Source organism: Varanus komodoensis, unplaced genomic scaffold (assembly GCF_004798865.1).
Source record: "Varanus komodoensis strain SLA01 unplaced genomic scaffold, ASM479886v1 scaffold2, whole genome shotgun sequence".
NCBI lineage: Eukaryota > Metazoa > Chordata > Lepidosauria > Squamata > Varanidae > Varanus > Varanus komodoensis.
Window position 1 is genome coordinate 29,269,017 of NW_025335568.1, and position 69,159 is coordinate 29,338,175.

The 69,159-nt window shown below is 40.7% G+C and overlaps 1 protein-coding gene across 4 annotated transcripts; it reads right to left on the reverse strand.

Annotated features, from left to right (window-relative positions):
- Positions 1–2,601: 2,601 nt before the first annotated feature.
- Positions 2,602–55,026, reverse strand: ANKRD50 (ankyrin repeat domain 50). 4 transcript variants are annotated; one of them, XM_044428723.1, is made up of 5 exons: positions 54,854–55,026; positions 51,740–52,990; positions 29,972–30,201; positions 8,532–12,076; positions 2,602–6,501 (listed from the first exon to the last, which is right to left on the reverse strand). In XM_044428723.1, the coding sequence occupies exons 2-4, from the start codon at positions 52,216–52,218 to the stop codon at positions 8,535–8,537; spliced, it is 4,251 nt and encodes a 1,416-aa protein (XP_044284658.1). In that variant the 5' UTR covers positions 52,219–52,990; positions 54,854–55,026; the 3' UTR covers positions 2,602–6,501; positions 8,532–8,534. The 4 variants fall into 4 exon arrangements, with proteins under 4 accessions (XP_044284658.1, XP_044284659.1, XP_044284661.1 ...); XM_044428724.1 differs by lacking the exon at positions 54,854–55,026 and adding an exon at positions 53,822–53,958; XM_044428726.1 differs by lacking the exons at positions 29,972–30,201; positions 51,740–52,990; positions 54,854–55,026 and adding an exon at positions 19,028–19,093.
- Positions 55,027–69,159: the final 14,133 nt, after the last annotated feature.

Genomic DNA, 69,159 nt, shown 5'->3' on the forward strand with positions numbered 1-69,159 from the left:
CTAGTTTCACATGGTTTCCGTATTTTTGCCAGCAAGTTTGGCGGCAGGAGCAGCCATGGCTGCAGCAGATGCTCCGGCCTCCTGTTTCCACTGGCCTGATTGCTGAGTTGCTGGCAGCTGCGCTCTGATTGGCTGCCTCTGTGCTCCCTGCCTTCCCTGCTGCTACATGCTCCCTGATGCAGCAGGGCATTGTGCCACGCCACCTCCAGCTGCAGTGACTGTGGTGACAGCCATGCATGGTGCTCCGGCTTGGTTACTGCCCTGTGCTGGAGCAGTGCTTTGGACTGGCACCAAGCCTGTGCCACTCCGGGAGCCAGCAGCCTTGCGAGGTGCAAGGAGTAAGGCGTGGGACTTTGCCAACAAAGCAGGCATCCATGCAGCCCACGCGCCCCATTCTGCCTCCTGCCCTGCTCCCATCTCGTCCCCAATAATTCTTGGGACTTGCCACAAGCCCTGCTTCTCCCCCTGCCCCACTGTACTGATAGCTGGCTGGCAAACTTTCCTAGGCAGATGCCAGGTGGGCACCATCAGTAATGCCTGCCTGGCAGGACACACTCCCTTCATCCCTGGCACAGGTGCCATATCTGGCTGTGTATGTGCGCATCCTTGGCAGAACGTGTGCATCCTGTGTGGGGGGGGGCATGAGGGGTGTGTGTGTGCTTGGGGATGGACACGGCATGTGGCAACAGTGGACATTCCTCCTGCAGTGCCGCTCTGGAACACTACTTCAGTGGGTAGGCAGTTGCTCTGCTGAGCAGCCAAAACACAAAAGAACAAAAGAACCAAGGATGGCAAAATAGGTATAAATGGTACAGACCAGTATTGAATTTCAGCCACAAGGGCTGATGGGATACATGCTGCCCTTTGGAGGGAAGATGGCGAAGCCTGCAAACCATACCTGCGTGGAAACTGGGGAAATGTGAACACAAGGCACAAGGCACTGTGCTGGATCGTCACTGTGCAAATTCTTTAGCATTGTGTGTGAAAACAGGCAGAGACTTGAATAAGCTCAGCAGTAGCCAGGTCCTCAGATAGATATTCCAGCTCTGACCCTACTGGGAAAGGGCAGGCCTTGGAGCAGTTATTCATGCTGAAATGACACTTGGGCTGAGTTACTAGGGCTGCCTTTAAAGGGAGGCGACTGAATCACGGATTTGCACAAAATGAGAGCATTGGTATTGGCTAGCATGTGACACCTACACTCGTTACCCAAGAGTTCCAGCCCTAATTTAAAGTGATTGTAATGGTCCTTAGAGCCCTAATGTTTTGGGTCCAGGTTACTTGAATGTTCACCTTTGCACATACCAACACACCTGCATTCCATGTTCAGCACTGGAAGCAAGCCCTGCTTATCTACTTGCAATGGTGGATAGAAGGGATAGAACCTCCACTTGCAGAATGTTCAACTGTTTTCCGCCAGGTCCCATTGTTTTAGAATGATATGCCTCTAAAGCAGCCAGTAAAGATGCCTGTTTATCATGCCTATTACGATCCTGTCCTTGTGGATATGGTGCCATCTAGTTTCACCTCATTTTGGTTTTAATTGTTCTGTGTTGTTTTATAACAGATTGGGATGGTATGACCTAAAAGGTCACCTAAAAATAATTCAAACAAATAAACCCGTTCTGGCAGCTGTGATGCTGAGAAGCTGAAACATGCTCAACCTTACATGGAAGCAAAACAAATCAGTGGAAGTCCTGAAGGTATCTCTGATACCATGAGATATATCACATTTATGTCACAAGTCCATATTACCTCTGATGGATAAAATAGATTATATATAAACATGCAATAGCTGGGTACAGGAATCAGCTACACAAATTTTCTATCAACCTTATCAAAAGATGATAAAAACATACAGCAGTAGGATTTTCTAACATGTATTCTATTTCCAGAACTGGGACTCTCTCCAACATCAAAGAAAAGGATTAGAGTCTGGATCCATGCTAAACTTCCCTTACTGCTGTTCATGGGGCGCTTTAATCTTCACATAACGTATTCTGCCAACTAGCCTGTGCAACCACAAGTCATGTTGACTTAAGATGCATATTTAGACTTTAGGTCACTACCTGTTCCTGCCAATGATCAGCATCCTGTTTCCTAGTTTCTGAACACGTATCTGTGGCTACAGTCTTGCAGAGTGCTATGTAGTCAAGTCCATCAAATACTCTGGGCTTAAACAAGTCTAACTTGAGTTTTGGCCATTCGCTGTTACTTATGGACAAATGTCTCATGCCTGCTATTGGCCCAACTTTTCACTAACTGTATTATTTTTAACTTTAAAAGCATGGACTTTAGAACATCATTTTTCTGCTTATTTTCTCAGGGGATCAATACAGTTTGTGCTTACTCAGCTTCCACCACTGCATGGCCTCTGCAGAGATGAGATCTCAAGTTCATTGACCCCTTTTTGTAGTGTGAGGCAAAAGTTCAGAGGCACTGGAAAAAAGTGATAGACTAGGAAAAATAAGGGATAAGGAGATAAAAAGAAATGTGGCAAAATGGAATTCATGTATTCTTAGCATTTAATTCCAATTCTCTAAATATATTTAGGCCTGTTTTTCCCAATAAGTAAGGAGCAAAGAAACTGAAAGCAATGTCTGCTGAAAAGCAAATATATTTATTATGCACTTTCATATACATAAGGATTTTTGCTTAATATAATACAAGAAATAAAATAAAAATTTTACAATGTGAAATTCAATGTACATTATAGGCTATTTACAACCCAGTCCAGGAAAAGAAGTCTTATCTGTGCACCATGTTATTCGAAGAGTTTCAACAGAGGATAAAGAGCATAAACAGACATTTGCATAGCAGCACAGTTGACAAGAGAAAATGATGCCTTAAGTAAAAGCAAAGCCATTTTCCAATACTGATCATGATAAGGGCTAGAGGGCACTGCTATATCTTAGCAGGTTAAATTTCAATAGATTAATTTAATCTCTATTATGACAGCTTTCTTGGCATGTGTGTGGTACAGCTATTAATGTCTACCAGTCCTTCCACAAGTCTCCTAGTTATGAATTGTGGCATATTCCATAATTTCCTCCAGTGACGACTTTGGAAAATAGAAAGATAAAGCAGGTCTAGAAATATTTAGATATTTTGAATAAAAAAGAGGGGCTCACATTATGCTAAATTAGAGCTGATCAGCCCTGCCAAGTCATGGCTGATCAGACTGAAGCACACCCAACAATTCAGAATTAAAATACACACACACACACTTGCCAGTATTCAGGGCAATTAATTTTACCTTTCTCTGAGAGGTCACAAAAGCCAATATATTAAAATCATATATTTAAGTAATTCAGAAAAATCTCACACTCTTGTCAAACTGCATTTTTAAACAGAGAAACATGCCGTATTCCAAAGCATCTCTGAAAGGGATTAGGAAAATTTATGTCAATTCTCTGTAAGGAAACACTTTTTCACTGACCTTTTAGTTGATTTCTTGGGAATGTTAGCCTCAATAGCTTAAGACTGTTCTGCTGAAAGTCAAGAAGACTTCTGAAATGCTTAGTCTTCTTGTCAAAATGGCCAGAACTGTTGTAATTGAGTCACAAGGTACATGCTGTAATAAAATAATACTATCAAATAAATACAATCTCAGCATTAGCCAAGATCCAGAGAAGGTAACCTTTAGGGATGGTCTTTCTACAGTTCAAAATATATGTGCATACCTAAGAAGGAAGACGAGCTTTATTCTTGTGCAGTATGGCAAACACTCAGTACTTCACATTCAGAACAAACCGGAGGCAACATTTTGGCACCCTTACTACGCCACTCACCATTCTTTGCGTAAGGGTGCTGCTGAATATGATTTTAATTGTGCAATTGCTGTTCCTCATTCACAGAATTTTACAGGAATCTTTATCATCAGTTGAGAACCCCTGTGTTTCTCACTTCCCCCGTTTTCTTTCTTTAAACAAAGCAACAGGAGGTGGGGCAAGAGAGATAAACAGCTACACAATGCCTTTGATCAGTAGCAGCAGAAGCCTTCCATTGGATGCACTCTGAGTAATTATTTTCCAAAAATATTATTCAGCTAATCAGCAAGATTAGTCACTACCAAAGTACTAATGAGTGTGATGGGTAGGCTGTGAGCAGAGGGAGATATATGATATTATAGACATCCCTTTTGTGGTACGGGATGCCTTTGTGTCCTTCCACAAAGGATGTCTGGCAATATCAAATGGACAGAAAGCATTGTGTAGCTATTGCATCTTTTTTTCCATAATGGATTTTCTGCAAAAAGAGAGAAGGAAGCAGTAGCAGTGGGCAAACATGGGATATTACAAGTGGAATATGTAATTTAACTGTGCCCCCTGCCTGTCCCCCAGTAAAATTCCATGAATGAGGCAGAGTGATGGTGTGATAAAAGCTTTGTCTGCAAGCACCTTTTGTATCTCTGTGCAAAATCACATTTCACCTACTGTCAGGCATATGGAATGTGCTTTGACATTGTGGTTGCGGCCCCAAGTGCAGAACTGTATGTTCTTCCATATAATAGCTGCCATTCTTTACTGCGGTGCGGGGGGCGAGAAGCAGAGGGATACCTGTGCACGCTCTCCTAATGTCACCTACACACCAGGTCTGTTCTGATCAGCATAGCCCATCCTGGTTTCGGTTTCTGAGTCACAGGAGATGCAAAGTGCCGGAGACAATGCTTGATATGGATGAATAAGCCCTGCAGTGAGGAATCTTGGGGCAGTGTTTAATAGACGATGACTGCACTGCAAGCACATTCATTTCAAAAGGTAGTGACTCTAAAGTTTTTTAACATACAGCTTTTACCAAATTATTTTTAGTTGGAACTGCACCTTGGACTATGACAGTTGATTAATTATCAAGACCGTGAGTAGTTTAGAGTTTACAATTTACATCTAATCCAAAGATAACATTAACAGGTGGTAAATTAATCATCTGAAAAGAGAGATTATGTATCAGTGTCTTGGGCATGCTGTGAACAAGACAAAGAGCAGCTGCTACCAGAATGAATGAGCTGTTATTCCTACTCTAAGCATATAGGCAGGCTCCTAGGGGCAAAGCCAAGAATTGCTTCTTGCCAAAGACTTCCAATTATTCACTTTTGAGCATATGAAGCTGCCTTATATGAAGTCTGGTCTTGGGGACATCTAGCTCACTTTTTAAGCAAAATCCTTTTAACTGAAGATACAAGGAACTGAGCAAAGATACGGCTCTTTCACAAATAAAAGCTGAAGTAAAATAAAGGATTATCTAGGGAATACTGTTAGGGGGTTCTAGGACCACTGGCTGTACTGGCTACCTCTACTGACCTCTAGAAAACAAAGTGGAAGTGGGTACCACAAGAACTGGTCTTGAAACCTAAGAACTGCACTTTCACAAACACCCTTGAAACTGAGTAATGGGAGCAAACGATTGATGAACGATACCATAGCCTTCTATCCACCACTAACCAGGGCCAAACACAAGTACTGCATCTTAGCCAATACTATCACAAGAATCGTCTTTTTATGAGAAACATTTTAACTACACAGAAATATGGCAATGCAAATGTGATTTAAGATGCACATAAAGTAGGTACCAGTTTACATGTTCAAAAACAGTTCGATATTACGTGTTTGGAACGACCCTTCTGTGTATTGTGCCTGTGATTGCATGGAGAAGGCAATCTGTGAGCCACCTCTCCCATAGGTATCACTACCGATTGTTGAAGCACCACAAATGGTATTATCGGTTGTTGCTGTGGGTACATCAATGGATGCTCTGATTTGTATATTCTATGCTACATGCAAATAGCACGTATATCCTTTGGGGACATAGTCAGGACCTTCTGGGTAGATTTGATCATGTGAACCTGCAACAGAAAGAGTCCGATGGCACCTTAAAGGTTTACTAACTAAATTTTTACTGCAAGTGCAGCTGCCGCAAGCAGAAGGGAGAAAAAAAGAAACATTTAATTTGGATTAAAAGGATCTATGCAGGAAATTCACAAATGATTGGGCGAAGGTAGGAGGGGTGGCTTTAGTCTAGCAGGTGGCTCAGGCTACTCCTTGTATTTTTGGTTGTATGCAGTTTCTTTTGACCACATTAAAATAAAATAAAATAAATACAGAAGGCATTGCCTTTCAATACAAAATCCACCATGGCACATTTACACCAATCACGCCTTCTTGAAAAGGAAACTCAAATTTCTAGCTCTTACAGTTTTTCAGCTGTGTGAGGAAAATACAGCATTTATCTTGTTTTGCTACTAAGGAAAAAAGAAAGTGCTTATTCTGTGTATTAAGTACAAAGTACACAAAATAAAATTTCTGAAGCACAGAAGGTTACATTAAGAAGGCAGCCTTAAAACTGTTAGGCACATTACAGTAATGAAGGTAACTGTACTGCAGCAATCACATTCGTAATTTTCGATGTGGTTCAACAAGCAAGACATGCTTTTTTATCCCAGCTCGGCTGACAAACCATTCTAGGCAGAAGCTGTTCTTTTTATTCATGGTGTCATGGATCTGCCTTTAAGAAAAGAGAAAATTAAGATGTTACATTCCAACTAGAACATACCCAATTTATGAATAAGCTGTTATTATAATCTGGTTGATGCATAACTAACTGACAAACTTGTAACTTAGCTTGCAGTTTGAAGGTGGGATGCTATTCTCAGGGAGTGAGCTTGAAATATATACCAGGATGAAAAAACATTCTCTAATATGAAGACTGTTGTCAAAGAAGGGACTCCTATGTCAAGATTTCCACCTGACCTTCACTATGTGTGGTATTGCCTTTGCCTTGTCTCAGTATTATGCTAGACATTTCCAACTCCACGTAGACCTGGTTTGCACGTAATACCAATTCCTGTGTTAAATAACAATGTTCCTGGGTTGTTGTGATGTGTGAACCCGGCACTGTGGGTTGCTTGAGTGCAAATGATCCAGAGTTTTAGCTCAACAGTTAACCATAGGTTAAAACTCTGCATACCTGGGTTGTTCTGCAAAGTAGAAGTGAGAGCCATCACATTCACTTATGGTCACAAACAACCCCACAGTTTGCTAACCATGGGTTGTCTGTGCAAACCAGGCCTTACTGACATACGCTGGAGGGAACAGAGAAACACACAATGAAAAGATATTGTTGCACTGTAGAGAACCCAATGGTATAGTGGTGGTAGAAAGATGGGGCTCTTGCTTTGGCATCAATTGTATGATTTTGAACAACATCTAATTTTGCCCACAGTAGTCTTGTAAATACTCTGAAAGTGACTCTTTTACCATAGGGAAGCTTGTGTGATTTGTGACTGTACAGATTTCATTCACCTTTAAGGCCTCATTGATTTATTAAATGTAACTAGTAAATATTCTGATGGGGTACAAAATTTTGCAGTTTCATAAACAACAAATTAATTCTGTAGAAAACACTGCACAAATGGGTAAAATGCAAAGAAAAAATACTTTCATGAAAACTTAATTTATACATGGGTTTAAGAGAAAAACCTATGCATAAAACATCACATAATCCTAACCTGTACAAAATTATTGAATTCTCTCTCTTATGATAACGATCTTTCAGACCTGGTGAATACAGATTGCTTCTTGCATAGCTCCTGAACAGAGTTTTCTTACAGGTGACTAAAATCAAATGTTTTCATTGCCAATCATTAAGACAGAATTGTTACAACAAGTCTGCAATCCTATGCAATTTTACACAGAAATAATTCTCACTGAATTCACTAGTGTTTGATGCCAGGTTAAATTTGCACAGGACTCCAACCTAAATAAATTAGCAGTTTATACAGTTATACCAATATAGTTCATAGACTCCAGCTTATACGTATATATATTGATAATTTTATTTCTAAATTATGCAAAATTATAACTCAACCATGTTAACATTTCAACTGCATGATCAAATATAGAAACATGGACTTGACAAAGGACTTGTAGGCCACTGAACATGAGACTAGATAACCCCCAAGATTTCTTCCAATTCTGTAATTTAGTCAAGGCTTCCCAAATTGGTGACCTCCATGTTTTGAACTTTATCAGTCCTTGCCAGATTGGCCAATAGTCAGGAATTCTGTTGTCATCCAAAACATCTGGCGAGTACCAAGCTGAGGAATCCTGTTATAGTCCAAACCCCTGCTTAAGGTATCAAAGCAAATTCACAATGTCTTTTCAAGACCACACATTTCGGAGTTAGCTACAGAGCATGCTTATCATTCTCAAACAAGCCGCAGACACGCCGCCAAAGTGGAAGGCAAGCCAGAGTTGGCCAATGCCCCGGAGCCGAGACTGAGGCAGAGGACCCACACATTTGCTAATGGGTGTTATGCAGTGGTTTTGGAGGGAAATCTACCGAGATCCATGCAGGCGTGGTCAGATGAGACCTACACAGAATGCCTCTGGCTGGTGAACAGCCAAGCTCCTGCAAGGTGCTAATCTAAATTGCTCCCAGCCTCCAATCCTGTTGCACAACAGCCACTGGCAAGGACATGTAGTCTTTTCCATCTTGGCTGCAACAATGCCTGGGCACCATTGAAAGTGGCTCACCTGTTACAATGGTGTCTCCTTCTTATAGTTGAAACTTGGGTCATTTCCCTCAATTTGAAGTTTTAAGGCTTGCTTAAGACTTAGCTCTGTCTCTGCAGAAGGATAGCCTTCCAAAACCTCCTGATGTCCTCGATCCTGTACTGTTCGCGGGACAGAAACTCTACCAAGAAAAACCTGATTGCTCTGAAGATGGTAGTTTGGATTTGTCATTATTCCATTTCTTTTTTTCTGTTCCCCACTTTGCTGGTGGATCAGAAACGGTTGCTGAGATCGGCAAATGTCCTGCTGTGCTGGGGGGGCTATTTTACACTGAGTGTCAGCAGTCATTGATTTAAAGGGCACACCAGCCCCACATTTGGCAACAGGTATTCTTTTGTCAAACTGAGTCATTTCATATTCTAGGACTTTCGGCTGAGCAGAGCTCTGCTTTACTTTTTTCCCAGCAGATCCAGATTTGCTGGAGTTTTCCGTTTTCCCTGCTTTGCTTGCTTTTGTTGATTTTAAGCTGGGTTTCACTTGGCTCCACTCAAATTCACTATTTGGTGAACTATGATTTTGACTTAAGGAATGAGTTGTGGAAGAAGGAGAAACAATGGACTGCCTACTTCTACTGCGTGGCAATGAATGCTGCTGTATTTGTTCCGTAAACGACATATTGTGAAAACTATCGATAGGTACTGTCTGGGCTGTTGCTGTAGATGAAGTTGTGCGAAGAGAAGAGTTTTTTGAGCTCTTCAATGAATTATTGGATAAAGAGGATTTCTGCCGATCAACAGTAGAATCAGGGGATTCAGAAGGAGAACTAAAAGCATGAGCTGGCCCATTAGATAAGCCACGCAAAGCAGGCTGCATATCTCCCCCACCTGTGCTCCCTGAACTATTTGATTTTATGGTTAAGGACTGCATTTTTGAAGATACTGACTGCAAAGGTTTCTGCTCCATTGTATGGACTGGAGAAGGAGTGCACCCATTTAGACTAGAAGCACCATATTTTTCCAGTAATTTGATTATCTGTGTGTGCCCGTTTTTTGCAGCAACACGCATAGCTGTGCGCCCAAACTGATCTGCATGATTCGGATCAGCACCATGTTCCAGCAGTATCTGCACAACATCAATGTGACCTTCTTGTGCGGCAATACAGAGTGCAGTAGCACCTTGATTACATGTATGGTCAACCAGGGATCCACGCTCAATCAAAAGTTGAACCACTTTGACATGGCCCTGCCACGCAGCAGATTGCAAAGCTGAACGCTTCTCATTGTCTGCGGCATTCACATCGGCATGGTATGTTATCAGCATCTGTACCATTTCCACATGGCCCTGCCAGCAGGAAACGTGGAGTGCCGTTCTTCCTTCAGCATCGCTTGCTTCTACATTTGCACCGTTTTCTAAAAAATACTCAGCCATTGTTAACTGGTTCTCTAAAGCCAAGATGTAGAGTGTTGGTCGGCCATCAGCATCTTTGTAGTTCACATCGGCTCCATGGCTGAAGAGCAGTTCAACTATATCTCTATGGCCTTCTAAAGCAGCAACACGGAGTGCATTTCTCCCATCATAGCCTCTGTGATCAATGTTTGATTTATTTTCCAGTAAGGTCTGCACACAGTCATAGTGACCTTCCTGGGCAGCCAGTATGAAGGCTATGCGCCCATCATTATCAATCTCATTTGTTCGAGCACCTTGTTCTATAAGTGCTTCACATATTAACCTATGCCCTTCAAAAGCTGCCATGTGCAAAGGTGTCCATCCTGCATCATCTCTGTGATTTTCATCTAAGCCTCTATCCAGCAGAGTCCGTACTACTTCAACATTACCTTGGGCAGAAGCTATGCTAAGGACTGTCCGTCCTTCACTGTCAATACTATCCACAGCTGCCCCCCAGAACAATAAAGTATTTACAACAGAAGCGTGACCCATTGAAGCTGCAGCGAGAAGTGGAGTACGACCATTGTTGTCAGTATGATCTACATCTGCTCCACCTTCCAGAAGCAAGTCAACCACATCAACATGCCCTTCATAGGCTGCCACCAGCAGTGGAGTCATGCCATCTTTGTCGCAATGATCCACTTCAGCACCTCGATCGATTAGAAGACTCACAACTGAAGCATGTCCCTTACTAGCAGGTACACAAAGAGCAGCAACAGAGAGAGCAGTCCTTCCATCCACATCCTCATGGTTTACTTCTGCCCCGTGGTCTAGAAGATGCTCTACAATCTCTTTATGCCCCATGTATGCTGCTGCAATCAAAGCAGTTCTACCTTCATTATCTGCTTTGTTGACTTCAGCTCCATGCTGCAACAGGTTCAGCACAATATCTTCATGTCCTCCCCAAGCTGCTGCTCTCAAGGCTGTTCGACTGTCAGCGTCTGCACAATCTACTTTTACTCCAGCATAAAGGAGTGCAGAAACCACCTCAGTATGCCCACCCCAAGCTGCAGATCGTAGCGCTGTCCATCCATCATGGTCAGTATGATTTATGTTAGCACCACATCCAATCAAACAATTGACAACTTTGGTGTGTCCCTGCCGAGCAGCTAAAGTAAGTGCTGTCTGCCCATGAGCATCTTCAACTTCTAAGTCAGCTCCTCTAGAAACAAGCAAGTTGACTACATCAAGATTTCCACTGTATGCAGCATTTGCTAACAATGTCCTTCCATTTGAATCACACTGGTTTACTGAAGCACCATTATCTAATAATGTTCGAATGGAATCTTCCCTTTCTAAAGCCTGTCGCACAATGCAAGATGTCCGATCATCCTCACTGTTGACATGAGCACCAGCTTTTACTAGCAACTGTAAAACTTCTTGTTCTTTGGGGATCAATGTTGACAAAGAATCTTTGACAGGTGTGCCATTCCAGATCATCCACAAAGCTAACTCAGAGGTCTCCAGTTGCAAATTTGAGTCAATCAGATGCAAAGCAAATTCTTGAGCCTCTAATGGTGTTAAATCCTTGGCTCGGCAAGTATAACTCATGGCTAGCATTCTGTGTCCTTCTGCGGCATTACATAAATATTTTTGTGTACAGTGTTTTACATCCAGCAGCCATTCAGCAAAGCTGTAGTGGAAAAGGATCTTTGTGTTTCCAAGCCCATCAACAAGAACTTTCGAGAGAACATCTAGCTTGCGCTGGAAATCCTCCATAGACAATGCCATATTTTTGGTCCACACTGCATGGAACAATTCAACTGTAGTTAGTGGTCTGCAAGCAGCAAGGATTACATTCAGAATAGGCTGGACCTTTGCAAACTGTTTTCTCACAAAAAGTCGTTGACAAAGCCAAAGGTACAGGCCATTCAGCGTTCCTGGGATATCCCGGATTTCTCGTAACATGATGAAGTTTTCTACTACTCCATCTAAGACACGTTCTAGATACAGAAAACATCCACTGCTTTTAATATGAAGCTGATTCAACATTTCTGCAGTTTCTTTTGTGAGATGTTGTCTCAGTGCTTCTTCTTGATCTAAGCGATGAAGAATATACTGTTGAACATCTTTCACAATATAGGCCTTTCGGAGATCATCAAGACTTATTTTTCGAAAGCCTATAAAAAAGTGAAAGAAGGGAAAAATAAATATTTCTGATGTTTCATTTTTTTAAAAAGCCCTTTAGTTGTTATGCATATAGCTGCATATAGAACTTCCACACAAAGTTCTGCATATTTAAAACATTAAATAACAGTAATACAGATCACGATTTCTCAGTGTACCAATACATAGTGAAATTTACCCAATTTGAGCATTCAGCCCATTTGAGAATAACAGTAGGTAAAAATATTATACCGGTTCTCTACATTAGGCTTTTAACCTGTTTTAACACACAACCTTTCCATGGCTTCCACTATCAGATTCTTTGTGGGATTAAGATCCCTTCCACACTCCCTGACCAGTAGCATTTCTGTTTCTGTGCCTATCTCTATGTTCCATTACAAAGCCACAAGATGGAGCAGCGGTATACTGGAATTACATCAAAATCACGCCAGGACACCTCGTTTTTCTAACCCTAACCCTACCTTGCTGAACACCCCTCACCCTAATATGCGTGAAAGTTCCAATGAAAAGAGGGCAATTATGAAAAAGCCTTCCATGAGTAGCTTTTTCTGCACAGCTCATCATTTCTTCCCATTCTAAAAAAATTCCAACCATCAAAATCATGCCAGGACTCTTCGTTTTTCTAACCCTAACCCTACCCTGGTGGACACCCCTAACCCTAACAGAGGGTTAAAGTTCCATTGAAAAGAGGGCTATTTTGAAAAGGCCTTCCCTAAATAGATTTTTCCGCACAGCTCATCATTTCTTCCCATTCTAAACACATTCCAACCATCAAAATCGTGCCAGGACACTTCTTTTTTTAAGACTAACCCTATCCTGGTTCACACCCCTAACCCTAACAGAGGATTAAAGTTCCAACAAAAAGAGGGCAATTATGAAAAAGCCTCCCCTGAGCAGCTGTTTGTGCACTGCTCATCATTTCCTCCCATTCTAAACACGTTACAATGATCAAAATCATGCCAGGACACTTCGTTTTTCCAACCCTAACCCTACCCTGGGCAAAGCCATAGCCCTAATTGCGGGGAACAGTTCCACTGAAAAGAGGTCTATTTTGAAAAAGCCTTCCCTGAGTAGCTTTTGCTGCACAGCTCAACATTTCTGCCCATTCTAAACACATTCCAACCATCAAAATCATGCCAGGACACTTCATTTTTCGAACCCTAATCCTACCCTGGTGCAAACCCCTAACCCTAATAGCGGGTGAAAGTTCCATTGAAAAGAGGGCGATTTTGAAAAAGCCTTCCCTGAATATCTTTTTCTGCACAGCTCATCATTTCTGCCCATTCTAAACACATTCCAACCATCAAAATCATGCCAGGACACCTCGTTTTTCTAACCCCAACCCTTCCGTGGTGCACACCCCTCACCCTAATAGCGGCTGAAAGTTCCATTGAAAAGAGGTGATTTTGAAAAAGCCTTCCCTGAGTAGCTATTTCTGCACAGCTCACCATTTCTAAACACATTCTGCCCATCAAAATCATGGCTGGAAACCTTGTTTTCCTAACCCTAACTCAGTGATGGAGAACGTTTTAGAGTCCGAGTGCCCAAACTGTAACCCGAAACCCACTCATTCATCACAACTGCCAACACTGCAATCAAACCTGAATTCTGAGGCTTTAGTTTAGAAAAAAAACAACTCACAGCCACTCCAAACAAATTTATAGATTTATCCTTGGCCACCACAGACCACACATGGAAAAGCTCGGACGACCCACAGCATGGCTAATGAGTCGTGATTCGTGACATCATTGCCTGTCACCACCACTCATTTCCAAGCATGCACATGGCCCCTCTCCACACTTCTATTTGATGCTTGGCTGCTGGGGCGATGCTGTGTTGACTTGGCTCGTGTGCTGACAGAGGAGCTCTGTGTGCCCGCTGTGGCATGCATGACATAGGTTCCCAACCACTGCCCTAGGGAATTATGATATTGTGTGAAGCAGTCGCAAACTTCTGAGTGAGGACTCCTGAAAGCACAAGTAATGCCTCATATACAGAATCCCCAAGAATCAGCCTGAAGCTTTCGCCCTGGAAACATCTTGTATAACAGCTTATACTAAACTGGTTTACAAAGCTAAGTACTAAAGCAGATAATGGCTTAATAATAAAATGAGACAGAACACATTGTTTTATGCTCCCAATTCTCTTATTTGGTTAGATATGAAAAGTAAAAGAAACCAGTGCCATTAAAAAAGAAGAAAAAATATGGGAGACTCTAACAAGCACAGTCTAGCCAACGTTAAGCACTTTTAAAACTCTAATGAAATTAATGAAACCCAAAAAGATTCAACTTTGGCTGGTTGCTGTCCATTGCTCAATTTTACAATCATTCGGGCATAGTATTTAAGCAAAGTGAAGCAAAGCAAAGCAAAAAGCATACATCAAACGTCACCAATGGTTCATCTATATAACAAGAATCTGAAAGAAATTCCTGTATTTAACCAGCACAATTGTTATATGTGGCAAGAAAACTTATATTTAGGAGTATAAATTTAAAATGAGATTGCATGATTGCAAGTCTTTGAAAACCTACTGAAGTATCACTCCATCAGCTACACAGTGTATGATTCTGTAAATGAAGGGTTTGTCTCTAAAGCATGGCTGGACTGATATGAATCTGCTTTAAAACAAACGAACAAACAAACAAACAAACAAACAAGAATACTTGTGATTCACCACTGCATGCACAATTTAAAAGCAAGGGTACATATTCAAAATCTCTTAATCTAGAAGGGATCCTGAATCTACACTTTTGTTGATGAACGTAAATGGACTGACATATAGACCAAGTCATTTTGGGCCCATTCCAATAGGGTTGCCCATAACCTCTCCAAACCCAGAGGATTAGGCCTCTTGTGCAGGGCAGAAAGGTCACAGAGGCAAAAGTTTCCTCTCTGCTCCTCCTATTTTACCAAGCTGGCTATTTTCTGCTGTCTAACTGTAGCACTTTGGAAGAAGAGGGAAGGAGGCTGAGATGCTGCCAGGATATGTGGTGTAGCAGCAGCACCAGTATGAACCTCTCCCCTGGGAACACCCTCTAAGCTCCTTTTTGAGTTGCTGTTCTGACCATGGAGATGCATCCAATGCAATTCTTGCTGTGCTGGCTGCAGAAGGGAAGAGAGGGCATTCTAAGTGCAGGTCCCCAGCTGCAGGGTTGGAGCTGTTTTCCAATCTCAGAGCTAGAAATCAAGAACAATCCTATGGCCTTCTAGATGCCATCCAGGGGCCATATGATTTTTCTGTTAATCCAATATTCTTTGCAAGAATCGCTAGCAACCAGAATCTATTATGTGGTCCATTAGAAGTTAGCCACTAGTAGGCTGTGATCTGCCTTCTGCTTACATCTGCCTTACAATGGCTGCTTTCAAATAATAGAGATCAATACAATTCATTACAAAGCAGTCATAGACCTATTCATTTTTTCAAAACTTCTTGTATTTCTTCTTGTTCTTAAAAGAAAGGCTGAATGTGGAGGGAAATCCTGCTGAAAATGTCATTAGGTCTACCTAGCCACAAGAATGCAGTAGAAGGATGGAATGATTGGAGCTCAGTGTTGCTGTTTGCCCTTGGAAATAGTGTCAGGTTTTGGCATTTTTCCCAGAACCACTTCTTTCAAGCCCAGAAAACATAATACAGTCTTGCACGTACTTTTCTGGAACCAGTTTTCAAGTGAAAGAAATAGCAAAAATTAAAACTGCTTAAATTTAGCTACTGCCATCTCAGCCTTCTTTGGGCAATCAACTAGAACTTTGATGATTTTGGCTGGTAAATTGCATATAGTTCTTGTGAACCTGCTAATTACTAACATCCTTGTTATTTAAGCTATTAAATGGTCATTAAAGTCCAAATTACCTTGGGGTAAAAGCAGTTAAATGTTAAATAATCCAGATTTGTTTTGGCCATACATTCAATAAACTAACTGTGTAACATACAATTGTGTTGAGTTATGTTTGTTCCATTTGCAGCAAACTAGATCAAATGGCTCTGCTCTCCATTAAAGGGTTTTGTTTTGTTTTGTTTTGTTTTTTGGAGCCTTATCATGGGATAAGAGTTAAAATTCAACACTTAATTCCTATAGGCAAAAGCACTGACACAATTTTAAAGTTTCTTTGGACCCTATTGGAATTTAGGGTTCCTGGTGAAGGGATGTTCCATGACTAATAGTATGCGATCATTAAGTATGCAGTGAACAGGTTATAAACGGACAATCTGATGCTGGATGAATGCAGCAATTGCTCTAAAATGATGTGGAAGTAAATCCTGTGCTATTCCAATCCACTATCAGACGTCATCAAATAAGCACTTGCTACCTGATTGATCAAAACATCTACGTACCTTGTTGTTAAAATGACATAGCCAAGGCAGATTTTTTAAGGCTGTGCATATAGCCTAAAATTCAACTGACTATGCACTAAAAATATACTGCAATACCTTTCCTGTATTAGGAGTGATTGCTATAGAACTGCCAGAACTGAAATGCTATGAAAATATTGAATTTGAAAATGGATTCACACAATGCGGATTACATAAGCAAAAGGAATACAAAACAAGTGTCACCTTATACATGCAAAAATGACACTTGCCTCAAAATAACTGAGAATCTTTGGAACAAATTTCTCCTAAGCCCGTTTGTACTCAATTGAATGCTCCAAGTACAATATAATAGATCAAAACCTCAGTTTACATTAGCTTTGGGCGACCTGGTATCCTCCACAGAGTTGGGATGAACCCTACTGCAATCCATTCTGCCAAGCATTTGGCCAGTTTTCCAAAGCCAGCCAAGCAGAAGTCTGCAGGCACTCATGGATCCCTGGCTGTGAAACTGGCAATCTTCCATGTCAGCTGCAACAGCCCAAAAGAGGAGCTACAGCTGGCACAGAAGAAGGGCTTGATCACTTTGTGCAGTGATCACAGGGGGCTGCTCTCCAGGTGAGCCCCTCATGACCAGTCTTTTTTGGCATTAGTTGCAGCTGCACAAATAGTGAAAGCTTCTGGCATGAAAGAGGGTCACTGCTTGTGCAATGCATGGGGCTCAATTCACTGGGCACTCAGAATGCAAGACTCTGGGGAGATCCAATTCCCATCATTTTTGACCACCCAATATATGGGGCACCCACCAGTTTGGGGAAGAATGGTTTTCATGAATCACCTGCATACAACTTATTAACCTATTTTGTGCTGTACTTAACCGAGATTTTAGGAATGTGTGAACAAAATGTGAACCAAGTAAAGGTAAGCAGCATCAATGACTAAAGGACACAGGTATCAGCTAGAGAAAAAGAATGCATATTTCACTGCAACAAATGGTACACAGCTACAATTATTTGTGGGGAAGGATGAAAACAATTTAACCCAAGAATATTCACTAGTCCTTTGCCAAGGACCATTCTTAGAACAGGAAATACTTTACAAGGCCACAGAAGTGATACTTCCACAACCAGCCTCTTACTTCATTTAGTCTTAGGGTCAGAGTCATCCAGATAATTTAATGCAGCCGCTAACCAAAAGAGAAACTAGGTAACTAGCAGAATTTAGGAGGTATATGATAGTCCATGTTTGTATTGTGCTTATCCTGTTAGCTTCATCTGCCACATCAGTTTAGTAAGAGTTAGTACTGGGACAGACTCTACAGCATGCAGTTTGCATTTGAAGCTAGCATTTCTGGAGCTCAACAGAAACCACCTCTATCTGGAAGCATTCTTTAAAACAGCTAAACTTTTATTGAGAGAAAACTTCCATATATACATGCACTGGCTCTCAGTCTTTCCTGCACACAGGCACACCTACAGTATGAGCTAGCTATTCTCATGCTCCCGAACTCCAAGGTTAGCTGAACATAAATTTGAAGCCTGAATCAATTTTAAATGTTGTCAAATAAATCTTAGCACAGAGGAAGTCTGAACAAGATTCTGCAAACTATCTTGCAACCATTTCCCATATGTACAAAAGACATTTACATTAGGGACAATAAAGAACAACGTTGTATAGGAACACTTAAGAACAACAATAAAGGACAATACTGTATGGGAACACTTTATCAGCTGCAGAAGCATCTCATGAATTCTTGAACTCAACAAGCACAATTTATCATCCCCTGACCTGCTTCAGCATTATTAAGATTTTTGCTAGAATACATCATTTTCTTCCCAAAGAGATTTCAGTTCCAAACAATCCATTACAAATTTAGCTTCTGGTATCTCACCAAGGAGGGTTCTAAAATACACTTCCACTAAATGGATTCTTCAAAGTACTTCTTTAGGTCAATAATAATAATAATAATCTGAAAATAAGCATGTAGTTTTGCGGCACCTTGAAGTTTAACCCATTTATTGTGGCAAAAGCTTTTGAGGACATGATAAATCTGTTCATCATTAAGCTGCCAAATACTTCCATCTTTCTGTAGGAGACAATCAAGGATACTCTTCTGGAACTGTAACATCAAATGTTTCTATCTTGTATCAGTTTGGCTCTTCATCCTTACCATTATGGGAAATTCCAAGCCAGCCAACGTTTATCATAATTCTTTGCTCAACGCTTAAAGAGGTAATCTAAATGAGGAGCAGTGTTTCAGTGCTTTAAATATGAATCCTTTACATTGTCAGTCTAAGCTGTTCTAAGTAGAATTAAGTATTTATATTAACATTTTATGCATACCTGCTCATAAGGAATTAATTTCTCAGCAGTGAAACATGAATCAAAAAATTAAAGCCCTTCCTTCACCACAGCTATTTGAGCGGGGAGCCTGTACACTGCAATAACAGATTACAAGAGACTTTCTTGAAACTGGCAGAAGTTATGCTAGTGGGAGCCCCTCTAAATACTCCCAGAAAGAAAAAGTTTTAAAAGCAATTTCCACCCTTATTTCCACTCCAGTACATCCTATCAATATCGGAACAGCAATCAGTGGCACTGGTGGCACAGCAACTGCTGAGCATGCTGGGTACCTCAGATTCAGGTTTTTCCATTTGTGCATGTGGGGAATACATGAGGAAGGTCCAAGTGGAGGAGACTGACCACCAAACTTCCCTGCAGAAATAGTGACAAAACAAAACAAGGAGAAGTCTATCATCTGGAAACAGCAGCCAGTCAAAGCAAGCTGAGGAGCTTCCAGGGCAGGGGATAGAGGAAACACTGGGTGATCAATGGATCTGTCAGCCTTCGCCCAGTTTTCCCATGTTCTTCTTGCTGGCTCTACTGCAGCCAGTGCCTACTTGCTTCCCCATTGATGAAACTCACTCATGAAATGGGGTGTATCACTGTATCAGTGTTTTCTTGTTTGCTTTTCCCTTTGGGTCGAGTATTCTCCCCTCAACCCACCCCTACTTTGTGCATGGTAAACCATTTATTGCTAAAAATGGGTAAAATAAATTTGAAAACTGCCCAAAGAGCTTTGGCTATTGGGCAATCTATAAACAAAAATAATTTCATAGGCCAGATTGAACAATGTAATTGTGTTTCTGTAGTCTAGGCTATTTTTCCTTTAGCTTTGTGTAAGTGCGCACCATCCCAATTTGGATTGGAACAGTGGCACTTACAGAAAAGAGGATTTAAGCTTCTTATCCATTCATTCTTTTCTGGAATTCCATTCCCCACTTCATTCAACTTTTTTCTTTTTTTAAAATCTCTCTATAAGGTATGTGTGTGAAATTTCAATATACATGAACTAGGGAACACTAACTTGGACTCGGAGCCAGTTAATGTAATTCAGTCTCATGGACCTAATCATGAGTTACCTGTTCACAACATTTTCAATGGGGTTGAAGCACAATTAATGAACTGTTTCCAACTCACTATGTTACTGTCGATGACATTTTGCCCTTAGCATAGAAGACTCTAAAAAAGTTATTTTAAAACTTTATTTGTAAAAGTTATTTCAAAATAAACTGTACTTTAACACTGATTAAACTGAAGCAAGCTGGGATTAATAGCTAGACAGGAAGAAACACAAATGTCTGCCAAGGATGACTGAACTGCGGCCTGGGAATCTTACACAGTTGTTCAAGAACAGCTTTCAAGCAGGCCAACCAAGTAAACAGAAGCTGATAAAGGATTGACTGCCAATGAATGATCAGATGCAGCAACAGCAGTGAACTCAAATGACTGATTCAGGACAACACAGCAGAGAATATATATGTAAGGTCAGAAAACAGTTAGCGCTTACAATCCAGAAGTTCATCCATCCATGCATTTTAGATTAAGGGGCATTTTGGCATTTCTCTGCCTGACCCTGCCTTCCATAAAGTTCAATATAAATTTAGAATACCACAGAAAATGTAGATGGAATGATGCTTATTCTAGGACACAGATATTAAGGACATGTGCAAATACGTTTTCTTACTGGTATGAGACCCAAAGCAATACATAAAAATGTCTCCTTAAAGGGAGGACACAGTGCATTGAGTGTCCTTCTTGGGAAAGAACGGTAGCTCCGTCTGGGAGAGTCAGCACATGCCTTACATTCAGTCCAAGGTTCAATACTTGCTACTTTCAAAAGAAATGCAAAGTAGACTGTGCAGAAGGCTTCTGCCTGGAGCTCCATCGCCCCTCAGCAAAGACACTACTTTGAGCAAACAGTCTGACTTGTGTAAAGTAACTTCCTAAAATTGAAAACAATGCAGGATATTGTTTCTATGAACCTTATCAATAGTAGAAATTGACTTAACATGTCATTGCTTAATCTTTCCACTGCAAAAAAGTGTGTGTGGGGGGTGGATTTGCTTTAAAACATTTGGCTGGTGAAATCTTACTTTGCCCTTCAGACCTGGAGATGTGCCAGTTAGATCAGATACACATTGGTGAGGAAAGGGGGTAAGAGAGAGTGCTGTTAAACATTTTAGGTAATAATGAATAGAATAGCATAGAATCAGAGTTGGAAAAGCATTTACCATTGTCATAACTGAATTGCTAAGTTTTTGTCTTTTAAAGCTTCTGAAACCAACCTGTTTAACACAGCACAAAACCACAAGAAATTACTTGCCTGCATCTGCAGTTTTAATTTCTTTTCTATATATATTAGATATGTTCCTCAAACAAAGGTGCTACTATTATTTGTCTTTATTTGCTTAATTCAATCTTCTGGTTTATCTACTTATCTCATGCCATAGTTTCAACTGAGCAATGAAACTGACTTGAGCAAAATCTGTTGTGATTTTTGTGAAAAATTATATTTAATTTGCATTTGACTAGTGACACCAACTACTACTCTCTTTAATTATGATGTAAAGAGAAACACAAATGCACTGTTTCTGAATTAAAATGCTTTCATAATATTTGTTTTCCAATCAAAGGGCATTCCCTCTCTGGTGTCTGTCCAGCATGAGTTTGGGTCCCTTGGTGGGGCAAGAACAATTATTATAGAAACATTCTGTTTTATTATTTTATTAATACACTGTTGATCTTTCAGTATTTTATTGTAAACCATCCAGAAAGTCCTCTAGGTTAAGGGGTGGTAAATAAATGTAATTAATTTATACACACACACACACACACACATTGTGGAAAAGGCATAGGCTATATTCCTGGTAGCTTATCCTTAACTATAAGGGTAAGTAATGCATCTAATTCATCAAAGGTATAAGAAAAGGTATAAGCTAGGCATTGTAGACCACATTAAGACCACAGTGGTGTGGCTATTAGGAACAGCCATGGAAGAAGGAATTGTGACAGGACCATAGAATATGGGGGTGGGAGATTAACTTTTTCCTTCCATGAAATGGTCCTGATGAACACTGTCCTTCCTTAAACCATTTGTCCCTTGTAGGAAACTGCCACTGACACCAGAAGCTTTGCTCTCATGGAGATCATATTTATTTAGGTTCATTCCCATCCTCATGCACCACCATTCTCACCTGGCCCACAATTTTTATTTATTTATTTTTTTATTTTTGAAAAAAGAATAAGTACAGACACATTATATGCATTTACACAAGTAATACTGTGTAAAGGACCAAACAAATGAAGAAACAAAAACACACCTCCACTCTAAAACCTGTTGTGCCTAATGACTCAGAGGAGCCGTTAGCACATGCAAGAGAGCAAGAAGCTCTCAGTGAGAGTCAGGCTTTACAGCAAGAAGATGTCTACTTGGTGCCCATGGCACAACGCCCCCCACCACCTGACTCTGATGAAGTGTTTATACAAGTTCCTGATAACGTTCATGAGCCGGACGTGGGAGTGTCCGTTGCCATGGGGAATGCCCAGCTCAGGAGAAGACTTCAGCGCTTGGACCAATTAGAGGAGAGGCAAAGTCAAAGAAGGAGGGAGAGGAGTTAGCCCCCGAGGGGAGGTCCGTTCCCGTCAGGTTAAAAGTACGTCATAAATCTGAGAAAGGTCAGAAAGGAGGGGGCAACTGTGTTGCTTAGAACTACCATTAACTGCTCCTGTATTATCCATTGCCTGCTTATCTTTGAAGTGTTTAGAATAAAAGGCTTTAAACCTTTATTGCCTGTACCTGTGTGAGTAATTAGAAAGAGTGCTCCGGCCTCATGACAAAACCTGGGCTAAAACTTAAATTCATCATGCTAGGCTGATGTACTATCAATTGCAGTAAAAATCCATTTGTAATTTTCTAAGTTGGAATATATGCATTTTAACTACTATCAACCAAAATTTAAACACAGTATTCATAAAAATAGCTGCAGTTCCCTTGATGGATTTCATCTAAATCTATATAATCACTTGGCTTCTTTGCAGTGCTTCACCCTTATGTCCCAGTCATTATGTAGCAGACAAGCATCTCCCACATCCTTTCCTTTCCCATCATTTTGTAGTAATGCAAAGGTTTCTGCCCAAATGTATTGGCTTGCATCCAGAGCCTACCTCTAGGGACAGAAAAGCTATTTTCATTCACAGAAGGATTCTGATTTCGTAGAACATTTCTGCTGGCAGACTGAGAAGGCAGTCTTTGCTGATTCTCTCTCCGTGCAATTTCCTGTGGGAAACTCCTTGCAATTGCAATTCCTTGCCATTAGGGAAGCCTCCAAAACAGAAGGAGGGATTACAGATAACAATTCTTTGTTATTTGTTAATATTTATATACCACTAAATGCAATACAATTCCTAAGTAGTTTAGTGAGTCCTAATGGACCTCTGCTCAGGAAGTGCTCCTGCTGGCAGAAGGAAAACTTGCACCCAGCCTATTATTTTCCACGCTGTACTACTGAACTGCATTTTATCCATTTTTCCATGAATCTCATAAAATTTCCCAGTTTGTTCCACATAACTGTCTGATCTGTATCAGCATTGCATTGTAATCTACCAACCACCAACCATTTTCTACATCCCTCGCCAAATAATGATGAAAACAATTGAGTGAAAAGGGTCCAGAGCATAGAACCATATTTGTTTTCTTTCTCCCTTAAATTTCAATGTTTACTTTTAAGCAGGATTCTTTGCCCTTCACAGCTTGTTTAAATGCTTAGCTTATCTTGAGATAGCAACCTCTGACTTTACTTCAGTACAGCCCAACTTGAATAGGGGGCACAGACACCATCCAAAAATGTCAAGAATTCAAAGACTTCTGATTGACTTTGCTGTTCATCTCAAGATAAGCCAATATGTAAAAATAGCAGCAATCTCTCTGGTGGATAGAGCTGACATTTCTGTAGGAATCTGTCAATGACTTAGGAGAGTCTGCAAGAATCGTTCAATAATGCCTCGGTTGCATAACATTAAATCTGGTACTGCATGCCACGCTTGCCCTGGAAATCTTCCTAGTGGAAGTAGCAAAGACTGTCTTCTACAAGAAAGTTTTCACCAGATTCATCTGAAAATGACAGGGTTTTTTTCTTTAAGTGATCCAGTGAGGAACCTCAACCTGCAGGTTCACTCCCTTTTAACCACAGCCATAAACCATAAGGAAGTGGTCTGAGGGAGTATCATTTCCACTCTCCTTGGCAATCTTTCTTTTCTTCCTTCAGGCAGTAGTGAATTCAGACCTATCCACCATCTCTTAACCCTATCCTGGTTTGATAGGGAGCACAGTCCCCCCCTTCTGGTTCTGACTCCTTCCCTGCCCAGCCCAATCTGTACTCCTGTTCTAATGCCATTGAAGACAGGTATCCTGCAGTTCACCTAAACAAACTGAGTACATCTTCTCTCCCCTACACTACTACTTTTTCAAGGGCTCCCAATAAGAGGATTTGTGGACCGCCTTTGGTACCATCTGTTTTACAACTCCACTTTATCCTCTGTCCGCATCTTCCCTGTTGCCAATTTAACTTCACTCTAGAATCCATGAACAAGGAAAAACCACGTCACCCTAAACATACATAGGTCTCCTGGGTAGAAAAGCTTGTGACAGGATAACCAAACCAGTAGAGCAGCATAGAGTGGAAGGGGATACTGTTCTACTTGAGGCTGTTAAACACTGTATCTACTTTCAGTTTCATCACATAGCTTTGATCTCTCTCTCTCTCTCTCTCTTTCTCTACACAATGAGCTTTTCCTTTGTTTTTCTTCTATGTAACCTCTAGGTGTGATAACCTCTAGGTGTGTTATAGCAAAATAGTGAAAATTCATAAAATAATTATTTGGAAATTATTTGTACATAATCCTATGCATATTCTCCTGGAACTAAGTCCCATTGAGCACAAGTCCTCTGAGAGAACTTGTGCAGGGCTGCAGTGTAAGGAGGTGAGCTGGGGATGTGCCCTGCTGAACACATGGGCTAATCTCCTGTTCGATCATGTCTTCTCACCTGGCCCAAAGCAAAGAGATTTTGGGGTGTTCCGACACAGGCAAAGTCGGAGCCCTGGAAGGTGCACACAGGTGCAAATCCTACAGTATTAGTGACTGCAGTGCCCGGGCATGGAGATCCTCATGCTTGTCTTCACGTTTGTCAGATGGGACTGCACCCCCCACCTCAGAAAGTTTCAGAAACTGCTCTGACAGGCACAGAGAAAGTCACTGGCACAATTCACTTGATCATTTTTGATCCATGGTTTGACACTGAGACCCCATCTATGCTGCTAGATTGTCACATGGTCTAAAATGGAAAGGATGTTTTGTTAGCATGTTTAACAACCTACCTGGAATCCCTGAGCTCTTTAGGATTATGGGGTTTGTTAGCCACACAACACCCTTCCTGAATGAATCTCACATTAGCTACAAATGGGGGCTGGACTAAAAAATAGGCCCCTCAGAGCACCAAGAACATGCTGCAAAACAGAGTGGCTGGTTTAAACCAGCTGGGAAAGATGATATGAACTGGGTCAACATCATGGTAGGAAGGCAGGGGGTCACACCAGACGTGGACCTTCCTGCAGTTCCAGGCAAAAATTTGTAACATCAGGCTTTGCTATAAATGTTGCAAAAGAGTAAAAGAGACATCAAAACTTTCATGCACAATAAGCCACCTCTGGCTGGCAATAGCAACATTCCAACTGTACTGCCTCTCCAAAAAAAGTGGGAACCACGATGAGTACTCTGCTAAACTACCCTAAATTCTTGTTTTATTTGCATAGGAGTTAGCTGACTGTGTTATGTAAGGGTCCTGTCAATCAGCTACCCAGCTGGTTAAATCACACATTGTTCCACATGATTAGGCCATGGCAAACAGACTTTTGAAATACCTGCACTGATGTTGATTCTTCCTTTGCTCCAGTCCTACCAATGATGCAATAGTTTCCAACACAGGTTGGAAAAGTTCCAAATGCTGATATGTTTGCCTTGCTTCCCAATACTGTACTATCTGGGAACACTGAATAGCTCTACTAATAAGTAAACTTCTCCAAACTAACTTACTCAATTGCCCAGAATAGATTCCTCTAAGATGTTGATTTAAATGTTACAGATTACGAGCTGCAGAACTGCAAATAGAAAAAATTGCACATTACACCTAGTCCAGATGTGATTTCCTAGGGTAGTCTACATTTAATGTTACCATTATTTTTCCAATTAAAATGAAAGTTAACATCAAAAGTACTTCAATAATGAATCTGCCTGTTAGACATATTTTGGATGAACATCTAACAATAATTTCCTTTGAAAAACATGATACTTGACAAACAAGTATACATGATAAATTAATAGCCTGGGGTAGTTTAAAATCAGTCACTGAAATTATTTGACCTTGAGGCACAGGTGGATGTCCAAAATTTCTTGCAGTTTTGTAACTGTTATAAATTCAAGCAATCAAGTACAAAATTCATTAAATAGTAATCATTTCAAGTATTGTACCTGATACATTTTATTTATTGATACAGGTTACATTAAAATATTACAAAAGTTGTATAGATACTACATTTCTTTATACTGAATTTTTTTTTTAACTATTACATAAAGCGGGTTTTTTTTTCAACAAGCAGACAAAATATTATCTAAAGAGCCCAAGGTAACATGCATGGTACTTGAACCGTTACCTGAACAGTGTAGTCTATTCAGGCCTTAAGTTATTAGCTGAGTTCTTTATAAACAAATGAGGACTTTTCCTCTTCATCTTATGAAAATAAACTGCTCTGCCCTGTAAATAGATACTAACTTGCTTCTGCAAAGTTCTGGGTCCTCAGTTGTCTTTAAACAAAGACACATGTGCATGCCTTTGGCTACCGTGAGCAAAACGTTTGGACTGTCAGCTTTTTGTTTCTGGGATAAAGATGAACTGAGGTAAGACAGGCTGGTTACGCAATATACAAGTATCTGCAGAAGTAAAACAAAAAAACAACAACAATGGAAAGGAGAGAGAAGAGCACTGCCTAGTGTGCCACTCCATGTATTTATTACTACAGTTTATCCTGAGGAAAAATGGTCATTTTGGTTACAAGCTGCAAGATGCTGGTGAATATGAGAGATGCACAAAGCAAACACTGGATGAGAGGCTAAATGTCCATATTTACTTTTAAGTGATTGTTATGCACAATATTCGGGAAGCACATGAAACATTAATACAAGATGCAAGTTAAATCCTTTATTAAGCAAGCATGTCTATGGCACCTAGACAGGAGCCAGGGCACCACAGAATGCTGCAACTCTTTTTCCCAGTGACTGCAGACTGTGCATAGAAGAGAGCCTCACTCACCCCCTCTCTGCTACCAAGGAATGCTTTCTTAGAAGTCTGCAATGGTGACTTCAAAATAGTCAGAAAGGGGAAAAGGGGATCGGTATAGGAGAGCTGGGAGAACAGGGAAGAAAGCAACCTGGAAGACACTGGATCGTTGGCCGCACTAATCCCTTTTCCTCCACCAAAAGGAAAGTCGGCCAGGGCCATCCAGCTGTTCTATAAATTTTAAACAGAGGAACAAAAGCGAAAGTCCCTATGTCTTCCTTTTGTCCTACCTGGCTCTTGATGACAGGGGATAAGATAAGGAGAAGATTCTGAACTTGGAGCGCTATGTCTGTCAGGAGTTCATTCATTTAATATACACAATTTAAGAAATTTAAGTATGCATTCCTGAGGCATAATTCTTTCATTTCTATGTGGGAGTACGCAGAAGGGTTAGAGGGATAGCAGTAATTAAATATGAAAGTGAAATAAAATGTGATACTTGTGAGCCTTCAAACAATTTACACATTCTAAGACCCTTCATTCCAAGAAGCTACTATCGTCAGATAGACCTTGAGCTATGGTACGTACAATCACATAATGAGCAAATGAAATCTGTCACTTTTCACTAAAGGGATCTGAAAGCAGTCCACACAAACGAGATGCCATTCAGAAGTTCTTGTGATATAGGAAGTGATGACACAGTTAAGTTGAACAGATGTTCACAGACTCAGAATTCAAGTTCCAAAGGCTCTTGAGTCCGTTTTTAAACATACCTTGATCTAGCTGGCCAAGGCCTTGCCAGGACATCAAACCAGCTGAATCAAAGGTAGTCAGCAGGCTAGAACTCTCTTTCTACATCCAACTATGCCAGAGTTAGGCCACTGGTGCCACAACAAAAAGATGGCACCTGCAGGCAGAAGCTGAACATGAGATGAGAAGGGCCTTACTAGACTGTAAATTCTAAGTGTGGTTGCAATTAAATGTGCAATTCTTTTGAAATTCCTAAAGGACCACCCCTGTTTTAGAATGGATATTGTGTTGCAAGGTCTGTGTGTTTCCACTCTTTTTGCTTCTTCTGCAATGAATGCCCACCATCCCAGAATCCAGTGTTGAAGTCGATCATGTATTTAATGTATTATTCATTTCATTCCAATGCTCTTGAAGAAGCCAGCGAGTTTTTATAGAGAACAAAGATGTAGGACTTTGTACGAATGTAGCATTATTATAACTGCAGTTTTATTCAAAGCACTGCAGAGTGATAAAATGAGCTCACAATTCAGCAAAGACCGGATCAACAAGCTGTAGAAGATTCCTGATCGCCTTTGCCAACAGCATACTCCCAGGATCAAATGCAGCTACACCCATGAAATGAGCTTGCAATTATAGTTTCCAATCCAGAAAACAAATCTAGTTTTTTGGGTTTTTTGAAAATGCAACCTTCCTCCCAAGCTCCTAAACATGATGGTGGTTGTAGTCCAACACATCTGGAGGTTGGAGAAGACAGGTGTAGATGATGCAAGTCTTTATTGTAAACATGTTACACACACCCTTTCCAAATCATTGGGAATGGACAGTATAATCATCACCCTCTAAGGATTCAATATCATACGACTCTTTTTCTAAAATAATGCAACTGTCACAACTTGTTTTTGTTTGTGCCACAAAAATATTTTGCACATTGTTGAATAGCTTGTGTACAATACCAAATAGTGGTAACAATACCAAATATATCCATTTCAATTCCAGGTTGTAACACAAAATGTGTAAGCCATTGTATCTGTATATACTAAGGGACTGTTCACACGTAACACTAAGCAATACCACAAAATTATCCTTCTTACCATGTGTCCTATAAGCACACATTTGTGTGAACTACTCATGAGCAATTCCCACACGCCACCGTCTTCTCTCCAAATAGCAGTATGTATCCCATTAACCCCATGACTGGGGATCCATCTCATTATGCACCAATCCTGTGCCCAGGACTCACACATGCTGCCAGGGTCCACTTCTCCCTGCACCCAGGTGCATGGAGGGCATCTCTGCATGGACACACATACCAGGGATGGAGAGAGACCTCCCAAATGAACAGCTTTGTGTGGGCATCTGCCCAGGAAAGTTTGCTGGCTGAATGTGTGTGTTGCTCAGTTGTGGTGGGGGACAGGCAGACTTGCCGAGTCCTTTGGAATGCCATGGACAAGAAAGGGGCAGTGGGAAGGCTTGGAGAGAATGGGAGTCTGGCCACGACCATGCACGACCACCATGTTCTCCTGTGCAAAGCTGCCTTCTCAAGAGCAGAGCAAGCATACAACTATTTCGGAGGGCCCGTCCAGAGCACTGTGGTGACCAGTGCCGAGCGTCGTCTCCAAGGTCGCTGTTACTGGAGAGGCTGCTGCAGGATACCCTGCTTCTGCTGATATTCCAGACTGCAGCTGGCCATTGGGAAGACAGAGGGAAAAGGCAGCTCAAGGCAGCTGTAGCTGCCTCAGAACTGGACAGTGGAAAATGGAGGCTGGAGCATCTACTGCTGCTTCAGCCACTCTTAATACCAAACGCGATGCAGAAAAAGGTAAACTACAGAAAAATGCTGTAACTGAATTCACACATAATGACAAGCAGTGCTGAAACATGGAAACCTTCAAACAGACCACTGATTCTCCATGAGGATTCAAGGTAAACAACTATTCACACATAACAAGCCATTCCTGACCTTGCTTGCCATTATGTGTGAAAACAGCCTACCTGTCACGAATAGGGTGAAGGCAACAATTTAAATAAAAATCTTGAAAAGAAGTAAATCTATATTCAAATGTTGCTTAACACTCAAAAAAGGTACTTTATGATTTGGCACATGAACATCTGAGCGTGAGTGATCAGCTAAAATTTCACTGTGGTATGTACTCACCAGTAAACATTTTTGTAACAGCTTTGCTCTGCTTCCGGGCAGAGCACAGGAGCAGAAGCCAGGGAGGAAAAAACTCATAATGACTAGCGAGAAGTTCGGCTATAGTCCCAGATAAGGCTGTTGATGTCTGGTCACCTTCTGAAATGTTACAACCCTCATCTACTGAATCTACGAGGAGGAAAAGGCTTTGCTGGGGGGGGCTGGTTCCCAGAAGGGGGAGCAAAATGCACCTGTAACAGAACAGAAACAAAACAGAAAAATTACAGGCATGTACACGCACACAATTTAGAAATTGCAACCTCCCCCTTGCCACAGGTTGATGGAATTTGCGCACACTGACAAAATGATGCTCTATACACTTAAAATGGACAGTGACAGGAATTCTTTTCCTTACACTTTTCAGGACAATTGCTTCACTTTCAGCCACTTTAATATTTAATCTAGTCCCTCAAAGGCACAATCCCTTCTAGATGCCTGTAACTCTACGAGCTCAGAGGATTGTGGGCATCCTATGGAAGCTGGGAGGCTCACTGTGGCAAAAGTCACTTCTGCATTGCTCTCTCCCTGCAAAACAATTACCCAGCCCTGATATCTTGCATTGTGGAGATGCTGGTCTCTTCCCTTCCAGCTCCCCAAAATACCACCCAACACTTCCCCCAAGGTCTCATTAAGGACCTCAGAGAAGCAGCTGGCAATGTTTCTGAGCAGAGCAAGTTTCTGAGGTTGGGGATGAAACTTGGAATAACAGTACGGCTTCTGAGACACTGTCTAGAGAGCACAGGAGTGTGAGGCCCATCTGCAGAATAAATTACCGCATGTACTTCCACACTATGCTTGCGACAATGGAGTAAACAAGGAAGCCCCAAGTTCAGTAAGATTTCAGTGATACAGAATTTATACAGAGTCTAAAAAAGGCTTCATTAGCATGTTGCAACAACTTTATAGTGCTGGTACAATTCATAACAATCCTCTGGGAATTCTTCCTTCACAAGCCCCTTTGGAAGCTCTCTTGTACTACTCTTACAAACTTTCTTGTGAATGATGGGTTTTCCCATTATGAGAGAACTCACAACTGAGAAGCCTACAAATAATGTCCTGCTTATGTGATCCAGTACCCCGATATATCAACTGCTGAATTATCTGAATATCTATTTTTTTCACTCCTGTTAGTAGCAAGCCCAAAGCTGCAGCGAGATGATGATGAGTAATCACACATTCCGTGCATGATACATGGTTATCTGCAGAATCATCAGCAGGGCTTGTTGCACAGCCTACACAGATCCAGCATGCCCATTTGCTCTCCAGTCCTCAAGTGAAGGCAACAGATCTGCCATTTCCCTGGGAAACAGATACTAACACAAACTAAGAGACACAGAATCCTACAGCAACATGTTCGTCCAGCCAGTCAGCTTCATTTTATTCATGTTGCTCTTTTTTAACTGAAGCAACAGAACTAAGGAGAGAAGGAGGGAAAATGTTTCACCAGGAGCAGTCCCCAACATCAAGGCTCCTTCTACTGACACAGCTCACAATTCTACTCGTAGGCAGGAGTGGGACTGCAGGAGAAATAAACTAAGAAATCACTTAAGTAACCCAGTAGGCATGTGCTGCTAATCCACAATGCTTTATGTAATTGTTTTTTTAAAATATATTGATATAAAAATCCATTGAATAAGTATAATAGGCATTTTATTTCAATATAACCCAGTAGGCACGTGCTGCTAATCCACAATGCTTTATGTAATTGTTTTTTAAAATATAGTGATATAAAAATCCATTGAATAAGTATAATAGGCATTTTATTTCAATATAAAATGTCTTATAACAACACACTGGATAATTCCTCTGACTTTCATAAGTTATAGCACCAAAGGTTCAAAACAACAGGAAGATCAAATCATATCTGGAAAAAGAGGCACATAATTCAGTGCCTGGCATGTAAGCTGAGCTTCAGGTTGTAATTCCAAAAATACTTTTATCTCTTAGTAAGTTACAATGAACTCAGTGGGTTTTGCTTCATAGGACTGTACAGCAAGTTTACTACATACAAGATTCCTTCATTAGGCAAGTTTTTCACTAAATTCTTTTTCTTACTATGTGACAACACAGCACAGTAAGCTAGTATTTTTAAGGTAATTACTAATTATCTAAACTTGTGATTATTCAACACAGCTATTGTGATGAATAAGGTTGTAGTACTATATTATTAACAAACTGAAAAAAATATTCAACATAACTTGCATTCATGACATACCAAGGAAATGATTCAGCATCCACTTCCGGTAAGGAAACCCCACTGACTGGCCAGATGAGTGAAAGACCAGGTCTATTTTTGATGTGCTATTTTATATCTGTAAGAGCATTTCCCTCCCTGCACAGGCTTTTCTTTTTCTCTCAAGAATCAATACTTTTCTCATAAACATTCTGTATAAAATCAGTTTCTACATTTCATTGTGTTCCCATTCAAGATCAACAGATCGTAGAAATACTTCATAATTTAAGTGACTAAAAATAATAATTTAAGCAAAAATAGATGCCAGTTACTTTGCAGAACCTACTGTATTTCAAGGTGTCTGAAATTCTGCCAAAAATGCTGTATAAACTGGCCACAATTCACATTTGGACTAGTGTTGCCATTCCCACTTCAACACACCCACTCATCTACCCAGTGTATTAGATTTAAAAACACAATTTAAATTCCATTAGAGAAAAGGAAAGTTATGACAAGCATACAGTCTACCATCTAGTCCCCAAGGTTATGCATTACATGAGAAATCATACAGTAAAGTAGCCCATTAAAGCCACTTCTTCAAGTATATCTAGCAGGCTATTTTTCAACTGCATCACAACCTCAAATCTATTCAGTAGACTCTTCAATAAGGAAACTGATCCTGCAATGAAATAATTCCACTAGAAAATAATTTCCATATTTTCAAAAATGCCATCTTGTTTTTAGAATGGAATGAACTGGGCTTCTTCATCATCCAAAGCATTCCTTTAATCTTAAAAGAGGGAGCAGTCATCTTGAAGACCGTCCATTTTTTAAAAAATCATAGGAATATACCATCAAAACAAATTATATGTTACAAGAGGAAAATGGATTTCAAGAGCAACAGTGAATGCTACAAACTCTGATTCTCCACATAATTGGCTTGTTCTTCTGGTATGAACCAATCCTTCCATATGATCAACACATGAAGTATTCTTTGAGGTAGGTTCAGTGAGTGGCAAGAAGGGAAAGGGAGTTTTCATTGGTACCCCCTACAGCACACATGGACTGCTCTCCCAGCAAGACCTGCCAGACATCACTGCCAATATTAACATCCTTTTGGTACTAAGACTTCCCTCTATTCCCAGTCTTTTAATGGCATTTAACAGGGCAATCTGAAGACCTTGGCTGAATTGTGTTGTGTGCCTATGCCTGTTAACTGATGTTTTAGCTGTTTCATGTGGTGATTCTATTTTAGAATTTTATAATCATGTTGGCTATTCTAAATCCTCGATCTCTTAATTTTCCTTGATTTTTAAGGAAAGGCTAAATAGGACTGTTTGCAGCCTCACTCCTAACTAGAATATCCTTTCCACTGAAGTTTGTTCTAAATTCTGCCAGTCCTCCCCTTTATAGCAATACCTGTATGAGGAACCCATGTGTGCTAAAATCTAAAAGCAGGTCATCCTTATAGATTTGTGGCAGTAAAGATGTACAAGGACTCATCTGTGAGATTCTACCACTCATGTTTTTCTGGTAAAATGTCTACACAAGATGGCACACCAGCTAATGTGATGTCCTAACATGTAGGGAAATTTTGGAAGAACAAGCAAGCTCTATTCCCCCTTACACCATCTTGCTCATAGATAAATTATGATAAAATATTCAAGGGCTTTCAGTTTGGAACCTGGTATTAAACGATTTTGTCTAGGGTGGTTTGTTGCGGGAGAGGACAGTGACATCATGCTACCCAAATTATCGCCAATAAGAGATGATTTTGTAACACTTCAATGGCAAAAATCTGAACCCCTCCGTATTATATTCACTTGGCTTTTCCTAGCAAAACTGGACAGCACATCCAGCCCCTAAGACACTTAGGGGCTGGATGCATCCATGTTCATTCCAGTGTAATTCAACGTTTCTTCAACTATGTCATTATAAAAAATGCAAACTTTCAGGATATGACCCACAGGATGAATTTAATTTAAATCACATTTAATTTAAATCAAGATTTAAATCATTATTTTCTACATAATTTCCATGCATGCCTACCTTACCTGTAGGTACAGGAACTTCATTAAAATATTCGTAAGCTGGGTCTCTTTTATGACCTGCTGTAATTATAGGTTTTCTCCTCCAGGGAAAGAACATGACAAACCTCAGGTTATGCACAAAAAGATCCAGAGACCTGTGGAGTATTCTGACCATAAGGGTTCACTTTCATTTTTACTACCTGTCCCACCTTCCTCACACTTCGTTTCCTGTGCAGAACCAACCATCTTCTTCTATTCATTGAATTTTGAAGCATAGCACGTGTGAGATAAGTGGTTGATTCTGTGTACATATATTTGCAAAGGAACAATAGGATTCAGGTCTTTTCCTCAACTCTGAATGATTATTTTATAACATTTTTGCTGAGAAGAAGAGGCATGTGATCTCTGCAGGCACAAATTCATAGCTCCGAGTACTGTAAAACCAAGCATCTGTGATAATATCTTCTAGATAGAAAAATTGCCCAATAATCTTACAGAAACCTCTGGAGGAGCATGACATTGAGAATGGATTAATGAAATCCATTACCAAAAAAATTAAACATTGCATTAATATACAGCCTCATGTCACATAATTAAAAACTAATCCTTATTTCACGATGAATAACCTTTGGTCTATAACATAACTCAAATAGAAAACTATCTTTAAATATATTTTTCCTCAAAAAGCAGTTTATTAAAATATCCAATTTAATTTTTTAAAATCCTGTTTAAATAAAAAAATCCTTTAAAAAATAATTGATCTTTACCCCCCACCCCTCCCCGGATGACCCTCAATAAATCTGAATGTACTCAAGAAAATATCTCATCCTGTGCCATTTTTGCTTAATATTTTGCCTGACACATCTGTCTCCTCAAGTTTTTATGAAAGACGGACACCACAAAACAAAGGGAGAAAAGTGCAAGGAAGAACAGAAAAAGTTATCTGTTGTCTTTGCAACTGCTACCACAACTGCTGTACCACATAACTGGTGGTACAGCAACCCCAGTGAGCTGCACCAAATCTCCCCATAGTGCAGCTGATCAGCTGGGCAAAGAATAGGAGTACCAGGACAGTAAATCCATTCAAGGGCTCTGGAGGGGAAAGAGACTTTAGCTGGTTTTGTTCAGCGATCCTGACTGCGATCATAGCGAAAGCTTTAGGCTACTCCCAGTTGCTGCAGAAATAACTGTTTTCTACCGCTAACAGGGGCAGGGAGAACAGCTTGGTAAAGATCACTGGAGAAGGTGGATGTCAAAGCATTTCTACCCGGTTGTGCTGAAATTGTGATCTCAGAGGAGTTCCTTATATTGGGTTCCTCCCAATTTTCAGGAGAAAAGTTTAGCTTACATTAATTTAGATGAACTAGTCAAGGATTTCCTTTCCTTTTACACTTAAAAAAGGGGTTGCTCCTTTTGCAGCTGTTGTAAGACATCCCACAGCCTCTTTGCCACATTTCCTGGGCCAGAATACCCAAGCAAACTACTCTGTAAGATTAGCTCCATTTTCAGGCACATTTGGAACTAACTAAAATGGCTATTTTATGCGGATGTTTGGGATGATGCTGTTTGGTTGGTGACAATGGAGTTGTTAGGGATTCAAAGCAGCTCTTGTTGCTATGTTGCCTTCTCACTCCCAAATGCACTTGATGGATGGGACATTGCCATATATCAGGTCAAATCAATGATCCATGTAACTCAGTATGTCTACTCTTTATTTTTTTAGACTGGCAACTACTTCTCCAAGACTTGAGACAGAGTTTGAATTTGGTACTGTTTACACAGAAAGAATATGCTCTACCAACTGACAATAGCTCATCCCAAAAGCTTTTTCCTGCTGAAAACCTAGGATCCTAGCTCATCATATTTGTATGATCCAGAATGATGACAGCCATCTCAGCTGGACTACAGGCCTTTGTGGTCAAAATATTACTTTCCACTTACGGATTCAGATGCTCAAGGAAACTGACTGCTTATCTGCATCTTCCTATCCAGCTTCTGAATCTACTGTTCATTTCAGTGATGAGAAAAATCTCTGGTCAACATCTCATGATGAACTCAGAATCCGCCAGTGAATCTTTGGATTTATAAGATACAAAGTCCCTTACTTCCTTTTGTGAATACCACACAGAGAAGGAACAGGCTAGACAAATCTGAAAAAAGTGTCATGTGATAAAGAGGATGCACTTCAACAGTAATGAAAGGATTTCCCTTGATAGCTATAAAAGCTGAAGAGAATAGCTTTTACATGGAAAGGTTTCCTGAAATGCCACAGTAATTCTTTATAACAAGTTTAAAGTAACAATGCTGGCAAACAGAACACGTATTTTGCTCCAGTAAAGAGAGTAGTACCTCTCTGTATTTCAGTGGATACAACTTTATATTTAACACATATAATGAATGGAATGAATATTTGTAATTCAAGCAGAATGTGTAAAAACCACAAAAGAGCTGTGCCTTGACAGTAGTTATTCTTTGGAAATCCTTATCTGTGGTAAAAAAAAAAAATTCCAATCTAACATCCCATGCAGAACATCAGCTGATGGTTAAATCATCTTTAAATTCAACCAGATTCCTAGACTGATTTTGCAGTCTATTTTTACTGCTCAAAAACTGGATACTAAATATTTTAGCCCTCCCAAATATATGACTTTACAAGAGGTACTATCATATTACATACCATTTCTGTTACTCAACTTCATGAAGTCATCCCATTCATCCTGCATAATTTCCCAATTTCTCTTTATATTAACAATGACTTTTTATAACCAGATCTGCAGATTCCATCACCATCTTCCTACTTCCTTGCAAAAGGTCATTAATGAAAAATAATAAAACAAGTTCAAGGGCTGATAACTAGCGCAATGCCACTAATTTATTTTCCATTTAGCCAGTCTTTTACTCCTTCTGTGTTCCTACTGAACTGAATTTCAAATGGCCTAATCTACTACCCTGTCTTGGTTGAAAAATTAGTTGTGGATCCATGATAACTACATTTGGCTTTACTTCAGTATCTTGGAAGAAGCTAGGGTGCTAAACCGTTCCTGGACATTCAGGTGACAGTAGAGGGGAGAAAAGTGTTTGCACAACTATGTCTAGTGGGCCATTTTTCCGGAGTCAGTCCAATCCAGCAACTGTTATCCATGCCCCTGCTACATCACAGTTAGACTGCTGTAATACACCTTGTGTGGAAGTAACTTTGAAGAGTGTCTGGAAACAAAAAAGTGATTACATCACTTCAATAAGGATGAAAGCTTTCTCCTGGGTGTCAAATTCCCCATTGGGCATAATTCAGGATTTCAGTTTTAACCTTTAAAAGTCTTAATGGCTTAGAGTTTAGCTATCTAAGGGATTATCTGAGTAAGAACCCCCTCAGTGATTAAGATCGGCAAGCCCATGTGAAGACCTCCTGCTAGCAAAGGTCTGCCTGCTGACTGCACAGGTAACGGTGTTCTCTTGGGTCACTTCCAAATTCCAGAACAGACTTCCTCTGGAGTTGCAGCTGATCCCCTTAAATTCAGGAAAGATACCAGACACATCTGCTGTAGCATTATTAATATGTTTCACTGTTTTTAACTGAGCTTTATTGGTTTGTTTGCAATCTGGTTGCTCTTGTTTGTACACTTCCTTGGTGGGATACAGAAAGGGCACCTTAAATATATGCATAAATATCATCATTTTATTTGGTATTTGTTCTCTGACCTAGCAGGTTTATAATTACCAGGGTTTCTGTTTATGGACAGGTTGGCACAAACCGTTGCTAGTGGTTTATTCTGTGTTTTCAATATTAATAGTCTTGATGAAATTGTCCTTCTGCCAAATATATGAAATACAAATCAATTAAGCTTTCCCAAGATCCTATTCCAAATTGAAGAGCTCCAAGTTATTTTCTAGGGAACCATCAAATACCTTCCCATACTTCAGAACAGCCACCTTACTGGGCACAGAAAGGAGAAACTTCCTCATGCAAAACCTTGTTGGGGTCATGCGGACAGGGCAGAAGAGATGAGGAAGAAGTGCCCCCCCATCCTCCTCACTTTAATGGGTTCCTTCCTGCTGGTTCCCATTAGAAACAGAAAACACTGCAGAATTTGACTTGATTCTACTTGTTGCATTATCATCCAAGTGTTATTGTTTGTTTTGGTGGCTTCTGCTTTTAAAACAGGTTGTGATATGCTTTTTTGGGGGAGTGCTGGTGTTAAGTCAGGGAAATGGGAATAAATTCTGGCCACAATTTGCACAATGTATGCACACTGTAGCCAGAATTCACACACATTTTTGTTTTGCTTTTTAAAGAATGCAAATTACAGCATGCTTTAAAAGCAGGACTGCATGTGGGCTCACCTCGCATCAGAGCAAGTCAGTACCACTGCTGGATTGACTGGCTGGAATCTGGGTGGGTGAGCCAGGCCAATCTGAAAGATTTTATTTCACCAACTAAGTTCCTCACATTGCAGAGGTAAGGAAGTTATGTATGCCCATAGAGCTGCTGTACATTTCCCCAATTCCATGGGCCTAACAACAAAATTGGCTTCCCCTTTTCCACCCCAAGGTATCAGTGAAGGCCCATTTTTAGTCTTTGTCAATTCTGGAGAGAAAAGAAAGGACCTGTAGGGATTTTTTTAATGGTTGGAGGGTCTGTAGCATCCTGTTTCTCAGAGGCTGGATCTCTCTCCACTCTTGGACAGTGAGATCCTAAACACCCTATGACTCAAGGATGCTCTCCTGGGGATCACAGACTGGGCTTAAGCTATCTTTTCCAGTCCCATTATATTGCTTAAGTGTAAGCAAACAGAACGCATTTTAGCTTCTAGGAACACTCATCTAGATCTTGTAACATCTGACTTGAGGGGGGAGGGAGAGGAGGACACAGCTTATGTCCTTTAACTGAGCATCCTAAAAGCCATCCCTATCTGACATGCAAATACAAAGTGCTTCACAGTATGTATCTATGTCAAATTTTGCCTTTCATGTCAATGCTAATAGTTAATATAGGCAAGGTAGTAAGTTCAAATGGATCACTATATCTTCTGGTCAGCTTTGACACTAACACAACAACTATGAAGTTTCAGTGTCTACTTTTTGAGCATGACTCTTTCTTTATATAATCCGCTTGAGAAGCCATCTGATTTAAACATACAGTCACTAACATGTTAAGTGCAGATCCTCCACATTTTCAAAGGTCTGTAATCCATGCTAAATCAGTATTAATCTAGAAATAAACTCTATTTTGTCATGCTCTAAAGATTGTAAAATTACAGGAAAGATAACATTTCCCATTTATGGCAATATGCACTCTAAAATCAGACACCCCCCCCCGCCTTATTTGTACTGTTCTACTTGCAAGATAATTCTCTGGGTCATAATATATCCTAAATCAAGTAAATATACTTCTTTGTACCATCCTGATTTATATCCAAAGGAATCCATAGCATTACCATGTATGGTGGCCATTTCCATCTATACTCATGGAAAAAGAAGAGAATGCTACGGAAAGCATCCACTGTTTGAACTTACTCATATACAAGGTCACAAACAAAACTTGCACTGTAATACTGCAACCCTGTTTGAGAAGAAGCTATATGGTGAACTACATGAAGCATTTTTGAGAATATGAAGTGTTATATTTTCTATGCTATGTATTTGTTTTAACTCCATCTTTGCTCAGAGACATCTGGACATCTAACAGGACTCACACGACCTTTTATCCTCATAACAAGGCTGTAAAGTTGATTAGGCTAAGAAGAATGACTGGTCGAAGGTCTTTTTTGTCTTTCCAGAACATCCATAGTATTAGAATAGAGCTCCAACCTTAGTAATGGGCTTAGGAATGATGCTTTGCCAGTACTGCATTCCTGTATGTTCTTAGAAACATCAGTCAAAGTTAGAATAGGGTCCACTTTGTACCCTTTGTCCTATGGATGTCTGACAGATGTCATCATTGCTTTTTCAACAACAAGCACATCTACACTTCTAGTTTTGAAACAAACACATTTTAGCAATTGTTTTTTTTTTCCCCACTCTGGGAGCATTCAGATATACCGTCAAGCCAAGAATCCACAATGTTAACAGTGTGCTGATAAAATATGGCTAGCTTATTCCTACTTTGCTCTCTCCTTCTTGAACATGGGTAAACCAGGAAGAAAATAACTTTGCATTACATCTGAACCCAGAATTATTGTATCTTGCACACGAATAAACTGTAATCAGACAACCATGGTTTAAAACTGGCTTACAAAGCATGGCTTATTTGTGTACAATAAACCAGAACACCAGGTTCAGATGTAACAGAAAGCTTTCTCCTTCCTGATTAGTGAAAAGGTTTAATGCATCACACTGAGGTTTATTAAGCCCCCAGTCCAGTTTAGAATACAGCCTATAAGCTTGGCATGTCTGCATATAGCTGTGATTATTCCTGCAGCTCTTTCTAAACTTTAATTTAAATTAGTCTACACAGGGATGGCCAACTTGTGCTTCTCCACATTTTGCTTGAAAACTCCCATAATTTCATTTTATTTGCTATGTTGGCATGGGCTGTTGGGATCCTCCATATATTTGGTCTACAAGTTACACAACCTGTTCTATAGGTTTAACAAAATATGTAGAATTCAGCTCTTTACCTTCACCTCTAAACAAATTACCTCTGTCTGCCCTCCATCCTCATTCTCTCCAACCCGTTTTCATCTATTAAAAATGAGTAAGCCCAGCATCACATGTAGCATAAATCATACAAACACTATTAAATAAGTTTATTCCACAATTTATGACTTCAGCCTCTCATATATACCAGCACTGCACTAGATGACTTTTTAAGACAACTGTTCCACTTGTGCTACCACTTTCACATATTGTATGTGGTAATTTATCCCAGAGGTCCTACTACTAATTTAGTGCTAGAAGTTCCTCCAGAGCCCCAGCAGACTGTTCACAGGTACCATCCAAAGTAAGAAAAACACAAGTATTACCTAAAATCAATGTATGTTCACCACATTTAACTTTCACAAGATTGTGTTCTAAGTTGTTTGAAGCAATCCAAGCAATGGGTGATGAACAAAAAAATAATGATAGTAACTCACAGGGCAGTATTTATTTAAATTTGTTTAAAAGCCACCCGTTAGCAGGTTCTGACTCATGCAGCAAACGTACAGAAATACAGTGACCGTCATACTGCACACGTGTGCTCTCCAGTGCCTGAAGGCCTGGAGAGAGGATAGAACTGGCTGGCATACCCTGTATCCCCTCATGAAATATTGCTCACGTAAGAACACCTGAGCAGGCTCTCCACTATACAGCCTGGTCAACTGAACACATCACTGAACCTAGATTGTAAGGTAATGTACAAAGCATGAGATTCATGGCCCTAATCCAGCCCTCTGGGCTTACTCAGAAAGCCACCCATCATTCCCATCCTTTCACTACTAATTTGGCATTTTCTCAGGTTCTGTGTACCTTTCCCCACCACACACTTTCTAAAAGCACAGGTTGCTTTCCTAAGCTTAATTACTGGCAGTTAGAGTTTTAAACTCAGATAAACTGGGTAGGGGATGAGGCAGTTGCCTCTGGCCCAGAAATGTAAATGCCCAGAACTTCTCTGAAATGGAATTCAGTCCAGAGCCTTCCCCTTTTTCCTTCTTTGCTGAAAAACTGTGTAAAATGTTTTAAATAAATATGTGGGTTTTTATGTGGGCAGTAACCTCCAAGAAAGCCTCTGCAAGGTTTAAGCTGCTTCATGTTCACGTGCTCAGTTTTCTACTTGGACTGAAAATCAAAGTTCAACAATCAGAGGAGTGTCTCTTTCCTGATCAGCACCATTATCTGTCCTGATTTATTTAAATGTTAGGTTCCATCTCAGGGTCAAGAGCAGAAGGCAGCTGGCTTGGTAAGGAGCACTAAGAGGGAGTTTGTAGAGCAAGAAACAAACTACACTGTGGAAAACCTTGAAAACGCTTTGTTATTAATATAAAGCTGTTTCCTCTCCTGAATGAGATGAAAGGATCTACTAAATGAAGAGAGAGAATCATAACTCTACTTGTTCATATGAATGAGCAGTAGATCTTTCCTTAACTTTTAAAGCAATTAAAGCAAAACCAAATTTGCTAAAACCCACCTTTTATGGGAACATACTGAAAATACCTCAGAGTTTTAATTTGGGATTAATACTGTCACATTTGTTTAAAACACCTAGGATGATTACTCAAAAAGGCATTGGGAATATGCTGGTAGGAAATCCAACAGTTTCCCAAGTCTCCTAACACCTCAGGCTGAGCTGCTGGGCTTTTTCCCAAAGAGCTGGCACCCCACATGGGGTCCATTGTTTTGAAACAGCAGAAATCGCCTTAAAAGGAAGAAGCCACAGCCTCAGATCTGCTACAGTATTTCAGGGAAAAAAAGGTCTTTCACTTAAGACTGCTATAGTTTCTGCAAAAGAGATGCTACATATTCCAAATAGAAATGAAACAGAAACTGCATGCATTTAAACAAAAGCACAAGCAGCAGTTAGCTCAGGGAATAGCCTGGCCATATCCTTGAAAGGCAATTCTCCAAATTACTTTAACCATCATTCCTCCTAACAGCCAACTTGGCTGAGACAAACAGGTGAGTGAAATGGGGACACCCAAAGGCAAGGTAGCTGGTTTTGCATACTTCCTGTGGGAACTTCCCGACTCTGGAGGAAAACATGCCTTTTTCATGTGATATTTTGTTTTTCATTTTTTTAAACAAAGTCCCCCCGTCCCTGGAACAACAGAAAGGCCTGACAACAGTGGAACAGTTTTCCCTTCATCAGAGACAGGGGAAAACACTGGGTAAAACTGGAATATTGTGCAGGGCCAAGTCTTCAATGGAACAAGCTACCATCCAGAAAAAGAAAGCAAGTGATGAGAGGGAAACTAGGGCTTGAGGCATGCATGTCTGGAATAATGCATCCCCATACCCACTCTGTAGCACTACCATAGAAGTTTACACATTCACAATGTAGCTGACCCTTTAAAAGTGGTTAATGGGGAAGGGGGCAGAGGGAAGCACTTCTTCCCATCAAAATTAATTTGTGTTCTACAGGGAGACTGCAGAAAATAGGAAGGAAAATTAGAAAACAGGTTTGCAGGTGCATATCATGCAAATGCCATTTTTTCCATGTGAAAAAAAGGATCCTGATTCTGGCAGGAAGTAGCAGACAAGCCAACCTAGCAAGCCAATATGGATGCACCCTCATGGGCTTATCGATTGCTTAACTTCTTTCCAAGCCTTGCTTAAGGATGGAGTTCTGAACATTCCTAGCTGGGAACAAGCCTCACTGAATTCCGTATGGCTTAATTCTGAGTAGAGGATAGACAGGATTACACTGTAAGTTACTTGCATGAGCCAATAAAATATTTAATTGGTTAATCATCTGCATTGTAACTGCTGAGTGTCACATTTTAAATAGTACTGAACATAAACAATCCCATGCTTTACTGAAGTAGCTTATAATTCAAAATTCAATCTTCAGTGCTTGTTAGTTGAATAGGCCCCTGTTGATTAATCAAGTTTTAGTTGAACAATTGAAAGACTGGAGCCTCCACCCTAATAATTGGAATGAACAGAGTCTACAACTTTCCTTGTATCAACACATGAGTACATCTGCAATTAATCAGTAAGACAGTAAATGACAGGTAAAGCTATGTATTTTGCATACATGAGTACATGCCAAGGAGGAAGTGGCAGATATGGTTCTAACTAGTTACACTCTTCAAAAATTTTCAGTTAGAAATGTTTATTTAAATGAGACACTTTCCTTATGTAAATACTGTAACTTGGAGTTTTCTTTCCAGCATAACTAAGTTCATCTGCACTCTTACAGTTTTCAGTGCACATTTTATCCCTCTACCATGTCAGTAATCCAAATTTATGAAAACATCTTTTTTTTAACTACCGAGTTATGATATAACTGCATGTTTGGTTTAATTTATCCCAATGGATAATAATTATGTACAGTGCTCCACTTAAGTTTAAAATTCAATGCATCACTGATTAGGGTAACTTAAGAGTGAAAATATGAACTCTATATTGTTCAAAAGCAAAATACATTTAAATAGTAACACTTAATGTATCACTGAAATTAGTGTTAAGACATGCAAGATTTGAGGTGTAGCTTCTGTGTAGCTGTGTAAACCTCCTTATTCATTCATCTACTAAGCCACCATATAACCAGAAACGAATACAAACAAAATTCAGTTAAGGATAATAAAAAAATTAAACACAGCCTTACACGCATCTGAACTAATTCAAGCAGCACCATTGCTGCCCAGCCTTTATTTTTCTTAATTTGGTGTATAGGCCAATCCTTGGCATAGTTACTTGTATACCTGACTGAATTTGACAGTTCTTGCTAGGTAAGAAGGTATCCAGGTGAAGTGCCCTGTGGAAACTGCTGATATGAATTCTTTTGCTCAACTGCATTAGAGAAATCAGGCCAACAAGTTAGCTTTTGAAGAATATAAGAACAGTAGAGATATATAGGATGACACAAAGGTTCACCTAGTCCAGCATTCTGTTCACACTGTGGCTAAGTAGCTGGTCATGGGAAACACACAAGCAGGACACGAGTGCAATGGCACCTCTTACCCCTGTTCCCCAGCAACTGGTACACATGGGCATACTGCTCCCATCCCTTATACCAGAGGTAGACTGTAGCCAGCAGGATTATTGGTAGAAATTAGGTTACTGATATTTCTCATGCATGTGTCCAGCTCCCTTAAAAGCTATCCAAATTGGCATCCATCAGTACATTTTGTGGATGTGAATGGCATAATTAACTTTGTGGTGTGTGAAGTAGTACTTCCTTTCATTTGTCTTGAATTTCCCACCAATCAGCTTCATAGTATGACCCCAAGATGGGAATTCAAAACTCAAGGAATGCTGCCAGGATTGGCAGAGAGCTACTCTGACTTTCACAAATGTATTGGCTAATGCAAGTTAATGAGGGCAAGAGAAAAATGTACTTTTCCATTTTATTGTTTTTTTTAAATGTCAGACAACACCAGTTCATTGCAGCTTTGTACTGATGGGATCCAATCCAGACTCTTCGGTAGGCCTAAGATGCAATGGAGTTATTTTGATTTCAAAACTTCTAATTTTAGATTAAGTCCCCATGAATGCAATAGAATCTACTTCCAAATAAGCTTATTCAGGATCAGGCTGCAATTGTATGTTTATGCTCCACTGATTCTGAACTGCAATCCTACACTTAAGAAAAAGCACCACTGAAACCCATGAGACATAGTTCTGAACATGCGTAAGAACCAGATGCCCTGCATGCCTAATTTTCTCTGGTTTCTACCTGCTTGAAACTGCTTGCATTTTTTGCAGGCCAGTGTCAACAGCTGTGCTTTAAAGTTAGGAATGGACCAATATTATGTACTGTTGCAGCTGTATTCAAACAGGAAGCCTATTAAAAATTAATTTTCATGGCCTTTGAAGCTTGAAGGCCCAAGAGAGACAGTTAAAGAGAAATATGCAAAGTAAGGATGTGAGCATGGATCACATGAGCTGTTCCGCATAAGTGAAATCCCGACATATTGCAAACATACAATTGTTTTCTTGGACTTCTGACAGATACTTTTGCTAGAGAAAGAGTGCTTTCTTCCTGACTGAAGATGAGAGAACAAAGCCTAATTACCCTAATACTCCAGTTTAAGGAAGCCTGCATTAAGGCAAGAAACAAGTCCTTGAGTTGCCGTGACCAGCTGGTGTCCTCCAGATGTGCTAGGCAGCAGTTTTAAAATCTTGAGAAGTTATATGAAACAGGCAGGGCTTGACAGAGGTTTTTCTTTTATTCCACAAAGAAAATGAGGTAGGCATGAAGATTAAAGAAATTCAGATTGTCTCTACAGCACCAGGGCTACACTGCTCATATATAATGCCCTGTTTAATTACATTTGGAGCTATATACACTCATGCAATATGCATTTCCAGTCATATGCATAATCTAAGTATGTGTTTGAGGATACTAAGATACAGTTTTCCCTACTTGTGCAGAGGAATAGAAACTTGCTATTGAATGTGACACAGCCCAGAAGCAAAGACATACCCAGTTTCTTGGCATACAATTGTGATCAACTTTAAGTTATGTTCAGGGAGATACTGATCACTATGCTTGGGAAAAGACAAGGAATTTTTCCCACATCAGATTGGCAAAAGAAGTGTGGCTTCTCTGCCTCAAATGCATTTTGCGGCTCACTCACCTGTACAAACAAAATCTTGAGCTGCTTGCCCCTAAGCACCTTTCCTCAGTATACTCAGCTCCTCTCTTATAGCATGCTGTAATCTGGACAGTGCTGACTGATTGCAGGGAAAGGTGAACAGGGCTGCTAGATGAATGGGCCGGGTGTCACAGCAGAGGCTAGAGACACGTACTGACATGTTATAATCACACAACTGGCATTCACACAAAGCAACAGGGTTTGAGCTCAAGACACTTCTTTTGTGTATGCAAGGAAGATAAACAGGATGATGCTGATGATGTCCTGTAGGTAAGGACAGAAGCAGTGATGCAGGCTCGAAAATTTTCCTCCCTACAAATTGACTAACAACGTACAACTGCAAATACAGTATTAGGCAAGCTTGGGAATTTCAAAGTTGTAATTAATGTTTTTCAGATTATTATCCCTGTGAGAAAATTTTTACAAGTAACTGAAATATATGCATGCCTCAAGTGTCTATATAGCAATGTAAATTTTCCAGTAAATTTTGAATTGGCAATTTCTCCAGAAAACACACTTTTGTAGACAAAGATACTCAGCCAACTTCAGCTCCATTGCCCTTCCAGCTGTAAAGTATCTCAACAGCAAAGAAAAGCAAAATACCACATAGAATTTTTGGTTGTCCCAAAGCTCAAATCATATACTTGGTAAATGCAGTTTGGGTGCATGCTAAAAGTGGGACTTGAGACAAGCACATTTCAGAAGCAAGACATAAAACACAAAACTAACGTGCCAAGGCTTACCCATATACATCTTCAAAATGCTCATCCCCTCTTCTCAGTAGAGCACAAGTTTTAGGCTTGCTTCCAACTTTTTTTTTTTTTGTCAACCTGCAGACAGCCTAAATAACTGAACCCTCCAAAGGGTAAAGTATCTCGATTCTTTCACAGTCAAAATATTGACTTAGCCACACTCTGCAGTTGGCCCTAAACAAGGTCAGAGCCTAATCTGCTGCAATTTTATTTTACCTACCAAACCAAATGTTCCAAAAACATTTTCACAAATTAATTTTCCCATTTTAAAGAACTTCAGTTAGTTCTACACAGGCACAATCCTGCAACTGCACGTAGCCTTAGTCATCCTGCTTACGGGCCTAGCGCTGGAGTCCACTTCAAGGAAACTCTTTATATGCTAGTTAACAATAGTTTTAAAGAAAGCCGAAAAATAGAGAGTTGAGGCAACACTGTTTTAATGATAGGTAGAAGCATTTTACAGATGTTCATAAAGGAGAGGAAGGCAACTCCTCTACATGCATTTAATTCTCCACATTGAGAGGACTATAGGATTTGATCTGGAAATATAAGCACTTTGTAGTTTTAAAATGGGAGAATTCCATACCAGTACCATGTATTCAAGTGTGGACATTACCCTGATGATCAGGCCAGGATATAAACCAAGATATTTACAAACATCTAAGTCTGATTGCACTTGAGTAAGATTCTTACCCAATGTGTGTTTAAAAGAATGACTGAAAATTGGTGGGACTCTCTTTGAAATAAACATGCTCAGGAGGAACTGAGTCCCAAGATACTTCAGTACCAAGAAAGCTGCCAATCTCAGCAAAACCTGCGCATATCAGCTATTGCAACCATTTAAACTGTCAGTCTCAATTAAAGTATAAGCATCCACTGTTGGCTTCATATGGTTCCGTGTTACCTTAAGATCTCCCAGGAATTGCTGTTTTTAAGCTTATTCATATTTAGACGTTAAAGCATACAAGTTTCAAGTTTCTAACAAGTCTGTGCAGAACACACACTCATTCTTGTTTTCATTGTATCAACTATGAAGATTCAAATCTTCATTCCTAGTTTGTATTTTTCATACTGAAAGAACTTTACAGGCATTCCAAGCACCAGACCTTCAAGCTGCAGCTTTGTTTACAAGTATTTAAAAATGCAGTTACCTGAAACCAGCACTCAAGTGTAGGTGCTTCAATACAGAGCACTCATCATTATTTCACTGAAGTTTTTAAGAGATTGTAGCCCATGCAGGAGGAGAGGACTACATTAATTATCTTCTGCTTAAGGACTGAACAGAAGAATCTAGAAGGACCAAGAAATCCTTGGTTCATATTCAGAGCTAGCTGCCTAGTCACAGAGAACTGCAGTTGCGACCATCATTTGGGTGGTACACTCCGCAATGCTCTGATGGGGTTTTCTCAGTAGTGTCACTCACTACCCTACAAAGCTAGAGCAATGCTCTTAACCAATGGATGACCACAGGTTAAAATGCTGGCAGCCCAACAGAAACAGCTTAGGAAAAATGCTCCACAAGAGATTTGTAAGGTTGAAGTTGACAGCAGGTAGGACAGAACTAACAGTCATAGCAAATTTAATTCTATATTCCAAGCATCATACAGACTCTACTTCTCAGCCAGAAAAAATTCTCTTGAACAAGCTGCTTTAGTTTCTGCATAGATGCTTAATAGTTGTAGGATGTCTTCATGAGTAGTGGAGGATACTTGGCCTCCCCTGTCCCTTCCTATTTGGGTAGAAGATCCGGCTAAATAGCTATGCAATCCATCAAGAAACCTAAACATGCAAACAAGAGATAAACAGCATCCAAAAATGATTTTCAATACAGCCTATATAACACTGTAGAACTATAACCTATAGCTAATGTTTATGGATTCCTTTTAAACATTAATTTCATTCAGAATATTTTTGGGCTCATGGAGCACTTAAGGGACTGTACAAAACAAAAAAATCTGAAAATATTTTAAATCCAGGGATTAATAAAAGCAAAGCAGCATTAACTATTAAAAGCTCAGCTGTGCACTATCATCTTCACTAGCCAACTGATGCAGAGTAGACAGAAGGTATATATTCAGAGGCTTGTGATTTCAGTTCCCAAAAGCCTCAGCTAGCATAGCCAATAGTCAGAAAAGGTGGGAGTTGTAGCTTCAAACTTCCATTAAGGCCACTAAGCTTTAAGCTCCCCCTAACACTTCTCAAAAATTACAAACTAAGAGGTGTTTTTTTTTGGGGGGGGAGGAATATTCTGAGTATTCAGAATCTACCTCAACTGTGTTTCACTCTAAAAATGGTATTATAAAAAATAGGGCCATACAACACAAATAGTTTATCCCCTGGTGCTTCTGCTTTGTTTTATCCAGGGACAATTCCTACCCTCCCCACTCAACCATGCCTTCCCTCCACAAATCCCAGAGCCTAAACCACCCATCCCCAGATACAGTCCTTTCATCTTCTCTAATGTATGACTTAGCTTTCTTTTGCACACAGGGCTGACCCATCTCTCAGTGTTCCCTCAACAGTCAAGAATGCTGAGGAGTTGCTGCCCAAATCATCTGAAGATCTACCTTCTGCCTGGCCTAAATGCCACTGGGGTGATGAATAATGTAACACCTCTGGGGATGGAGTTGCAGAACTGGGGTGGTACTAAACAGAATACTGCAAAATTAGAAGTACTGCAGAAGCTATGATCCTTTATTCACTCCAGTCTCAAAAGGAAATACTACTAGCCATTAATAAAGAAGCAGTAAAATTTTACCTTTCCAGAATTTCTGATCAGCTGTAGTTTAAGTGCAGCTTTTCTTAAAGGGACATTGTAAGGTGGGTAGCTTGCCAAAGGGCTCAATACATGTCATGGTAGGTTGCTACTTGATCAGCAATGACATATATACACCCAATACTAATAATCTTTAAGAGATTAGCAGTGTGTACATGAAACCATGAATGCTTAGTGTATTTATTCATATTTATATCCCATCTTTCCACTAAATATTAGTGCTCAAGGTAGCTATCAGTAAACTAAAACTGAAAATTTATCAGAACAAAACATTGCTAAGGACAAAATCACACCAACCAGATCAAAGCCTACTTCAGCTTCACATTAGTTTTTCTGCCAAACACCTGATGGCATAAAAAAATGTATTTGCATTTTGGTGAAAGACAAAGACTTAACTTGGCATCTCTTGCCTGGGAATTTCAGAGCCTGGGAGCAATCACTGAGAAGGTCTGGCTCCTTTTTCCCCCCTTTTTCACCTCTAACAGTGGTGGGATAGAGAAAACAAATTCAGAATCAAGACACATGCAGAGAGGTGGAAGTAGTCTTTCAAATATCCTGGTCTCAAGTCATGTCATTAATAGCCCCACTCTGAATCATGTCAGGAAACAGACCAGCAGTCAGTGGTTTAACAAAGGATTCGCATGCCCTCTATAACCAACCCTGCCCATAGTTTGCCTGAGATATTCTAGACCAGTTGAAGCTATCTATTATGCCAAAACAGTTTAGTGAACAGTATTTATAGTGACCAGATAAAATGTGTGTGCCTTCCCCACCCCACCTTTCAATGGAGCATTTTCTATCACATCCTGCTGTCATGAGTTCAGCAAATTATACCTTTGAGAAAACAGTTTTAAAAACATTGTATCAGTTGTATTTATTTCACAGAAATCTTATTGTATTCTCCCCCAATCCCATGAGCTTGGAAAGTCTTCAAGCAACATTTATTCTGATCTGCAGTCAAAGAACTGATTCCTCTCTCATTTCTTACACCACAGAATTTGTTTTCCATCTCATCACACACTTAAAGGAAGCATCTCGGAGTTTTATGTAGGAAAGGCTCTGCATGGGGGGGAAGAAAGTTCTTGTAAACCCACAAATCAGCTTTCCATTCTCCTTTGAAATGCTAGTCCAGTAATCATATCCTGGTGAACAAAACTGGCAAAAATCCTACAGCTCTGTGTCCTATGCTGACCAGCATGGTGCTGCCCATTCCGTGCAGTCTATTTTTGTAGTTATATATAGGCAGCCAACCTCAAATTATATTTTAAAATATCAGTGCATAAGCAAGATCAAACTACGGTGCATGTGCATTGATCAGTACACATGACCTTGCTTTTTGTTTTATTTTGATATGGTTTGTAGAGCCATGTGGCTCAACACAGTTACTCAGAAAGCTTATCAGGGAAGGAAAACCTTAGCAAAATGACTTCAAAAGGAATGTTATCTTTAAGAGAACCTGTCAATACAACTAAGGAGTCATTCACCTCTTCAATCATCTACTATATTCCTTCTGTCCCTCCCAAAACCTTCCTTTCAAAACAGAAGATTGCACAGTAATCAGAAGATGCCAGCCTGGAAGCAGTTTCATTGCATTTTGCCTGGAAACATGTGATGCCAGTGATGATTTTTTTTTCCATGCAGACTAGTGGAACAATTCATGCAAGCACCACCCACATGAAAAATAAGTGGTACCTGTTTATGAAGGGCTGTATCTTATTTGATCAAGAGAAATGGAACAGCAAAATACAGGCTTTGTTTTTACCTTTTAAATGCTTCAGCTGGGTTCCTCTCGCACTCCCCTGGCTGCAAGAGACTTTGAACAGCAGGATCTCTCAGTTTGTCTTCGTATCCCTGAATCAGTCCACTGCGACATATCTGGGCAACTAACCCTCTAATAAACCCACCCACACAGAGAGTGTCAGAGTCCTGAGCCCTGCAGAAGTGGAAGGCCAGGGCTTGGTGATGTAAGCCCCTCTGCAGACTTGCAGGTGAGCTGGGCCAAAGCAACTCAGTAGAGAGGGCTGTCTTGCCACTCCCAGGCCCGCCTACTAACAACACACCCCAGGCAGCTCCCTTGCCAGGGACAACACAGGTATTAGTCCCAGAATTCAGCACAACAGATGGTTTGTTGGCAGTGCTGCTGCTGCAGCTTGTCTTTTCCTGGAGGCAGTGCTGAAGCTTGTGGAAAACCCATTCTCTACAATAAAACTGCTTCCCTTGAAGCAAGCTGGTCTGAGCCATTTTATAGACTTTCTTCTCTGGGACAGGTCAAAAACAGCGACACATTTCAAGCTTCACAGAAGACAACAGCTCCTTACATCCAAGCCAGTGTGAACATTGCACGGAATGTCATCACAGGACACAACGCAAACCACAAACTCTTCACCCCCTCACATAATGGACAGTGGCATCATTGTATGGCAAGAGGCATCTTCTCTTCCAAATGCGCTTTCGCTTAGCACATGGTGTATTGCTGCTCATCCGATTTAGATGCAAAGCTATGTTTGATACCAAGGCTCAGTGATACTTCCCATATGGCTTAAAAGGTCACCCAGTGCCATGACTTCAGCTGCGACTTATAGGGATGCTTGGTCCTCTAGGCAGATAATGTATGTAAAAAAGCAGAGCTGCTAACATATACCCTGAATTCCCACATGGTTTTTTGCCTCTCTACATTCCATTCATTCCAAAATATATTTTTATACCCACCCCCACAAAAACTCCAACTTCTGCAAACAAGCTTTTTCCCCCTTCAGTGAATGCAGTTTATATTGCAAATATATAGGTCTGCCTCACTTCTTCAGCACTAGTTAGCTGAAGTTCACACAAGCTTCCGTGATCCAAGAAATCCCCTCAAATTAGGGTGCTTAGTGATGGCAACAAGGTGGGAACAGCAAAACTTTTCATGCAGGAGACAGTCAGCAAATGCATTCCTTTGTGATCTCATGTTTTATGTGAACCCTCCCGGAGTCTGAGCAGCAGATGTCACAATGCTCCATTTTTTCCATGGGACCTGAAAATAATCATAAACACTAATTAGTTTGCATGCAGAAATTATTTCCATCTTAAGTAAAAACAACCAGAGCAACTTATCTGCAGAACAGATACATATCATATTAGGAATCCAAAAATCAATTAGCGTCATGTGCACTGTGACCTGAATTTTGCAGCTTTTTCTTATTAAGAGAGGAAGCACCTATGAGTAGCAGCTTTGGAATCACATATAGGTCCCTATTCCTGTAAGCAAGTGACTTTGAAACACCTGAGCCCCAAGCCCACCCCAAAGTCCAGCATGCACACAAGAACCCTGTCCTTGGCTTGGTCCTTCAAACCTCTTTTGTACCTGTTTGCTGTTCTGTATACCAGCACTTCCCCTACAGATTTCTGCAGCCCTCTTTGTTCAGGCTGCTAGCATCAAGATCTGGAAGAGCCCTCAGAAACACGTTTTAAGTGATCCTCCTCCTCCTCCTCCTCCCTCGCCCGCCCCTACTTGCTCTCGCTCTCGCATTGTTGCCGTGCAGCGTGCTGTCTCTGTCATCTGTTCACTTCCCTCGGCCGGATCCGTGCAGCAACGCTCTCGCTTTTTCTTCGTCCTAGGCTTTGTCTCCCACCCTGCACGACTAGGCTTCGCCTTTCAGCTGATTAAAAAAACAAAACAAAACCCGGCACGACGCGACGACACTCCCCGCCCGCGACCGTTTCTCTGAGCCGTGGAGCGAAGCCCTCGCGATTTACAAAGGAGAGAAAAGCAGACTCACGCGAATAGCCCAAAGCTTGGCCCGTCTGCTCTCCAGATCCAGCCCTTCGAACAGGCACACGCCCTGGTCCCCATCCCCCTGCCTACCTCCTCCTCTCCCAGCGCCAACACAACACAGATCGTCCAGCGGGGCTGAGACACACACACACGGCGTGCCCAGCAGAAGGAAGAGTCAGGCGGCAGCAAAAGCAGCCTCAACCCTGCTTCGCTTCATACAACGGCCTCTTGGCAATCCCAATCGATGCACTTGAGAGTCACGGGCGGGTGGCGGAGAAAGAGTCCCGTCCCCTCGCCGTTACGCTTCTCTAGCCACCGCCCCCCCCGCCCCCACTCCCCGTTGCCAACTCCAGCCGCACTCCTCCTCCTTCGCCCTACTTCGTGGGATTCAGATTTCAAATGCACAGACACGGTGTAGCCTTCGCCTACAATCCCGACACTGCTCGTGGCTCTCCAGTTCGGTTTTTTGTATTACCTTTGCTACCCTTCATCGCATTCATTCAACTGCTAAGAAAGGAGCGCCCCACGCGCGTGTCCCGCAAAAAAAAGCACGGCGCGAGCTCCCAAGTGTCAGGTCTCCCGAGCAGCAGCAGCAGCAGCAGCAGCTTGCCTTGCACAAGAGAGGCGAAGCGGAGTAAAGGCGCTGCAGCAGCCCCCTTGCATGCGGGGCAGAGGCTTGCGCCAGAGAGAAAGAAAACGAAGCAAAAACACAAGGAGACAAAAGCTTTCCATGGGGCGCACGCAAAGTACTTGGCAAGGGTCCTACCGCGGTTCCTGCACAGACCGGGATATCCCCATCCGGACAGACGGCTTGCGCACGAAACCTCGCGCTCCCCCTGCATGCATGTGCATACGTGGGCCCGGAGGTTCCTAGGGCAGGCAAGTCAGACTGCCTACCCTACGCGGGGCAACCCAGACCTCCAACTCCGCTTCCCTGCTCCAGCCGTTTAGAACGAAGGAACCCGTCCGCTGCAGCCCGGACCCAGATCCAGAGCGAGGCCACCACAAGGACGAGGGAGGTGCTTGGCTGCCCGAGGCCCCTTCCCAAACTCTCCCTGCACCCACGCCACCCCAGCCGGAGGGCAAACCCCTTCCCTTTCGCGGTTGCTACCGCTCAATTACCTTCCCTGTTTCTTCGCTGAGCCAGGCAGCGGCAGTAGCTGCAGCCGAGTCTTGCTCTTTCTGCTGCTGAAGCCGCTCCCCTAAGGCGGGTGAACGCAGAGACAGGCGTGTCCGCCGCGCTTCCCTACGCCTTGTTCCTATCAATTCCCCGCGGGGCCGGCCTTCCGGCGTCTCTCCCCCTCTGGCGCTCGACCGTTGCAACCCCAAAAACCACCCCGCCCCTGCCTCTCTCTTAACCTGCTAGATTAGTCTGCCTCCCTCCGGCTCCGCCTCGTCGCCTGGCCTCCTAAGCCACGCCTCTTCGTCGCTGGCCACGCCCTTCTCCGCCCGGGTAGATGTTTTGTTTATTGTGGGCGTGAAAGGGGCGTGGCCAAGCAGCGAGGATGCGACTTTAACACCACCTGGGTCGGAAAGAAATCCCTACCGCGGAGGAGAAAGGACTAATGTAGGTGATCGGTTGAGGGAGTTTTTTTTATTGCTCTGGGATGCAGTTTTGGGTCTCCGTTCCCCCTTCAGTCTTCCCTGTTCGTACGCATTGTTTGAAATCACGATGCTGAGCAGGTTTACTTGGAAGAAAGTAGTGCTTATTTCAATTGAGGTTTGCTCCCAAGCCATTGAGCAAAAGATTGCTGGCCGTATCATTTTGATGCCATGTCCTTTGCTAGTTTTGTTCAACTTTGGAAACTGCTATACAAAGCTGTTTAAAAAAGCCAAGAAACAAACAAACAACTCAAGCAAGCAAGCGACCACAGACACTCTCACGAAATACCAGCAACGCTGCTTTATAATACTGCTCTCAGTAGGGAATTTATTTTCCTTCGAGGGTTCACATCTACATTCTTCATGTAATTTTAATAATAATTCAGACTTCTCCATGTTTACTCAGAAACAGATCCCGCTGTGTTCATTGGCAGCCTCAGCCTCAAGCCTTTTTTGATCCACTGCAATATAGACTTAGAATTGGTGATTTACTAGCCTGTTCCATGCGTGGGCGTGCGCTCACAAACATTTCGTGCTTTGCAGGAACGTCCAATTTTGAGACGCGAGAGAAAATCTATTCGAATAATATAATTATGGTCGCAATCCTATGCAGCATAGTTGTCCGGGAGTTGTAGGACTTTTTGCTGCCTAAACATGCATAAGATTGCGAACGAAGTTCCATTTCCTTTGTAGAAAGAAGGCAACTCTGTTTGAGACACAAGCTACAATCCCATGGCAACTTACCTGGGAGTAAGCTCCGCTGAACTCAACGGGCCTTACTTCTGAGTAGTCATGTATAGGATTGCACTGTTGACGTATCCAAATCCTCCCCGTTTCGCCCTTTGTCTTTAGCCCATGAACGACGGGAAAGTCTGACGGAGATGATGCTCACGATGCTTGCTGCATTCTTCTTGCTGCCGTGGCGGTAGACCAAGTTCCCTGATAGTGAACTGGATCAGCCAGAAGCAGAAGCCGTACCTTACTCAACCAGACTGTCCTTTGTCCTCACGACTCGCCCAACTCGCAGTTCCCTGCTCTGCTCCTGCAGAATTAGGGCAAGGTCTGGGACCCTCCCTTTTCCAGTCCTGGTGCCAGGAAGACATAAGAGGCGAACGCGACGCGGGCCGACGCACCCTGACTCAGGCGCTTTTGCCGGTCTAGTGAAAAATTCTGCATCTCTGTCAATACACCTAGCATTCTGTTTCGCTGTTTCTGCGCATGCTCCAAGCAGCAGCAGCAGGAGCAGCAGCAGCAGCAGGAAAACCGGAGCATGCTCAGTTTCTACCTTCTCTGCTCTCTTTTGATGGCTAGTTTGAACGGGTCTGTAACTGTATAATAAAGGAAACTAATCTGATCAGTGCCACAGCATGGGTAAGCAGGAATAAAACATGCGCTAGAAGAGGAGCTTTCTGAAAATTGTTTTTTAATCTTGCGAAGTACTTGCTGAAAATGGAGGGAAGGGGCAGAAGAATAATTTACTAGGTTAACCCTGCAGCTCCATATATGTCTATTCAGAAATAAAAATCAGTGAGTTTAAAGAGGCATATTCCCATGGAAGTGCCTAAAGGACTGCAGCCTCAAATCCCTTCAACTGTGAGACAGGGAATGATTAATATGTGAATTCTTAAATACACCCTATCAGAAAATACATTTGATGGGACTTCTACTAGTCACTGATAAATCATAGGTGATATGTTTGCAGATGTTTGCTTTTGTCCTGCAATCACCTGTCACAGACATCATCTTCCATTCATATCTTCCATAACATTTCCCATGGTTCCTCTGACTTTTTTGTTAGCAGAAAAAGAAAGAAAAAAACACAAAGAGAAAGATATGTTCAAAGGCCTTTTGCCTGGTAGTGCTACAAGTCTGCTGTGCAAAAGGACCCTGCGGCACCTGTCCTGAAAACAAGGGAATGTATGTAGGCAGCAGTGCTGGAACCGGCTTGTTTTATTCTAGCTGCAATGCTAGGCAAATGGTCTCAGTTCCATTTCAGTTATAGAACTGAATTGGAACTGTGGAGCTTAAGAGGTCATGTAGTCCATCCTCCTGCTTAATGCAGGAATCTTGCTTGGATTCCACTTGGATGGGGGACAGCCTTGTCTTTCTATATGATGAATAGTTTAATCAACCACACTGAGGCAAGAGATATTTGGGAGAGCAGGGCAGCTTTCAAGGTCACCAGGGTCTTAAGAAGAAGTGCCTGCTTTGGACTGCACATGCCGTAGTATTGTCTGAAAATAAGTTATGTTTAAGATGCAAAAGTAGGCTGTTGTTCTCTGAACTTGCTACAGTTTATCCAAATACTTTTTCAAGTGTGATGCCCTGAACTGGTCATAGTATTTGAGTTGAGGTATGATTACACTTAGAATGTTGTGTTCAGTTCTAGTTACCTTACCTGAAAAAGGAAAAAAGTCCCTTGATGTAAATGACTAGAACAGCTCCCCTGCAAGAAGTGGCTACATCAATTGAAACTATTAAGCTTAGAAAAAGGCAAAGAAGGGGAGATATGTAGTACTGTTTAAAATAATGCATGGGGTAGAGAAAGGCTTTTTTACCCTCTTTCCCATTACACTTCATTATCCCATGAAGCTGACTGGTGGGAAGTTTAGTACAGATAAAAGGAAGTACTTCTTCACACACAATATTGTTAAACTATGGAATTCGCTGCCATGGGAGGTGGTGATGGCCACCAATTTGAATGGCTTTAAAAGGGGGTTGGAAAGATTCATGGAAGAGGAGAGTCTCAGTGGCTACTTGCCCTGCTGGCTATATGCTTCCTCCTTTATCAGAAGTGGTATGCCTGCACACACCAGCTGCTGAGAAGCTTGGGCAGGCAGAGCTCTTGCACCCATCCTGCTTGACGGATCCTGCAGGCAGCTGGTCTGCCACCGTGTGTATGGAGCGATGGAATAGATGGAACTTTGGTTTGATCCAGCCAGACCTGTTATTACATGGTCTGTCAAAAGCAGAACTGGGTGGAACTGTCACTTCCTTGAATGCTGAAACTATATGTCTGTTGAGACAACCTAAAATTGCATTTGCCTTTTGAACAGCCACATCATATTCAGCTTGCAATTGACTATAGCTCCAAGATCCTTTTCACATGTACAATGATCAAGCTAGGTATCCCGTCTTATACCTGTACATTTGATTTATCTTTCCTAATTGAAGAACTTTGCACTTGTCTTTGTTAAATGTCATCGTGTTACTTTCTAACCAGCTTTCTAATGCGTCAATATAATTTTGCTATTCCTTCCTATCTTCTAAGGGATTACCTGTGCCACCCAGCTTTGTGTCATCTGATAACCCTTTTTCTCACTGTTCCTCCAAGTCATGAATAATGATGCTGAAGAGCACAAGACTCAGGGCTGATTCCTACCGCATCTCACTTGATACTTCCCTTCCGTTTGATGAGGAACCATTGATGAACATTTTTGAGTGCAGTTCCCAGTGGATCTACCCACAGCCTGCTGTGGCTAGAAATCTGCTAATCAATATCATGGAGCATTTTGTCAAATACCTTGTCAAAGTCAAGATATATTATGTCCACAGCATTTCCACAATCTGCTAAGGTAGTTACCCAATGAAAAATGAAATAAGATCAGTCTGACAAAGTCATGCTGGCCTCAACTGGGTACTGCATTAGTGGCAATGTCTTTAAGGGTCAAATGTTTCATAATCTGTTTCAAAACCTTCCCATACTGAAGCCAGACTGACTGATCTCTAACTGCCCAGATCTTCCTCTGTGAAGAGAAGGACATTTACCCTCTTCTAGTTCTCCAGTTTTTCACCTGTTCTTCAGGGAATATAGATAGAAGCCCCAAAAGCTCACATACCAGATCATTTCACACCTAGAATGCAGTTGATCTGCACCTGGGAACATGAACTCATTTAAGAGGCTTAAATATTCCCTGACCACTTGTCAGGTACACTCCTAACCCCTTAGCCTGTTTATCACACATTAAACATGGAATGCATCTTCTTTTGGGAGAAAACTGAACCAAATAAGAGTTGAGCAATTCTGTATTTTCTTTGTCACCTGTCAGCACTGTGCCATCTTCACTGAGCAAGCTAGTCTACCATTACTGTTGTCCTTTTATATAAGCAATTAAGTCCTTTTTATTATTTTTAGCAGCCTTCATCAAGAACAGCTCATTCAAGAACAGCTCATTCTGAGCTTTAGATTTCCTGACATTTCTGCATTTACAAGTTGTCAGCCTGTAAACTTCCTTAGTGACTTATCCCTCTTTCTACCTTGTCTGTGTGCTTTTTAATTTTCACATAATTGCTAAGTTTTTTGTGTAGTCACATTGATCCAGCTCACATGATTAAAACAGTCCATTATAAATTAAGTCACGCTAGGGTATGGGTGGGATTTGCATAGTTAGCACCCAGCAGTGGCTTCACATGGCACAGAAATCCAGGGTTCAGTGAGGGTTAAACAAACCATGGGTTCTGTGGGGATTGTTTATCTTTTGCACAACCTACTGTTCACAACCCACCATGACTTAAATAGCCTGTTTGATCATGCAAACTGATCCACTATCTGCTTCTACAATCTTCCATTTTCCCTCCTCATTCAGGTTCTTTCTTATTCAGCCTTTATTATTTCTTTTTCAAGGAATGTTCAACACTTTCAACCTCCTCATGCCATTAGGTTTTCCTGCCATGTAATCTTACTTATTGTTGCTCTAAGTTTTTTTTTTAAATCTGCCTTCTTGGAATCCAAGGCACATGTTTAACTACATTCAGCTATAGTTTTCCTAAAAATTGAAAACTTGACCATGACATGGTGAGTCCTCATGCCCCCTTCTCTCAATGTCATCAATTAACTCATCCTTATTGGCCAGCATCAGGTCAAGGATGACTGTCCCCGTTATTGCTTCTTTCCTTATTGCCTCTTATTGCTTCTAACAAGGTAAGTTAGAAATTGCCCTGGGTGACCGCACTTGGCTAGGCTAGCAGATATCCAGCTAAAGTCTTCAATTACCAATATCCCATGCTTCCATGAAATATTTGCAATTTATTGCAGGAACCATAGAACAGTAGAGTTGGAAGGAGCTAGAGGGCCGCTGGGTCCAACGCCCTGCTCAGTGCAGGACTCCAAGTCAAACCATCCCTCATTCAGATCTTCTTTGGTTGGGTGGACAATAGTACTCTCCAACCACAATATTGTTTCTATGCTCCCTTTTTTATTTTAAATGAGATGCCTAGTGAAAGATGATCAGAAAAGACAGTCCCTTATGGCTGGTGTAATTAAACTCTTTGGTATGGTACCAAACATCTTTAAATGTTGGTCATTCATCATAATAATTACTTTTATCAGTTTCCATCCTTTTTCCAAACTTGTCCTTTTGGAAATGAGTAATCTTTTATGGCAGGTATACCAGGATAGCAGAACTTACCAAAAGGTCCCAGCTGGAGTTCAGGAAAGTTCTCAGAGATAAACTCTAAAGTTTATGTTCTTATGCTTACTGCCTGCTCTTAACTAATGTATAACATCATAATTTTCACTGCCAAATTGGCAAGAACCTACAAAATGTTTCACTGCAATCCTGAATGCACTTTTTCGAACTGACTCCACTGCATTCAACAGATTGTATTTTCAGGTCTTCCAAGTGCATGGAAGGGTAAATGTGCCCATACAGGTATTCCTGTTTAAGATGATGAAGCAGCATAAAACAGTGTTTACAGTGATTATTTGTAGAGATTACAGTAGTCAATCACAAAGCCTTGTGATCGGTCTACATCAGGTAAGGGTGGGGATCATAGGAATGCTGCCATGGAATTCCAGAGTAGAAATTAAACTCGAAAAGTGAGAAAAGATGCTTAGTTAAGTTAGTGAGTGTACTGCAAAGAACTGCTGTCATCTGTGCCATATTACATCATGTTAGAGTACAGCTATGTGAACACTACAGCAAAATGTTGCAGTGTGGTATGGAATAATTTTTACAGGCTTCCATTCCAGCGATCCTCCTGCAGAATATTCCATTGTATTTCCTCTCCACCTTCTGAGTTTGTTCTCACCGGAATTCATTATGCTGGGTCCTCTGAGCACACTGTCCTAATTAGTCTTGGGAAGGGGTTTAACCCTGGGAATGGGAATCCTAAAGTTTTGTTTTATGTTCCTGCAAACTTCAGTATTCTCTCAAGCTGCTGATACCTTTCCATTGTTTTTCAGTGGCAGCACTACAATTCTGGCAGTAAACTCACCAGATGAGTTTGGTGTTGAAAGAAGTGATTTTTATAATGTAACAGCCACCACTGTCCTAGCAGAGTAAATGAAATATATGTAAAGAAGTTTTGATTGGCAGTTCCAACCAAAGTTGTTACAACAAAACAAAAAGGCAGCTACTAATCCATGTTGTAATGTGGTCACCGGCAGCTTGATTTTGTGAAGTGGCTATCACAGATCAATATCCACAAATATTACTTTATAATATTAATAATATAATATACATCAGGTGTATATATAATTATATATTATTTTATACACACATATATACATGATGTGTGTGTATGTGTATATCTGCCTCGCAAATTGCATTGTGCAAGTGACCCCCACCATGGTAATAATGGCAATTTAGTACTCATGAAACAGCTGGAAACACTCCTTTGTGGGAGGAGAAAGGTTGGTGGAGCTCTACTGACCTGCCTCCTCTTAGAAACAAGCACTTCTGCTAAATATTCCTTGTGTAAATGGTGAGTCTTGATTGCATAAGGTGATCAGCGGGATCCACTACTTGTAGAAGAAACTTGGCAGGGCAGAAAATAATCAGTGTGTGATCACCTGTAATCAAATCAGTAATCAACTCGGACCATGATTTTCACAAAAGAGTGACTTGGGCTGATCGTACAAATTAGCCAATTGATGCATATAGATTATAAAGAACCAAAACTGAAATTGAGAGAACTAACACTGGTGAAAAACCATTAACATTTGCAATTCTGACAGATGACCAGTGAGGTTCATTAAAGACAGAGAAGGTATTTGTTCATTAAATGTATTTATTACTCAAAAAAGGAAAAAAAAGTATGGCACTGATTCCAATAAAGATATGAAAGAACAACCAAGTTTGGTTGCTAGCAGGAACTACTTGTTTCTTTTCCAACTGAATTATGTGCTAGTTTTCTCAATATTTATTCAAAACATTTAAAAGCAACAAAATGTAGTTTTTCTACTATTTCTTCCTGCGTTATATTTTTATATTTCTTACTGCAACATAAACACTTAGAGTTCAACAGAATGCATGGTCATTATTACAGTAGTTATGGAAACACTTATTTGAGACTGAAATTGCGCACACACATGCAAAGATCAGGTTAAAAATGTTTTCGAGAAGAAGGAAAGTTGTGCTCACATTTTTTGCCTAGCACCCACCCAGAGGTTTAAATGTTCAAGGACATGAGATAACCAATCAATGAACCGTTGGCCTTTTTACACAAGTGACAGTTAATCCTTTTTGCTTTTCCTGCACCTAAAATTTGAAAATAAAATCTGCAAGACAGAACATACACTCAATTTGAAAAGGAACATCTTCCATTTTCCGTCTATTTTAAGAAGCCCAAGTCATGCATTTACAGACTAAAAAGTGCTTGTGTACTAGGGGAGAATGCCATGGAACTCAGCCTTAAACCTGTATAAAAGACATTGTATCACTTATTAAAACAGACACATGCTAACTGTAGTCAATTCCCAATAGTCTTGTTTTAGTATCTAAAATCTCAAATGTTCAATGACATGCATTAATAATGCGAACTTTAATTTGACAAGCACATTGTAATTTGATTACAGTTGGACTGATTGAAGCAAAATATTGTACACAGTTCAGAAGATTATTGTTCCTGTGCTATGCACGGAAAATTGCCAGCCAACATCATGTGTGAACTGACCCTCTAATTCTAAATGGTAATAACATTTAACCATTTGTTTATTGGGGAGTAAGACTAATTTAAGATAGTGGGACATTTTGCATAAAAATGTAAGATTGTGCTATCAAACCTATATAAACACAGAAGGACCTAATTACAGGTAAATAAGCATAGGTTCATATGTAAGATGGGCAGACAGCATATGGGATACATAAACCTTCCCGGACCTCTTCACACCTTGGCCTCTGCATGTTTGTCCAAGTGCTACTTCTCCACTAAATATTGGAGGCACAGTAGCAAAAAGATACATTTCTTTTTTTAAAAAAAGTAATGCAGTGAGCAGGTAGATTGTTTTAATGATAAATTGTGTCCTTCTGGGAGCACAATTTGCCCTTAAAACAAGGTGCACAGTAAGCACTTGTAAGCAGAAATATGTCTGTTTTGCCAGCATGCTACCAATGTTTGGAAGTTTATGCACACCATGGTGCTGGTCCTGGTGGCAGCTAGGAGTGGGGTTTTCAATGGGCTATGAGAAGCAAACATTTCTCCCTAATGACTCTCCAGGCATAGTCCTGCTGTAAGACTAATTTGCTTAGATTTGGCATTGATTGTCTCATCCACATTTCTGATCCTGTGGACATGTCGTAAACACTTTAACTTCTCTTTCAAACACCTTCTATAAAGCAATCTTTATGCTGTTTGAAACAAATACCACAGAGATCTGACTTTGTTCCTTCCTTGGTTTTCCCTTGTACTTTACCAGGCAGATGTCTCAGTCCCTAAACCAGGGCTATATCCTAATGTTGTGGATTTTAAAATATTATCCTACATTAATATTGCTCAAGTTTCCATTTTGGTGTCTCCCTTACATAAACGTGTGTGTTTTAAGGCTTTGAGTGCTTCTACAGTATTGTGGAGCTATTTAGAGTTAATACAGCAGCAGTGTGCCAATTTTCAGCATTGGTGTCCTAGATTTGTATATAAAAATAAAGGCTCTTATGAAGACTCCCACACGTTTCCTCATGCATGCTATAAATGTCTTTACTGCTGACAGCTTGCAGGAACAAATGCATATAAGTACATACTTAAAACAAGCACATACTTGGTCCATCATGAATTGCACATCTGTATGCACATAATTATATTTTCAACACAGAAATTTCAATTATGTTTTCAAGTTTAATGCATTAATTAGCATGCCTAATTTATTATCATCCCCCTCTAAACCACTGTGCAGATTTCTCTGACAGATTAAAAAGTGAATTGCACAATGTATAGTTTCTCAAGCTAAAAAGGTAGATCTGGATGCTTTGCACAAGATACATAAGAATTTCTGACTCCTAATTATTTAACAAGAACAGCAGCAAAATGACCTCCACCCACCCTAAAATTTACTGCAAAAGTGGAGAAAGTCTGCAGTGGATTTTGGGAAGCTTGGATATTGGGAAGCTTGGGAAGCTCGGATATTGCAGAAGGAAGTTTGAAGTGGGCTGTGTGGGTATGTATGTGTGTGTGTGACCAAAAGGAATGTTTGTCTATTAAGTTCTGGGCTCAGAATTTTTAAAATTTTCTCTAGATAGATAGATAGATAGATAGATAGATATTATTGCACTAAAATCATAAGGCTTGTCTGAAATCTAGTAATCTAGATACAAATGGGTCCGATTCAAAGTCTTAACATCAATCTTTATGGCCCTAAATTACTTGAGGCCAGATTATCTTTCCATATGTGCCTACCTAAACCCTAAGATTGTCATCATAGGTCCTTCTCGGCTCCCTCTGAAGGATACAAAGAGGGTGGCTGCAAGAGGGGCCTTCTTGGTGGTGGCCACCTAACTTTGAATCAACTCCCCAAAGAGGTTCACACTCTCTCTACTCCTCACAGCACCAGGTGAAAACCTGTTTATTTGCTCAATATTTTAATAGTTAAAGTAATTTTAAAGATATTTTTATAGGGCATTTATTGTATTTTACTGCTACTGTACCTTTGGATTAATATGAATTGTGGCTGCTGTATGGGTGGTATTGTTGTTATTTTATTGTTGAGTGTGCAGATTTGCAGATTTACTGTTTTATTGTATATGTTGATAATTATGTTTTTGTAAGCAACCCAGAGAGCCATCTTGGTTAATGAGTGATACAGAAATTCAATTAATAATAATAATAGTAATAAAGAAGGTCATACAAGTCTTAAGTCTGCCTGCTCCTGATTTTTACCTTCAGCAGAATGAAATGTTCACCAGCATGCAGATTCTACCTCTCATTCCCATCTAATTCAGGTGAGGCAGTGACTTTTCTAAACTGATGCCTTGGCTGAGTAATGGACTGAATAAGGACCAATAAGTTAAAGCTCAATCCTGACAAGAGAGAAGTGCTGTTGGTGGGCAGTCTGTCCATCCAACTGGGAAATTTTCAACCCAGCTTGGGGCTGCTCCTTGACCCTGAGCTGTCACTTGTTGCTCAGGTGACCTCAGTGGCCAGGAGCACCTTCCATCTTCTTAGGCTGATTTATCAGCCTGAGAAAATAGCCTAGCCACAGTCATCCATGGGCTGGTAACCTCTCGCCTGGATTACTGTAATGTGCCTTATGTGGGCCTGCCTTTGAAAATCGTCTGGGCACTCCAGCTAATTCAAAAGAGAGCAGTGTGTCTATTAACAAGTACTGGTCCTAGAGAACACATCATGACAGTCCTCCATTGGCTGCACTTGCTGCCTGTTGCCACCCAGGTGCAATGCAAAGTGCTTATATTACCATACAAAGCCCTAAATGGCTTGGGACCAGGATATCTAAAGGAACACCTGTCTCCATAGATTTCTACCAGACCAGTAAGTTCTCCCATGGATTCCCTTCTATGCAAACCCCTCAAGTGAAGCAAAGTGAAGTAAAGTGCAGTCCTGAGGTTTTTTGTAATAGGACAGGATAGAAAAGCTTTAAATAAAGTAAAGGATGAAACAACAAGGAAAAGGGCTTTTTCCGTCATTGCCTTTCACCTTTGGAACGTCCTCCTGAAGGACAATTGACTGACATTGTTTAGCTTCCATTCCCAAGTGAAGACATTTTTAAAAAATTGTTTTTAGTATATTTATGGTTTATTTGTTTTCTTACTGGTTGCTTTTATTGGCCATATACAGTGTCTCCTGCTGTCATGTTAATTATTGTTTAAGAGTTGGATTATAACATTTAAAAATTGCTGTTTTTTTCTGTAGATCACTGTAGAATCCTTGGGCTATGGAGTGTCATACAAGTGTCACAAACAAACAAACAGACAGACAAACAAGGGTTGGAGCTCACAGATTGCCAGTGGTCCTACAGAAGAGTTTGAGAACTTCTCTTTTATTGTATGCTTCATACACTAATATTAAGAAAGAAAACAAACATCACTGGAAAGGTTATCAACAGCATTGACTATATGCGTAGTCTGATATTTGGAAGAAAGTGAAAGGGACCCATTTGGTTGAGGCAATTGTTTCTGTTGGAACTGGGGATAAATGAAACATGTATTATGGAACAGAGGTAGTCAAACTGAAGGTTGATGCTCTCTTGAGGAGGTCATGGTGTTCAGTGCCTAAAGGACTTTGTTGTTTACTGTTTTGAGAGTTAACTTCAAGCCCACCTGTACAATGTTTAATCCTTTCCCCCATGTGGCAGCTTTGACTAGCTTTTGGATCGATTATCTTACTTAATTGTAAACAACCAGGTTAGTCACATGTATCCCTCTTGTTCACATGCCCAGTTATGGAAAGGAAGGTTCTTGGAACAGTGCTGGTTAGCACTAACAAATTGGGTGACTCTGTGTAGCTTTTCTTTTTTACTTTACATTCCAAGCAGCTAAGCATTTTGCTGTAGCATTCCATTCCAATTCTTTCTGATTCTAATAAAAGTGATAATTGTGTTCATAGCTGTGCTTCTACACAATTAATGGATAGACATTATCTTCGTCGGGCACATTTTTCATTATATTGCATGGATAGGCAATTTGATCACCACTGAAGACCTCAATGGGAATGTGTCATGATGGAAAGGTGAGCTGCGAAATTTCATACTGTAGCAGTCTGCATTAAACATGATTTGCACATTATTGTTATGAATCGGGTGAAAGCAAGCCATAGCTGCTTAGAGATATATTGTAATCAGTCTACAGTAATCTTGTGAAGGTTGTATCTTTACATGCAAAATGTTGACTCAGGCCTGAAAAGTGTTAATGCATTGGCTGGGAAAAAGAAGATATTAAATACAATGCTGCATTCATTTTAATTATTTAGCACTTAACATTTTAAAATTAATTCCTGCAGACATAAGCAATTAGAAAAACCTAATCTGAAATAATTAAAATGGGTATATTCTGAATTCCCAGAAAAGACTGTGGACTGCACAGAGTAGCAGGGAAGTGGGGCATGTACTTTAGCCAGCTTTGCTGCATAGTTTCTTTATATCCATTCTCTTCCCTTATACAGAGTGACTGTTCTCATCTAATGTAGGTGAGACAGTGACTGTTCTAAATCAATGCCTTGTACACTGTTGTTTTGTTTGTGCTAACTTGTATTACTCCAGATATGTGCCTTACCATTAAGAAATACTGGAGCCAGTATTTATTCAGTCTGAGTGACAAGAGTACAATTACAGTTTCTTATAAGTTGATGCTACAGTGGTAAGTCAAGTTGATCATAAAAGCTAATACTCTGGAAAACAGGTATCAGAGCTCAGGACTAAGATAAAAAAATCAGGAAACCACATGAATTCACATACCATTAAATATTATCATGAAACCTAATATAGGCTGGAAAACTCAGCCACTGGCAAACCATTAAAAAAATTAAATTTCAAAAGTGACCTTTCACATGATTTAAACAAGAAATATACATTATAATGCACTGACCTAAAGAAGATACTTAAGTGCTTCAAGTCCAGGGGGAAATGTGTTTATGATTGATAAAACAGACTATATTATGGGTCAGTTCTTGTGTTATGACAACTTCAAGGGGCAAGATAGTCAATTATGAGCGAAAATTCATGAATTGCAGAGAAACTTCCAGAATCTTGATGTTTTTGTGTTCCAACTTACAATAAGATATTTAGAGCAGTCTGGCTCTCTCTATTATTAACAAAGGACATGATCCCATGCATATTTAAACACCACATAGACTCTTTGCATTCCCCATTCATGATTTTTTTCTAGTCTACATATTCATAGGATTGCACCCTAAGGTAATATTCACATATGTTTATTTTGCATAGGAATTGCTATATCTCTCTGCATTTTAGCACAGGAACAACATGGCAAGCATTTGTACACAGTACCAGCTGAATCATTCTTTCCTCACCAATGGCTGCTTCAGCAGGAATCAACAAGTAAGACTGAGGAACAGCTCAAGATATTTTGCTGCACCAAGCAGTTGCATCAAAGATCATGCAGAATTCACTTTCTCTTGGAATTTTGCAAAGGATATTGGACATCTGTTGGGTTTACATGTAGCAGCACATGACCTCATGGTTGTGCCAGGGCAACCATTGGGAAACTGCAAAGGATCTTGGGATATATCTCTTGGAACACAATTTGGCTGGATCCATGCAACACAGTGAACCGTTATTGTTGTTGTTAGTTGCAAAGTTGTGTCCGACTCATCGCAACCCCATGGACAACATTCCTCCAGGCCTTCCTGTCCTCCACCATCCCCCGGAGTCCACTTAAGCTCACTTCATCTGCTTCAGTGACTCCATCTAGCCACCTCATCCTCTGCCGTCCCCTTCTTCTTTTGCCATCTATTGTTCCCAGCATTAGGCTCTTCTCCAGGGAGTCCTTCTTTCTCATGAGGTGGCCAAAGTATTTGAGTTTCATCTTCAGGATCTGGCCTTCTAAAGAGCAGTCAGGGTTGATCTTCTCTAGGACTGACCGGTTTGATTACCTTGCAGTCCAAGGGACTCGCAGGAGTCTCCTCCAGCACCACAATTC

Excerpts from the sequence above, each read along its gene's own strand:
- ANKRD50 (XM_044428723.1), bottom strand. The coding sequence starts at position 52,218 with ATGGCTCAGACCAGCTTGCTTCAAGGGAAGCAGTTTTATTGTAGAGAA. Across the intron at positions 30,202-51,739 it reads CCAGCTGAAGCATTTAAAAG|GTGCATTTTGCTCCCCCTTC; the intron begins GTAAAAACAAAG and ends GTTCTGTTACAG. Across the intron at positions 12,077-29,971 it reads TGTTACAAAAATGTTTACTG|GCTTTCGAAAAATAAGTCTT; the intron begins GTGAGTACATAC and ends ACTTTTTTATAG.